General features: G+C 38.4%; 4 protein-coding genes across 5 annotated transcripts; 3 read left to right on the top strand and 1 right to left on the bottom strand.

Moving 5' to 3' along the window:
• The first annotated feature begins 1,141 nt into the window (after positions 1 to 1,141).
• Positions 1,142 to 2,488, top strand: LOC109166916. Its single transcript, XM_019315814.1, has one exon. The coding sequence runs from the start codon at positions 1,142 to 1,144 to the stop codon at positions 2,486 to 2,488; it is 1,347 nt and encodes a 448-aa protein (XP_019171359.1).
• A 9,576-nt stretch (positions 2,489 to 12,064) lies between these two features.
• On the top strand, positions 12,065 to 14,224 carry LOC109166915 (surface protein-like). Its single transcript, XM_019315813.1, has 2 exons — positions 12,065 to 13,285; positions 13,460 to 14,224. Exons 1-2 carry the CDS (start codon positions 12,065 to 12,067, stop codon positions 14,222 to 14,224), a joined length of 1,986 nt encoding a protein of 661 aa, XP_019171358.1.
• Positions 14,225 to 22,574: 8,350 nt separating this feature from the next.
• Positions 22,575 to 22,907, top strand: LOC109166914 (uncharacterized mitochondrial protein AtMg00810-like). Its single transcript, XM_019315812.1, has one exon. It carries the CDS (start codon positions 22,575 to 22,577, stop codon positions 22,905 to 22,907), a length of 333 nt encoding a protein of 110 aa, XP_019171357.1.
• A 4,712-nt stretch (positions 22,908 to 27,619) lies between these two features.
• LOC109166908 (NAC domain-containing protein 7-like) lies at positions 27,620 to 33,803 on the bottom strand. Of its 2 annotated transcripts, none has more exons than XM_019315806.1 (4): positions 33,068 to 33,803; positions 31,362 to 31,541; positions 30,388 to 30,662; positions 27,620 to 28,504 (listed from the first exon to the last, which is right to left on the bottom strand). In XM_019315806.1, exons 2-4 carry the CDS (start codon positions 31,519 to 31,521, stop codon positions 27,896 to 27,898), a joined length of 1,044 nt encoding a protein of 347 aa, XP_019171351.1. In that variant the 5' UTR covers positions 31,522 to 31,541; positions 33,068 to 33,803; the 3' UTR covers positions 27,620 to 27,895. The 2 variants fall into 2 exon arrangements, with proteins under 2 accessions (XP_019171351.1, XP_019171350.1); XM_019315805.1 differs by having other exon boundaries at positions 31,362 to 31,536; positions 33,072 to 33,803.
• Positions 33,804 to 72,089: the final 38,286 nt, after the last annotated feature.

Raw genomic sequence — 72,089 nt, 5'->3', positions numbered from 1 at the left:
TAAATACCCATATTCTTCATGATAGAAGTTGCTGGTTCTTAGAACAATTGAATACTTTCTCTCAAAAGCTCCTTATACAAGTTCACTCTCTCAAGCTTTTGAAATCCAGTGATTCAAGGTGTGAAATTTGAAGAAGACGCATCTGATCTCATTCACACAACCTTGAAGAAGCCTTGCAATTTTGTATACGCTGATCATCAATCAAATCACCAGCCAGTCAAGACTTCATTGTGTTGGAGAAACTCGAAGATTATCCATATCCAACCCTCAACTCTGAAGAAGACGTTGATAGAGGCGGAGTAAACTCTAGGAGTTGAAAAACCTTCAAGTAGCTGTCCGGCTTAGTGATCAAAGAAGCTATCTTGGTGTATTTTGTACTAGGAGTGATAGTGCAAACCTTTCACAAGTTGTGAAAGAAGAGTAGAAGAGGCATAGTTGGCTGAACCACTATAAAAATCTCTTGTCTCTTTCTCTTTACATTCCAGCACTTTACTTTCGTGCATTGCATAACACGCGACTCTAACCGAAAGTTTTCTAAAAGAACAAACAGTGCAAAGCAACCTAAAATTTGTATTACATATCCGCTGCGTAATAATCTCGAAAGGAGTTATTTTCGCGAAAACCGAATTGAGTCTATTCACCCCCCCCCCCCTCTAGACTCTCCTTTCGACCCTACCGGGACCAACAAGTGGTATAAGAGCCGTTACCTTGAACGGTAAAAGGTTTGCCTTTACTGCCTGGTAGATTCCTTCTCTAAAAATCTTAAAATCTGCATCTTTTCGTCTTTGCACTAATTTTTCGTGAAGAAAATGGAAAAGGATCATTCTAACCGATCTAGGCCCTTGCCTTCAATCTCTCAAAATTTGATGACTGGAAAGTGAGAATGCAGGCAAATCTGTCGGCCATTCATGATGAAATGTGGGATGTGATAACCACATGACCTATCACTGTTATGATGGTGAACACTCAAGCTGCTGCAGAACCCATGATACCAAAACCAAAGTCTCAACTCAACTCTGATGAGAAAACGCGAGCTAACTTGGACAACGTTGCTCGAGATATCCTCTACAAATCTCTGGACGATTCCCTGTTCTCGAGAGTTCGCAAATGCACAACAGCAATGGAAATTTAGAACATTCTCATGAATTTGGGAGAAGGAGATGAGCAAGAAAAGGACAACAAACTCACTGTTGCCATGAAGAAGTTTGAAGACTTCAAGGTGATGCCTAATGAAGCTATCACTGACGTGGAGCTCAGGTTCACAAAGCTTCTGGGTGATCTCTCAGATCTCGGAAAAGAGCTTACTAAAAAGGAGAAGAACTTGAAGATTCTTCGAGGTTTTGCGAAGTCATGGGATATGAAGGTCACCGCAAAGAGAGATCATCGTGACATGAAAACCACCAGCACAAGCAAAATCTTTAGTGATCTGAAAGCTTATGAGTTCGAGCACGAACCAAAGGAATTGGAAGAACCCGATATCAGAAATGTGGCTTTGGTGGCCAACCAACAAACATCGACGTCAAATAGGTCAACCTCTAACTCTTCAAATTTTTTATCTGACGAACAATACGCTATGTTTGTTAGGAAAATGAAAAGATTCATGCGGAAGAACAACTTCCAAGACTTTCAAAGATCATCAAGCCGAAGGCAACATGAAAGATCACCACTTCCATCAAGACAAGAAACAGTGGAATTCCAAATGCTGTGCTACAATTGTCGAAAGACTGGACATTTTAAAGCAAACTGCCCACATCCAATGGTCAGCAAACATCACGACTCTGGCACGACAAAAGAAACCAACGAATCCATCAAAAGGAGTGACAAACCGGAATCATCAAACTCCAGAAACAAAAGAAGGAGAAAAGCAATGGTCGTAAATGAAACGATCAAAAACAATGAATCCGAAAGCAGTTCCTCAAGCTCAAGCTCAGACGATGACAGTGCTGAAAAAGAAAAGGGACTACTGTGTTTGTTCAGCAAGGAAGAAGAATCAAACGAAATGTCTCTTATGGCACAAGATGAAGAGGTAGACTCTCAATCCTCTTCCTTTCTTTCATTAGAAACGAACTCATCAAATGATCAAAACTCCAATGAATCGGTCAATGATATGATGAGGAGATTTGCTATCATAAATAGCACATACTCAGAATTGAAAGAGGAGAACTCTCAACTATTGATCAGCCACAATGAGCTAAGGCGAGTTCGAATAGAGAACATAAAGCTAGCCATTGTAAAGAATCAGCTCGAAAAGCAAGTTCTATCTCTCAAAGAGCAGTGTACAGAAAGAGAAAAGCGGGAGCAACATTTGCGTGAGGTTCTTGACTCATTTAATAATTCGTCCAATCTAATGGACCGAATGGTAAATGGATCAAAACCGCCTGGGGAAAGAACCGGAATTGGTTATGACCTCGGCTCCTCTTCACATGTCACCTTAAACAAACCCAGAAATGCATATACTCGTGAAAGTTTTATATCTGCTTTTGTTTAAGGTCCCACTCAAATATCTGAGCCAGTGAATAAGATTAACAACGGTGAAACACCACAATCAACAAGCCAACCTAAGGGAACGGCTGTTCAACGAATTGTGGAATCGAGAAATGAAAATTCCTTGAAAGGCAATCCTAGGCACAAAAATGCCAAACGGAATGGACCAAAAGACAATAGATTTAATCTATATCAAAAGAAGGGTCAGCCTACAAGGAACAATCAATCAAGGACAAAACCAAACGTTAATCAGAGGCAAAATCGTTCTAAGTATACACGAAATTAACATATCAAATATGCCGAGAGGTCAGTTAGAAGACCGAGGACAGGCAATGGATGGAGTGGACCAACCGAGGAAGATTGGTTTGGTTATCCCGAACCTTTCTCAAAAGCGCAATTTGACAAAATACATCTGCATAAACAAACCAATTATTCCAAGCAGTATCATAATCCACCTGCTGATTATTTTCAAGAACGATATTGGAACAAAACCTTTTCAAAAATCTTTTACGATTACCGCGTCTTTAACGGGTACAAAGGACCGAGAATGAGTAAAGGTTACTCTAGGTTCGCTTGGATCCCAAAGTTGACCTCTAACCCCGAAGGACCCGCAACCGAAGGGGTACCTAAGAATGCATAATCTTTCTTGCAGGAGAAATAGGTCATATGGTATGTAGATAGCGGATGCTCAAGATATATGACTAGTGACAAAACAATTTTGAGCAACTTTAAGGAAATCGACGGTCCGAAAGTGATCTTTAGAGGAGAAACCAGTGGCAAAACTCGTGGGACATGGGATGTGATCAAAAATGGCATAACAATTCAAAATGTCTCATACGTAGAAGGACTGAAATTCAATCTACTGAGCACAAGTTAGTTTTGCGATAAAGGATACAACGTCGAATTCTCCAAAGATAAATGCAATATCGTCAGCACGAAAGATGGCGAAATTGTCCTCTCAGCAAAACGAAAGAAAAATATGTACGTTATCACTTAGAACTCATTTAATGATAACGTTTGTCTTGTAGCTAAAAGTAATGCAGATCTAAGCTGGGAATGGCACAACAAGCTAAGTCACTTGAATCTAAAGAATCAACAAACTTGCGAAGAAAAACCTAGTAGAAGGTCTACCGAAAGCAACCTACGTTAAAGACAAAATTTGTGAAGCTTGTCAAAAAGGAAAGCAAATCAAATCATTCTTTAAGTCCAAAGAGTTAGACGTAAACTCTCGCCCGTTGAGCTTGCTACATATGGACTTATTTGGACCAGTAGACCCTGCAAGTCTAAGTGGACGAAAATACACCCTGGTCGTAGTAGATGACCACACGAAGTATACTTGGGCACTGTTCCTGAAAAAGAAGAACGAAACAGAAATTGTTTTACCTAATCTCCTAAGACAGCTTCAAACTGTAAAGGAAGTCACATTATAAGGATAAGATCAGATTAGGGAACCGAATTTGTAAACAAAGTCATCAAGGATTTCTGCGGACAAAATGGTATATTTCACCAACTCTCGGCAGCAAGAACTCCACAACAAAATGGTGTTGCCGAAAGGAGAAACAGAACCTTGAAAGAAGCAGCACGAACAATGATCGCACATTCAGGCTTGCCTAAGCATTTTTGGGCCGAAACCATAAATACAGCTTGCTACACACAAAATCGATCCTTGATCAACAAAGCTCACAACCTTACTCCATACGAGTTATGGAAAGGTAAGAAACCAGTTATTAGTTATTTTCACATCTTTGGCTGCAGGTGTTTCATTCATAACAACGGGAAGACTCATCCGAGAGCTTTTGACGAAAGAGCTGATGAAGGACTGTTTATGGGATATTCTTCGGTTAGCAAAGCCTACAGAGTCCTTAACAAAAGAACGATGGTCATAGAAGAATCTATACATGTTAAATTTGATGAACAAGCCGAGAATATCCCTGTTGGGATGAATAAGTCAAATGTTCAAGATCCAATCTCTCAGGAAAATGTAACAATTGATGAAGAAGACTCAGATCTTGAGGATCATATCCCATCATACACAAGATTCCAACCGAAGTCTACACATCCCGAATCTAGAGTTCAAACTGATGAAGCAACACAAATCATTGACACAAATACTCAATCTACCTCAGAACCAATGATATACATTGATCTGCCTTACATTCCTGAAATGGACGGTCAACATTAACAACCATCTTTTGAACCAGATCTTAAATGGCTAAGAGATCATCCACCCGATCAAGTCATTGGAGACCTTAACCCTGTTTTGCACTCTCGCACAAAGCATATTGATATCAAGTATCACTTTATTCGTGATCATGTTGAAAGAAAGAACATATCTCTTGAATATGTTAATACCGATGATCAATTAGAAGATATTCTCACTAAACCACTTGGCGAGCTGTCGTAGGCTCCCAAATTAAAACCTTACAAACGTAGTAGCGGGAGTAAGGATCGATCCCACGAGGAGTAACTAGTTTAACTTTTGTGGTCAAATTAAAGGAAGTGGGGTTTGGAATATATCGAGAATAAAGATAAAATAAAAGAGAATTTAAATAAACAAGAAATTTAATTGAACGAATAAAACAATGAAAATAATATATTGAAACACTTATAATAGAAAACCTTAGTTAGTAAAGATCCACCACCGGAATTTAACATTGATCATTGATTCATAAAGTAATTAATATGCAATTGAATATTTGTCTTGAAATTATTTCATTTCCGTTTTCCCTTAGTTGTAGGTAACTAAAGCACACGTGGTTTAATTACCCCTAACTACTAAATAACCTAAGACAAGCGCTATAGATTTAATTTAATAGCAGCAATAGGAACTAGGAAAACCGACAAACTAAATAACACAAGCACAAGCGGTTGCATTTAATTTAGAAAAATATTCTACCCGAGACCAATTATCACTAAGCCGTCAATAATTAACCTCAGTTGTTACTGAATATTAGAATAATTTGTAGCACAACATTATCTAATATAGCAAATAATTATATCAAGTAAATAACTAGTAGGCCTCCCTAGCAATTAAATGATACAACTATTCAAATAACATAGAAGAATATTTAATACTCAAATGCATAAAAATTATATAATAAAAATAAATAAATAATCTTACAGAATAATCAATTCCGGGGCTTCAATTCACTAAACCAAGCTAAAGAAATTAGCAATGAATGGACATTGATAATACCTTTACAGAATAATCGAGAGGGGAAGAATGAACATTATACAATAAGAAACTCCTACTATTTATAGCATTCTAAAAATAGGCTCAATGAACCTCAACCATCCAATTTTCCTCTTTTTGTGCCGTGTTCCGTATCTTCCGATGTTGCCGTCGAAACTTGCGGATGGTAATTGTCTAATTGAAGAATTCAACTCTTGTTGCTGCGTACATAATAATTAAGAAACAAAATAAGAATTGTTTTTGTTTATTATGCTAAGCACGGTTTGGGCCACTTAATTTATTTGAATAATATATAAAATATAGATATAAATATAATGCATAGTAGTACGTAATATGTATTATATATTATATATATATATATATATATATATATATATATTATATATTATATATTATATATAAAAAGAACTAATTATAAGATAATATTAAATAACTAATGCAAAATTATTATAAAGATGTAACTAAAATATGGGTGTAAAATATGCCTATCACCACTATGTGAGAATAGATTTGCTACACTGCGCCACGAAATTGGAATGATTGAATTGACATAACAAGTTGGCGTGTTAATGGGCTCATAACTCAGAGATTCCTGAAAGATTCCCAAAAGGAGATTTGGTACCTCAATTGATGTTATCACATCTGTGCTTGTTTTTATAGTTATTTTGAATCATCATAGTAATTAAGTTCTTTAATTTTGCTTATTTAATACAGGTTTTCCTTGCTATTATCATTTAATTATGGTTCACACTTGTTTTGAATGTTTTACGGTGTTTGTTAGTGTTTTTGAACCATTTTAGGTCAATTCTATGAGCAAGGGAAGTTCAAGGATGAGTTTGGAGCAATTTTGGATGAGTTCGGGGCCCAGTGGACTCGACGCGTCGAGCCAAGGGCTCGACGCGTCGAAATTTTCCAGTAGCTAACTAATTCGCGCACAGGAAGTCTCGACGCGTGGAGAAAATTCTCGACGCGTCGAGAGAATAGGCGTCTATTTCTGGGATAAAAACAGACGCCTAAAGTGGCGCAGCTGGGCAAAATTCAATACAAGCGCGAGATTTCTTTTCCTAATATCAATTGCACGGATTTCAAGGCTCATATCTCCATATTAAAAGTTAGCAATTCAAGGAATCTTCCAAATTCTAAATATCATTAAAGACGGCAATTTCTTTATTTAAATATAGGAATTAGAATTTGAGTCCAATTTGGTACAAGATTCCTATTTCATCTCAACTTTGTACCCACTATAAAATCCCTCCTTCCTCAACCCTAAGGAGGGAGACCGAGGACCGAGAGAATTCAAAGATTCTTGGAGACAAGAAGGAGAGAAATCAAGAGCCACAAGTTGTCTTGGAAAGCAAGAAGAAGACTAGGGAGATTTGGGAAAATCGTCTGGTTAATTCTTGTACTCTTTTGATGATTTGTAATTCTTTATTTATATTTGCTATGTATAATTTAGTCATGCTTGGCTAAATTCTTTAGAGATTCTTGGGTAAAAGTGCCTATGTGCCTGAGCTCTCAGTTTCTTTAATATATTATTATTTGGGTTTAATACTTGTGTTGCAATCGTGATAATATTGTTTGATGCTTGTAATTAATGGCCATAATTACTAGCTTCATAGCCATGTTTGTGTCACCAATGGGAGTTGGGGCATAAATTAGGGCACACACGATTGCACCTAATGGTGGGTCCTTGGGAAAGGGGAACTTATTAGGGGAAGTTTATTCTAGATTGTTGCCAATCGGGAGATGGTAGTAATTAGGAATAATTGAATGCTGATCTTTGATCTTATTGGGTGTTTAAGCCATGGGAGTGGAAATTCACTAGGAATAGAGATTACGGGAGTAATTCGATTCCACTTTGCATTCCCACACAAATCTTAATTCCAAACTAAATATTGCAAACGATAATTGGCACTAGGTGATTAAATACTTGAATCCCATGAATCTCAACTTCTCTCTAATTGTTTTCAAAATCCTGAACCTCTGTTTTATTTTATTTATTTTATGCCAATCAATCATCTAAGTAATTGTTAGGATTAGCTCTAATGAATAAGTTAGTAACTAGTGCTTGATACAACCACTTCCCTGTGGATCGATAACTCGTACTCCGAGAATTATTTGTTTGCAAATATACTACGCATCATCAATCCAAAATCTCTTGAACACATCTTCACGCAACCTTTGTGCTTATAAATTAGTTCCTCCTTCAACGAAAGCTACTCACACTAACCTATTAACATATCTTAGTTTTTTAGTAAGTGTTGTTTGCAGGTATAAATCAAAACAAAGGCAAAGGAAAAATGGACGAAGCAGAAAAACGAGCAATTCGACTAAACCACCCTCTCACGGAGGCAAGCAAACTCACCAATGCGACAATCATAAAACTGGAAGAAGATGGTGAAAGGGTGAATGTCACATACTCTATTCCAAGCTAAGAGAGCCTTCCACCAGGAACAAGCCAGAAAATTAGCACACGAAAGGATAATGATTCTGAAAAGTGCACATCAGCACTCATCTAATCCACCCACCTTTCGTTGGTATCCCATTCCTGAGGTTCCTCAAAAGAATGAAAAATCTTATGAAGACTTTTGTCATATTCACTCTCAGTCATCAAGCAAATCGCCTAAACCCACCCTCTCTCTTGAGGAACTGGACGAGTATGCAAAAGTGGCCAGCGTGTCTGATGTAACTGATGAATCAACCTGTCTGGAAGTTCACATGCCTTATCGTTTTCTTTAAACGAATCTCTTATGATTATCTTCTCTGTAAGGCATGGTTACCTGCTCTCTGGTCTCGTTTAATGAAGTTTCATGCTAGTAATAATTATCATCTTGACCAAGCTTTTAAAATGCCGAAACATTGCTATTCTGGTCAAAGATAAATTAAATGCTGAAGTGACATTTCACAAAAGTTTCAATCCTAAAATTGAAAGCTGTGCGGAATCTCATAGTCGTAAAAGTGATGATGCCTATAAGTTCACGGGAATAAATGTTTCGAAACTTGTTGTCTTGTGCATAAAAGACACGACGATATTCACCCAAGTAATCAAGACCTCATTGAAAATAATGCAAATGCATTAAATTGTCCCATCATGTTCTGACTATAAAAGGAGGGTATTAGCTGAGTCTAATTATCAACTTCTAAAGATCTGTCTAAAATGGCACCTGTAAGCCTATCACCAGAGACACAACAAGGAGAATTGCAGAAAGGGTTCGTCTTGAACGTGAAGAACAAGGTGATCTATATCCTGGAAATAGCATGCGAGCCCCTTTGGACATATCTTCAGACTCAGATCTCGGGCACTACGATGGATTCATTACATACGAATCCGACGAAGAATCCTCAAAGACAAAGATAAACGAGGAGCTTCCTCTTATCGTTAGACTTGGCTTCTTATCTGAAAAATCTTGGAATAACCCAGCCATGTACAAGGATCTTCGCGAATTCCTCAGAACATATGACTGCAAAACCGAACTCGTTGGATATCCAGATGTAGATCCTCTTCTTGCTGAGACAGAATCCTCTGTTGGATCATCCCGTCCTGACTATTCAACTCTCAAGAAGAAAAACAGACAAGAAAAGGGGGAACCAAGTAACACGAAGAAAGGAAAAGAGAAGAAGTAGAATCTTCTTGAAACGTTTTAAGATGTATCGTGTGTCCTTTCTCGTCATGAAATAAAATGTGGCTTATTATGGGTTAATCTCTAACTCACAGAGAGATAAATCTTTATTTGATTTATTTTATCTATTTGAGTATTACATCATGATTGCTGCAAAAAAATTCTTATGTCTGTTACATCTCCCTCATGGTCTTCATTAACTTACGTGCTAATAGTCATAGCCGTAATAAATGGTTCAAAGAATAACACACAAATATTGAATGGTCATTCAATGCTCACAATTCCCAATGCTAAGCATCAGCTATAAAAGGAGGTGAGTTATGAACACAAATCTCACTCAAACATATCTAAGAAATAGCTTGAAAATGGCACCCAGAAGACCAGTCACTCGTCTGCAAACCAAGCAGCAAAAAGAGGCTGCTCACAAGCTAAGAGAGGAACAAGGAGACTTCTATCCAGGAAACAGTGAGCGTGCTCTTCTTGATCTATCCTCTGATGATTATCAACCTGAAAAGGATGGTGTACCTCTCATCTCTGAAGATGAAGAGAACCCCATTGCTGATCTTCATGAAGCTCCACCACCTATTGAAGGAGGACGAGATTTTCCTACTGCTGAAGATTGGAAAAATCTACTTGCAGACTTTGAGCACAAATGCCAGTGAATCTGACTCTGGTAGCGAGGCTAAGGCAAAAACCACTCCCTCTGGATCTAAAACTGTCAAAACCGCAAAATGGTTTCGAAAGGAGTTAGGCAAAATGATGTCAATGAGAGGAGTGGAAAGCAAGGATGTGAAGGGAGAAGAGAAGAAATGATGTTAAGGGAAAGGAGAAGAAATGATGTTAATCGTTATCCCTTATGTACTCCTTTCTGATGTTTCTCTCTAATTATAATGAATAAATATCCTTCGCGTCTAACTACCGAAACTTTATTAGTTTCGCCCTCTTGTTAACACGAAATGATAAGCTTTAAGAGAAGTAGATCTTTATTTGATTTACTTTATCTTTCAAAATTGCCCTATCACATCTTTCGTCAGGAATCTTCCGAAACGTTGGAACTCGAAATCTTTTTGTGTTTAGTCTTTCACACAGGACATATATGGTATACCTCGGTATGAACAAGAATGCTTGTCTATAAAAGGATACTTCTTATCGATATGATCACACCACTTCTTAACAATGGATAAAGGCAAGAAAAAGATTTCCTCTACTGTCTCCTTGCCGAAGAAGGATCTAAAAAAGGTTCAAGAGATGTTCAAATCTCTTAGCCTATCATCTGAGCGTGGAGAAAGCTTGCATGATTCGGTTTCTAAGAAGCTTCCTTCGACTTTTCTCCAGAATGTTCATCCTCCACTCGGCCCATGCGTGCTTTCAAAACTGATCCATCTTATCTGATGCGGAATGACCTCTGTGAGGAAGAAATGCAAGAGCTCGAGGAACAGCTGAGAAAGAGAGTGAAGCGCACTTAAGGATGACTCCATCTTATGGAAACCGAGAGATGAATGTAAAAGTGTTTATGTGTGTCTTTGTAATAATTCATCTCCTTGTCTCGTATGCTCTATCTTTCTGCAAAATAAGTTATGGTCACGAAAATCATATTACCCGAGACTTAGTGAAAGTCTTACTTATCTTTCCTGACTTATTCCTTAATTAATTCTTCGACGGATACTTGGGATTGAGGAATTTCACCCTAACCGTTAGATTAAATTGATAATGGTGATCGTGTGGCCACAAATCTCAGTCCACTAACCCATGCTCCTATGTCAGTTGATGCGACGCGCATTTAATGGAGATGTTTAGTACTCGAGTACCTTTCTCTCTCCTATTTAATGCGGAATTATCAAAATTGATCTGATACTGGGCATATCAGATATACCCGTCGTATCAGTTTTCCTGATTGGTCAAATAAGAGAAGACAAACCTATTCATCTTCAAGAAAAAGGATCGGGTCAACCATTTGAATTTCTTGGCCCATTAGAAAACTTTTGTAACATCCATTCCTATAAAACCTAAATCATCATCTTCCCTCCCACTTTTCCAAAACTTCCTCAACACTTCAAGTTTGAAAATCTCTCAGAAATTCTCCAAGTTTCAAAACCTCTCAGAAACCTTCTTCCCAAGATTTGAAATCCAGTTTACACATATTCATATCACTGAAGTCATGGCAAAATCATCCAAGATACCAACCTCCGATGCTGAACAGGAAACACCCTCTACAATGGTGGTTCCAAGCTTCCCGACATCCGACATTAACTTCATAGAATCCAGAGTACTATTCATCATTGGTGGCAGCATGTGGGATGCTCATGGGTTTCTGGAATATGTTCTTGACCGCTCTTTTGGAGAAAAAGTGATCAATCTTCTCAAGGAAAGTGGCTTGTATGCTTTTGTTACTCATTTATATACATACTGGTTTCCAGTAGATGTCGCTCAGTTTTACCTAAACGCAAGTGTTTCTGCCGATGGATCGGAAATTACCTCCAAAGTAAATCGCACCGCCGTGGCCCTAACCGTGGACGACTTGAAGAAAGCCTTTTCCTTTCTAGACCGAGACGAAACCTACCATCCTGATCTCTCTGGCTACTACTACGAGCGAAATGCCTTTTATGACATGATCAAGAACATGCAGGGACCGTCAAATGTCGAGATAACCTGGCCTCTAAAGAAGAAATGACTACGTTTGGATTATGAGTTCACAGTTGACGTTTTCAACAAGATAGTGGAACATAAGACCTCGGGAACAGATGATGTCACGAAGGATAAACTAAAGATGCTGCATGCCTTTCTCGGGGGATATAACGTTGATTGGTCGAAAATTATCTTCAACCAACATCGCTACATCATCACAAATGGTCGTACTTCACCAGGGGATATTACCAAGAAGATAGGCTTCGGCTTTCTAGTCAGTCATCTTCTTGCCATGAAGAAAATCCCTCTACGCGCAGGAGTTTCGCCTGGGCGAAAAGTGTGTCACATGAAATCAAAGCCTAGTGGATATGACAAACAGAAAGCTTTGGAGCTTGGCTTGCCGTTGGACTCAGTGAAAAAGGTGAGAAAGTCCAAACGAACTAAAGAAATAGATGATGATGTGCCCAAGGCCAAGAGATCAAGAGAGAACAAAAGTTCTCCTGCACTCAAAACAGAAGAACCATCTACTGCTCAACCTGAAGTATTGCTGAAAGTTACTGACACAGCTCAGCCCGTCCTTGAGATGAAATCCCCCTCATCAATTCAACCTGTCTCTACACCCACAGAACCAGAAGCAATCACAAAAGAAGTCTCTCAAAAGATTCCACAAATTTCATCAACTGAACCCGTCATAATTGCTGATTCCTCCGAAGAAGAAGACGTTGCCTTCTCTAGTCCTGTGAAGACCTCAAAAAGTCACTTTCGGCCTACCATTGCCAAAGCAAACGAAATCATGGCGAAATTGGCTCCCCCTCCTGAGTCAATATTACCATCTAAACTGAAGAAGAAGCTTGCATCTTCTCAGGGGGAAGAAATGAAAAGAAAGGACTCCAAGAAGAGAAAGAAGAGATCAAAGAGCTCTGAAAGTTTGAAGAAATCCTCCTTACCACAAGAACCCATCCAGGCAGAGCAACTCAACACGAGCTTAACACAAGAACCTGCTGCAATGGAGAAGGATGCTCAAGGATCTCAAGCTCTGGACGACCACTTAAGTCTCCCACAAGAACCTGGCGTGCCAGAAGAGACGAGAAAGGTGGTCACTAAACCAACTGTTGAAACAACCCTCCCACAAGAACCTACCCGAACAGAGGAGATGGCTCCCATTCTGACACAAGAACCTGTCAGGGTAGACGAGGATGAAATTGCACCACATCTTTCGAGTCACTTAAGTCTCCCACAAAAACCTGGTCAGCCAGCTGAGATGAGAGAAGTGACTCCTCCGATTGAATCCAATCCGAAAGAAGCTCTACCCGAGCCTGAAGTCTTACAAGACTCGGTCATACCCGAGAACTCTCAAGCGATTGTATCTGTACCCGAAGCTGTCCCAATTCCCCAATCAAAAGACCAACTGCTTTGAGAATCCATTGAGAACGACTTCAACAGGGTCATGCAATGGCAGAAATGGCGAACTTCTCCATTACAAACTTTTCTTGAAATGTTTGAAGAGATGAAGGATGAAGAAGAGTTTGCTCTATAGTGGATCGGCACCAAAGATGTTTATGAAGCGTTGCGCCTTGAAACCATCAAACGTGTGTACTCTTACAAAGTGACCCATCGCACTCTTGGGAAAGAAAAAGCGCCCATTTGCATTGAGCTAAACAAGCCGCCATTGGATCCAGCCTTCGTTGAAGAAACGAAAGAATTTCGATATGCTCTCCTCCTGTCAAAAGTCAAGACAGAGTTAGAACGAACTCATCAGAATGATCCAGCGTGCAATGTCAGCGGACTAAAAGATGACGAAGGAAAGGAGATTGAACATGAAGACGAAAGAACCTCCGAAACCGAGAGCAGAGAAGCGAACTCTGATTCGGATGAAAATGCTGATGAAGACAAAGGTACTGATGAAAATCCTGAAATTGAAGAAGATGATGAAGATGATAATGAGAAATCAGGTGATGAGCAGGATGACTCTCATGGCGATGATGGAGATGATGATGATGATGAAGGAAAAGCTGATAACAATAATCTTGGTGATGATGATTCAGATGACGATGATAATGATGATGGCGATTCAGACTATGATAGTGAATCTCCTATCATAGGCAACACCGAAGATATACCTGAACGATCACATGTCCCTAGCTCATCCCCACCAAAGGAAGACCCAACTCATGAGTTACCTCTCGCCATGCTACCTCCTCTCCCAGATATAGCTCGTGATAACAACATGGATGCATCACAGCGTGATGAAAATCGGGAAGCATCACCTCATGCGCCTTACCAAGAGCCTGGCAACGACTAGCTTAGTCCCGAGCACATCATGCACCAAATGCTGAATATAGTCTTTAATGCTGATCTCATTCATAAGCAATATCTGCATCACTGAGGAAAAGACAGCCAAAACATAATAGATCTATCTGCCAAAATCGACCGCATGATGCAAATAATGTCTCGTCCGCAACCCAGCACCTCCATTCCAGATACTCAAGATAGGCTTGCACACGAACTTAGTCAACAACGAGCCATCCTTGACAAATTGCTAAGGAACAACATGCTCTCAAACTTGCTCACTTCGGTCTCAAAGAACGAGTGGATCTTGCTTGTATAAACATAGATCTCGGGCATGACAACATGTTTAAACTGGCTGAATATCAACTCACTATGCTTGAGTACGTCAAGGATGTTCTTATTGCAGTTCAAAGTCTGACCAGATTTTCTGACACCCCGTGTGATGATGCCAAAAAGGGGGAAAAGTCGAGAAAGGATGATGACAAGGATGAAGACAGGAATAGATCACCACCACGTGGTGATGAAAATAGAAGAATCAATGAATCCTCTACGAGACATGAAGAGAGAAGAAACCCCCCTCCAAGGAGCACGAGATCACCACTTTCAGGATCTAGATCTCGACAACAATATTCTTCTAGACCCAGACAGCATTCCATCAAGCCTCGTCAATCCTTCGGATCCACCTCTTAGTTCTCATTTTCTGGGAAAACGAGTAGAGAGAAAAAGAACCTTCGCCAAAGGCTGATGCGCAAGGATACTGTAACCATGGATGCCGTAGGAAACTTCCACACGTACCAACCATATGAAGAAGGAAGTGGAAAACGATTTGAAGGGTACAACATACCTGTGTGGATGAAGAAAAGAGACAATTACTTCAGGCAAGTTCATCAGACTCAAAGGAATGAAGAGATCAAGAAAGCAAATCGTGAACTTTGGAACAAGCAAGAAGAAGCGAGACTTGCCAGAGAAAATGAACTGGCCCGAAAGAGAAAGAATCAAAGAAGAGATAAGGGATGTCACGAAAGTCAAGAAAAATGCTGAGCCTAGAGTCAAATATAATGCTACCTTCAAAATTCACAAAGAATCTGGAAAGAGCTACACCGAAGGAATGCACTCATTTGAACTTATTTGCATGGTGGAATCTCGGCATAATTGAAGGAGAAAACATCCTCGAAGCATACAACAATTACGTGAGCAGCAACATCAAAGGAGAATATGAAGATATTATCAGAGAAAGCTCAATCCAAAAATACATAGAGCATATCAACCGAGACATCGACATGAAAAGGATGCTCAAGAAACAGAAAGAGAGAGATGACAAGGAAAGAGAAGAAGCTCAGATACAGAAGGCGAAACTTTTAGAAATGTAAAAGTTTTTTTTCGATAGTTCCAGTGACATTACTATGTAAGTGTTTTTGATCTTTATAAAAGTCACTTTTTATTCAATATATCGGGTTCTTATCTAAGTTATCAGCTTTAATTACTTGTATTGTCCTACATTTATTAGACACCACATGTAAACTCTACTGTATGGCTGTTTTGGAATGAAAAATCCTTTATGGGATATTTATCGGCCTTATAAGCAGAGTATATGTTTTGGCATAATCAAAAAGGGGAAATTGTTAGGAACATATGTACTATGATTTTGATGATACTAATGTAACTTAGAAGTAGACCCCTAACTTTTTATCTTTCATTCTGTTACCTTCGTGCTAGACGAAAGGTACCATAACTCACCATGTAATTCGTGTTAAGTTAGTCAAACACACGAAACCGAGTTATGATCTCTTAAGTTAGGTTTTGAAGAACGAAAGAAGAGTTTGTGAAGCTGACCACGAAAGAATAGATGATCTTCTACAACAGAAAGCAGAAGCCGAAAGAAGCCTTCTGATCCAGAAACCGTTTTGGATGTCAAGACAACTCATCTTCTCTCAACTCAAGAAGAATGTTGTCAATATGTCTGATAGGAATATTTTTGTAATAAAGTTTTGATGAGCCAAATGTACTTTAGATCCCCTTAGATTTTAGATTTTAGAATAAGCATCATATTCCAGAATATCGAGTCAAAGGAAATCTACCATGTGAAGAACAAAATTAATTTTGGTCCTACGAGTATTCATCCGAGAAAGAAGCATAAAGGAATGGCGTTGCAACAAATGATTGAATGAGCCTAATAGCGAAATGGTAGAAGTTTTTACATAAAATGATTATACCTGAGATTGATTCCCCCCTAAGGACTTATTTTTTACAAGTCAAGAATTCGGACAAGCAAGATGTGCCAAAGGAGCACGATGTGTACAAGCAAGATGTGCCCAAGGAGCACAATGTCCAAAAGAGCATGATGTCTGAAAGGAGCACAATGTGAATTCGGACAAGCAAGATGTGCCAAAGGAGCACGATGTGTACAATAAAGATGCGCCCAAGGAGCACAATGTCCAAAAGAGCACGATGTCTGAAAGGAGCACAATGTTCCTTATGGAGCACGATATCAACAAGCACGATGTGTCCAAAAGAAAAACACAATGTTCAAGTCAAACAAGCAAGATGTGTCAAAGTCAAACAAGCACAATGTGTCTTCTGAAAACCAAAAAGTGGCAAAGAAGCAAGATGATCAGAAAATGAATAAATTCGAAGAAATTTATTTTGAATCTATCCACATGCCACAAGAGTCCAAAATTGCCTGAAAATATGATCAAAACGGGAGAAATATTTATGAAGACATGAATATAAAAACTTATCCTAGAAATAAACTCTATCAGAAGGATTTATTTCAAAGATACGTTGGAAATTCAAAATTGGCAAAAATAATAATATTTTAGAAACAACTTGAAAATCAAGTTGAGATAAAATATTATCTTGACAGGCAAGTTGACTATCAAATCATATTGAAGACCTACCATTGTCAACAATATCAGGCTATGAAGATTCAAAATTCAAATATCAAATTATCCCACTCCAACGGATATATTTGGTTATCTATAAAAAGGCCATGAAGACTTGAAGAAAGAATAGAGGTGAATACAAAAAAGGAGACGTGAATACACACGAGAAAAACAAGTGCAAGTGCTCAAATATTCTTTAGAGACTTAGTCTGAATAGTCTCAAAAATAGTTGGAGAGAGATACAATTACCTTTGTATTTGTAATTGTTAGAAGAGTATAGTTGTGTGCAAAATACTCTAATGAGTGTAGCTGTGTGCAAAACACTCGTTGTTGCTAAGTGTAGCTGTGTGCAAAACACTTAGTTGGCGTTAAGTATAGCTGTGTGCGACACACTTGGAGTTGGGTGTAGCTGTGTGCAAGACATCTGGAAGAAGTGCTTGTGTAGCACTTATTCACTATTGTAACTGTGTGCGGAAAATAGTGAATTACTCTTAGAAGTGCATGGAGTAAAGTGGACTAGGAAGATTACGCCACTTCCGAACCACTATAAAAAGCCTCTCTCATTTACATACCGCACTTACATAATTTGCTCTATCTATTTATCATCCGACTAACCCATTTACTATTCACAGTCTATCTTAATCTTTCGGGTTTAGCATGTTTTCACGTATGCATGTAACTCAAACTTTAAGAGCTTAACTCTTGAATTATTCTAAGCAAGTTTGACGTGTTGCATGTGACTTTTATCATATGATCGATGTGACACCAAATCTTACTTATAGTCTTGAATATTATTGTTAAATATTGAGTGCACCATCTTCTTTAAATATTCAAGATATTCATGTCATCTTTACACCTCATCTGAGCATTATCCTACACGTGCATGTGATTCAAATTATTGATTGGGCATAACTCTTTATACTTATTTATTCCGCTGTGCATTTCAATCTGATTACTTCTCTATTTACTTGTTACTTAGAGTTGAAATTACCAAAGAGTTATTTATTGTGAAAAAGTTTAAAAGTCTATTCACCCCCCCCCCCCCCCCCCCCTTTAGACTTTTACCACCCTATCGGGACCAACAATGTCTCATTTGAAGATCATCCTAGGAATGAGAGCACATTTATCAATGTGCATTAAATGCCACAGTACTACTTTTCAGAGCTAGAAGACAAAATAAGCAAAAGTGCTTATCTCCAACGTCTATATAGTACAACTGCATTTAATAAAGTAATAAATGCACAAGGCTCTCCGGTTATTAACCACTGGATCATAGGTTTGAAATGCCATCTCCCTCCAACGGATGGATTTCTTCTCACCTATAAATACCCATCTTCTTCATGACAGAAGTTGCTGGTTCTTAGAACAATTGAATACATTCTCTCAAAAGCTCCTTATACAAGTTCACTCTCTCAAGCTTTTGAAATCCAGTGATTCAAGGTGTGAAATTTGAAGAAGACGCATCTGATCTCATTCACACAACCTTGAAGAAGTCTTGCAATTTTGTATACTCTGATCATCAATCAAATCACCAGCCAGTCAAGACATCATTGTGTTGGAGAAACTCGAAGATTATCCATATCCAACCCTCAACTCTGAAGAAGACGTTGATAGAGGCGGAGTAAACTCTAGGAGTTGAAAAACCTTCAAGTAGCTGTTCGGCTCAGTGATCAAGGAAGCTATCTTGGTGTATTTTGTACTAGGAGTGATAGTGCAAACCTTTCACAAGTTGTGAAAGAAGAGTGGAGTAGGCACAGTTTTTCAAACCACTATAAAGATCTCTTGTCTCTTTCTCTTTACATTCCAGCATTTTACTTTCGTGCATTGCATAACACGCGACTCTAACCGAAAGTTTTCTAAAAGAACAAACAGTGCAAAGCAACCTAAAATTTGTATTACATATCCGCTGCGTAATAATCCTGAAAGGAGTTATTTCGCAAAAAACGAATTGAGTCTATTCACCCCCCCCCCCCCCTCTAGACTCTCCTTTCGACCCTACCGGGACAAACACCTATATCTATTTTGGAAAAGCATTATCTAGTTGCATTGAGAAGCTACATGATATTTGATTTCCAATTTGTAAGAAAAGAGAAGTTGTTGAGAAGCTATGTGCAAAAGTTTGCATAAGTATAGTTGTTGCATGAGAATGAAATGCATGAGTTATATATATATATGTACCTAGTATGAGTAATTTGAGATTTTGGAGGTCCGTTAGGACTATGTCCTTTCAGAAGAAAAGAGAAAGTAAAGAAATAAACGGACATTGCGATCCGATGTGAAGTAACGAGGTCGATATTCCCGAGTTACTAGGTAGGATACTACCCGCCGGGCTTGGAATCCCGGTTAGGGGGTGTACACACTTACAAGTACGATACCTGATTCCACAGAGTTTGAGAAACGAGCCAAGAGAATGGTTCTGTGGGTGAGAAGAGTATTAGGTCAGCTAGATGCCGAGCCCAGATAGGTCCATTCACATTACGGTGAAGTTCTTACCTCGCCTACGAGTAAAAGTAAAGAGAGAAAAGCGAGTCTGTGTGACTCAAGTGAAAGAAAAGAAAAGCGAGTCATTGTGACTCTAAGAAACCTCCACAGAACAAGTGTTCCTTGTTACAAAAGAAAGAGTGTATATGTATATCTATCTTTACTTATACTAAAGCATCATGTTCATTTTATTGCATGATTAAATGATTTGCACGGGTTGCATGAAAGTATGATAAGAAGCATGACTTTATATTGTCGATTATTCATTATTTGATAGCATGAGATTGTTTAATGAGATATATGATAGCATGAGATTGCTTATTGAGATATATGATAGCATGAGATTGCTTATTGAGATATATGATAGCATGAGATTGCTTATTGAGTTATTTGATAGCATGAGATTGCTTATTGAGATATATGATAGCATGAGATTGCTTGTTGAGATATATGATAGCATGAGATTGCTTATTGAGTTATTTGATAGCATGAGATTTCTTATTGAGATATATAATATCATCAGATTACTTATTGAGTTATTTGATAGCATGAGATTGCTTATTGAGATATATGATAGCATGAGATTGCTTATTGAGTTATATGATTGTAGACACTTAAATTTTGATAAATATTGATTATTTATGAATATTAGTATATTTAAATATATTTAAAATATTTTGGATAATATTGATATTATCTAATTTGTTAATTAGATAATATCAAAAGAGTTTGAGCTTATCAAAACTCTCTATCCAACAACTATAAATAGGAGCTCTCATTCCTCTGTAATTAGACATCCTAGGAAAAATCATAGAAAGAAATCTAAAGCTTATTCAGAGATCACAATAAAAATGTGATCCTCAAAGTACAAGTCCTTCCTCCTTCATATGTTGATGTATGTTGATTCAAACCTCTATTGAAGATCAAGCCATTTGAACCCGGAGGCCCTTCAAGAAGAACAAGCTATATATACAAGCCCTTCTTTGAAGATCAAGCCACTTGAAACCCGGAGGCCCTTCAATGGTGGAGTGTTCAAGACATCAAATTGAAGAATCAGAGGACATCCAGAGATCTTGTACCCACACCGCATTGATACTTGATATGTAAACTTGAATTTTGAATTTCTAAATATATATTCAATTTTCTTTGTTCACAAATTGGCACGCCCAGTGGGACAGCTCTGCCTCTCATCTCTTCATAGACACTTTCAACCGATATGGGGGCAAACCCTGTATGAAATTTGAAACGGATGAAGCTAAATGAAACTCCTTGGCACGAGTTTAAACGGCCTCATATTTAGGCTCTTTGGCATGAGTAAAAACGGCCTCATATCTTTCAAGGCTCCTTGGCACGAGTTGAAACGGCCTTATATCTTTAAGTTGTGGTGTCAAGACTTTCTTGCACTACATACTTTCGAGTGTTATATGCTCTCAAGTGGTGTACAAGCAAGTCTCGAGGGGGCATTTGTAGACACTTAAATTTTGATAAATATTGATTATTTATCAATATTAGTATATTTAAATATATTTAAAATATTTTGGATAATATTGATATTATCTAATTTGTTAATTAGATAATATCAAAAGAGTTTGAGCTTATCAAAACTCTCTATCCAACAACTATAAATAGGAGCTCTCATTTCTCTGTAATTAGACATCCTAGGAAAAATCATAGAAAGAAATCTAAAGCTTATTCAGAGATCACAATAAAAATGTGATCCTGAAAGTACAAATCCTTCCTCCTTCATATGTTGATGTATGTTGATTCAAACCTCTATTGAAGATCAAGCCATTTGAACCCGGAGGCCCTTCAAGAAGAACAAGCTATATATACAAGCCCTTCTTTGAAGATCAAGCCACTTGAAACCCGGAGGCCCTTCAATGGTGGAGTGTTCAAGACATCAAATTGAAGAATCAGAGGACATCCAGAGATCTTGTACCCACACCGCATTGATACTTGATTTGTATCTAAAATTTTGAATTTCTAAATATATATTCAATTTTCTTTGTTCACAATGATAACATGAGATTGCTTATTGAGTTGTTTGATAGCATGGGATTGCTTATTGAGATATATGATAGCATGAGATTGCTTATTGAGATATATGATAGCATGATATTGCTTATTGAGATATATGATAGCATGAGATTGTTTATCCAGTTATTTGATAGCATGAGATTGCTTATTGAGATAATAATATTATCAGATTGCTTATTGAGACATATGATAATATGAGATTGTTTGTTGAAATATATGATAGTATGAGATTGCTTGTTGAGTATTTAGTATCTGATCTCTTTATCCATTCTTTGAGCTTAAGTAATGTATTTCGCCATGATAGTGATATACATGTGAAAACATGAGATTGATTTATGTGTTAAATGATAGAGAAAGTATTCCATTTGATAATTAGGTTGCAAGCATATATAATTACTGTTGAGTATGTTTGAATGTTATTAAAGTGATTGAGAATACTTGATCTAAGTGTGTGAAACAAATGTTTTTCAAAAGTATATGCTATAGTATTTTACAGGATTGAGTGGCGTTATACTTAGCTTCGTGCTAACGGGTTGTTTTCTACTTTTTTGTTTGTTAACCCCTTTCAGGTGGGCCCAGTTCTTGAGAGCGATCGAGTTAGACTAGATTAGCTTAGAGTGCTAGTTGTAGTCTAAACTCTTATCAATTATGTTTATTTTGAGACTTGGTTGTAGACCTATCTAGATGTTTTTGATAGTGCTAGACACCGGGGTTTCATTCCCCAAGTTTGTTTAAAGTTAGTAAGCTTGATTATGTTTAAATCATTTCCTTGCCTATGCAATCACCGTGTACGGTGATTGTGGCGGTGACACCTCTTAAAGTTTAATTAGTAAGTTTATTATGCTTGTTTAGTATCCCTTTCTAAGTTAAGTATTGTTAATAAGGTATAAAAAAGTGGGGTGTTACAATATAGCTCACGCCTCACGGGTCTTTTTGTTAGTGTACGTCGATGATATAATCATGATGGGTAATGACTCAGAACTCCTTGCCTCGTTTCTACAACGTCTCTCTTCTACTTTCAAAATACGGGACTTGGGCACCCCTAGTTTCTTCCTCGGCATTGAAATGCTACTCGTTGAGGGTGGTTTGCTTCTCTCTCAGTGCCATTATATGGATGATATCTTAAACCATGCCCGCATGTCTTATTGCAAACCACCATCCACTCCAGCGGCTCTTACACAAGCCACATCGCCTACAACTAAGCTTTTTGAGAATCCCACACAGTATCGTCGACTTGCCGGGGCTCTCCAGTATCTAACCATTACTCGACCTAATCTCTCCTATGCAGTTAATTGATTATGTCAGTTTATGCATGCTCCGACTGATGAACACTGGGGTCTCCTAAAGCGGGTCCTGCGATATCCACGCATGGCTTACGACTATCTTCATCACCGTCTTCGGATATCCACGCATATGCCAACTCCGACTGGGCTGGTTGTCCCGTAGACAGGAAATCGACTAGTGGGTACGCTCCTTGGCTCAAACCTCATCTCCTGGGTATCCCGCAAGCAACAGACAATGGCCCGCTCATCCACTGAGGCAGAGTACAAGGGTCTAGCCGATGTTGCAGCTGAGGTAACGTGGGTTGTATCACTCCTCTGTGAACTTGGTCTCCATTCCGGTGCGCCAACCACTTTATGGTGTGATAACCTAGGCGCAACCCACATGTGTGCGAATCCAGTTTTCCACGCCAGGATTAAACATATGGAAATCGACTATCACTTTGTGCGGGATAAGGTGACGTCTGGGGACTTCTTGGTCAACTTTATCTCTACAAAAGATCAGATGGCTGACATCTTTACGAAGCCTCTTCCTGCAGCTCGGTTCAGCTGTAACACCCCGTGTTACGCCCCCTAAAACCAATTAATCATTAACCAATTATCCAAAGAAAAAATTAAATTACAATAATTAATTAGGAAAAGGCCCAACCCCTAGTCCTAAAAGGAATAGAGTTAGCAAGCCTATAGTAATTGGGCCCTAACTAGGACTCTTAGATATATAAATAGGGGACATAGGAGGCACCTAGAACCCACACCACAATAATCTCTCACCACACAAGGAGCTCCAAGAATTCCCCTAGGAGAAATCAAGAAAGAAGAAAGACTTAGAGAAAGATCCTTCATAGCCAAGGAAATTAATTAATGCTAAGAGGTAACCCATGTCTCAACAAAACCTATTTTCTTAGCTATAATCTCCCTCTAGGCATCCCTCTACATCCTTGTGTATTAATGATTCGTTTATGATATTGATGGTGTGATCTTGATAATTGATGTTATGCTTTCTTGGGTAATCTTGATAATCTTGAGGATGGAAAGAGATTCTTGATGAATGTGTAATATTCTGATAAACCTAGATTCCTAATGATTGTGTGATATTCTTGATAAATCGTATTGTTTCTTAGTGTAAAAGATGAATTACGTTCTTGATGATTTAATTGTGATTAGAGCCCTAGGATGTAACGTGAAACCCGTATGATGTTATTCTTAATGTATTGAGTGGGAATTCGCATGTTGGGGTGTTAATTATGTTTAGAAAGCATGATAGGATATGTGCCATATGTTTCTCGCTTTTGATCCGTTAATTGTCTACGTGTTGCCATCAATTGCGTTTTAAAGTATCTAAGCATGGTTTCGGGTTCCACAAAGGTTCCCGGGGAGTTATTGGTGAAAAAGAGTCAGTGGGGGGTAGGTGGGGGTAGGGGACCCGCCACCTACCCGCGGCCAGGATGGACGTCGCCGGCAGCGGGCAGGCGACTGCCCGCCGGGCACCCGCTGCCCGGAAATTTGCCACCGGCGGGTGACCCCTCACCCACCGGCTACCCGCTGGAAATTACCCCGCTGTAGTTTCATTTCAACACAACTACAGTTTCGCTTCAATTGAATTGCAGTTTCAGTTGATAATATATAAAAAATACGTGAGGCAGTATCGGTTTAAATACACTGTAGTGTCAGTTGATAATTAATACACCAAATATGCACGCTCTGTTAACTGTAACGGCGCGCCGTTTCTTTAAGTAAAGAAACGGCGTCGTTTTGACTGCGGTGCACGTGCACCGCGGTCCACGATATAACGACTGTGTATTCACTAGGCAGAAGCATGTTGTGCATTTCGTATTCTATTTTTATTTTCTTTCCTTCAAAAAACTTGATTTTGCAAGGAAAAAAATTATGGCCCTATTTGGTAAATGGAGGTTAGCTGATAGCTGTTAGTTGTTAGATGTTAGCTGATTGGGTTAATTAGAGGCATAACTAGTTGATAACATTAGCTGATTCGTAGAAATGTGTTTGGTAAATTAGTTGTTAGCTGATAGATGTTTGGTATAATTTCTTTTCTCAAAAAGCTAATTGAAAAAGTTGTTTTGAGTAGCTTTTTGAATTTTAGCATTTTGAAGTTACAAAAGCTAATTAACCAAACACTTATATTAATTTTTTTTAACCAAGTCAAAAAGTTAATAGTAGTCGAATAAGTTAAAATTTACCAATAAGCTAACTATTTTGCCAACCAAGGCCTTTGTCAAAAATTCACCCTCTTATCAACCAAAAACCACCCTCTCAATTTTGCTCGGCAAAACCCTCCAAAGAAGCTCAGCTTGTGATGCTCTTAGTATACGTACGTGCAGCTATACTTCATAGCTAGATTTAATTTGTGCTCTAATTCTTAAGAGTATATAACATTTATGGAGACTTATATAATAACAATAATAATGTATTATATATAAGTGGATATATAGCAATTTGTTTTGGAAGTGCGGAAGCAGCAAGAGAAAGAGAAGGGTTAATTATGATGAAGGCGTGATATAGGGCACGGTGGATCAATTATGATGTCTTCTACTGTAAAAAATAATAACAATAATAATAAATAACTAAATAGCTAACAATTGCTTGAAAGGGACTGCATGCCATGCCTTTAGAGAGAGAGAGAGAGAGATAATAGAATTCAACCCCCAAGCTAAGCCAGCAACTAAAAGTCTAAAATCATATATGCTGCTTCCTCATCCATCACTGTCGCAGATTCACAGCCACCTGGTAGATAGATCATCATCAATCACACACCTCAACATTCATGTCTGTCGTCTCTTCTACATACTTATTGCAACATAATCATAGTGAATCCCCTCATCTCCTTATATACACCCCCCCCCCCCCCTCCCCCCCCTCTCTCTTCTTTCTCTTTCATCCCAGCCAACAAAACCAGCAAGCTCTCCAGGTTAACTATGAAGGCCTTTTTTACCCCGCCCCTTTCACTCCATTATCCTAGCTAGCTAGCTTGCAGGCCAAGTATTTTACACCTGCTCTGATATCAATTGTTAGATTAAGCGCTTTCCATTACGCCAAAAGTTGTAGCTAGTAGTAGTAGAAGTAGCGTAACTTTATTTCCTTATATTTGTGTAGTAGTCAACGCCAGCTACATTTTGATGGTAGGATGCTGGATTCGATCGCCTCTCTGAGCTGCTACCCATTCCAACAACACTTTAGAAGGAAATGTCTTGTAAATACCAAGATAAATAGACAAGCTATGTGTTAGGGTTAGGTGGATGATCATTCCAAGATATGAATTTTGCTTAAAGAGAGAGGCAGAGCAGTTGCAGGTACGTACCGCCACATGCACCTGCAGGCTTTGTTTCAGACATTTTTTGGCTTTAATTTTCATGTATTTAGTTTAATGAATAATTGTCATATATATACTCCATCTATTACTGTTTCATTCTTTAGCTAGGCTGCATATATGCCCATGAGATAGCCTTATTTGGATCTGTATTTTGTTCTCAGCTGGCATTGCATGCATGACTCCAGTGTGGAATTGGATTGCAATCTTCATTAATTGTTAGTTTAGGGAAAAGAGGAATGGGTTTTATTGAACGAATGCCTTATCAAATTTCATTGGATAGGTAACTTCCATCTAGACTAAGTAGATAGTCTTAGATACTTCACCATCCGATTAGCCACTTTTAAACACTATCATGTTCAATTATATATCTTTTATTAAAATTTTTATGTCTCACTTCAATTCACTTATATTTATATTTAATATATGATGTGTTTAGAATCCTTCGCATGCACCTTTTATATATATATAGAAGAAATATGAACCACGTAAAACTACAAAGTACATCATATGATATGTAAAAGTGCATGCACTAAAAAATGTGGCCAGGCACCCTATGATATGTAAAAGTGTAATTCAAGGAGAGGTTTACTTTTGGAACAACCTTTAGTTAAGTTGGTCGGATAGTTGATTAATTTGGTAATTACAAAATTCTAAGTATGATTCTCCATGAGAGTTATCTATTGTCTTATTAGTTTAATCAAGCTGGTTACCTAGTGATGAGCATTTTCAATTACATAGCGAATGCGGAGTTTCTCGTAAATATTTTACCCGATGCACTATTAGAGTGCTCACATTTCTTATGTGCACTTTTACCTATCATAATGTATCCTTTGTAGTTTTGTGGGATGTAATTTTGCCTTTGCACATTCGCTTGTTTTGGCTAAGATGATAATTAACTTTTTCGAAAGAACTTTTATAAAAAGTCTTCATTTGAAACTTCTGGATAAATAGGAAAATTCTCACTTTGTTTAGCACAAAAATTATCTCTTCTAATAACCTTACTATTTTGCCCAATATCCACTTTTGAAGTAGATAAAGACCAAAATAAGTCACCTAAAAAATTGTCATTCACTAGTGAAATAATCTTATTTAAACTATAAACTACTTTTCCACATTGATGAAACTCTATGGGACACCAACTTAGAGAGGGAAGTGAGTCTCACATCCTACACTGACTATACTGTTATATAAATATAAGTAAATAAAATTACATATTTATAGATTTTGGCATAGTAGTAAGCCATTCTCATCAATTCAAATTTTCTTAATTAAGAGAAACATCATTACTGTTAATGCATGAAAATGCTAGACACATAGAAAAGGTCTACAAATTATATAAACTCAATAATGTGTATATATATAATCAATACATTAACATATATCCAAAACCCTTGATCATGAGTCCATAAGAGCAAATAAGTGCCATCCACCTAGACACTTTGTCATACAATCCACCTATATGTATACATATATATAGTTACACAGACAGGTCTGCTTCTCTTGCTCTACCATTTGCATGCCTCAATGTATATATTGGTGCAATCAAGAGCTAAATGCAATACTTCCCATGCATCTTTAATATTATTATGTACAGAAAATGAGGCAAATCTTAGTTCTTTAATTTCTTTCTTGTATCATCATATATATATATTATAAGCTTGATTCATCACTTGAATTCAAGGTTGGAACGAACTGGAAGCGCGAAGAGGGGTTGAGTAGGCATCAGTAGTCTCCTTTCCATCACCATTATTGTTATTATTATCTTCATCTTCATGGCTCATCAACTGAGATGCAACAAATTTGTCGAGAACTCGCCAATCGGTGGTGAGCTGATGATCAGCCACAGATTGATCATTGCAGTAGAGCAATGAAGGTGAAGATGATGAGTTGATGATGTGGAATTGGGCGGGGGGTTGTTGTTGCATGGAGCTGCATGGCGATAGAGTTTTGGGGAGCTTTGGGGATTCTAATTGAGGGAGTGATGATGATTGGTGGATGAATGGGTGGTGGTGTTGTTCATGTTCGTGGGGTACGATGATGTTGTACTGCAACTGATGATGATGATGATGGGGGTTGTTGATGTTGTATGGTGGAGGAATATTAATGTTGTAATTAGGATGGTGAGTAGAGATTCTCCTTGGAGATTCGAAATCTGGGATGAATGATGAGATTTGATCATCGTACCAGCTGCTGCTGCATAGAGGAGATTCATGATCTGCTCCTTCATTCCTTGCTATTGTTGGCATTTTCTTCTTGAATGCCCTGCACACCACCCACCCTTCTTCCTGCCATAGATAACCAAGTTTATATATATTAGTCATGTTAATTAGGCTAGCTCCATGCAATGCATGCATTCTTTCCATTTCAACAAAGCTACTAGATAATTAAAGAGATGAAACATATAACTTCCTTAGGGAAAATTACAGTATGTAGGCTAGGTTATGCAGGCAAATTACACCTTGGACTATAGTTTACTTTGTACTGCAGACCTAGTTAAAAATAATTTTCAAATTCTGTATCTATAGTAGATACATTATGTACATGTAGTTAACAATTTCTGTAAATATTAAAGAATATGTTATTTACAGAGACATAACATGTTACGGGTACAGAAGCAATTAACTGCATGAACGTATATGATGTTTTAACTGCAGACACATAATTTTTGTACCAGAATTAACAATAATACAAGAACCCTAGTCAATGATACAATATAACAATTGGGTTATGCCTGTATATATGTATTTATATGTATATGTATACATATAATATAAACCCTAGCTACCTAACAAAAAATAATCTAATAATTTATTGGTCCTTATATATATATATATATATATATATATATATATATATATATATATATATATATATATAGGGGATCATATGAGATCACCTGTTTCGGTGAGATTGTGAGATCAAATCTTGTGCATCAATCTAATTTATTTTAATGGTTTATATTAATCTAGATCAAGTGATTGCGAACACGATTAAATGTGTGCAAACGCGATTGATCTAGATTGGTCAGTGAGATTGTGAGATCAAATCTTGTGCATTAATCTAATAAATTTAATGGTCTAGATTGATCAAGATAAGTGTGTCAAAATGCGATTAAGAATGTGCGAACGTGATTGATCTAGATCATTAAATTGTATTAGATTGATGTACAAGATTTAATCTCACAATCTCACTTAAATAGGTGATTTCATAGGAACCCTTATATATATATATATATATATATATATATATATATATATATATATATATATATATATATATATATATATATATTACATATGACATTCAATATCCTCAGTATTATTGGGAAACTAATTCGTATTTGGTTTATTAGGACTATGTGGTCTAATGGTACCCGAGTTGGACTTTCATTTGGAAGGTTGTGAGTTTGAGCCTCAATGTAGACGTTATATACTACATTCTAATAGAGCTAGTAGCATTCAAAAAAAAAAAAAATCGTATTTGGTTTGGGTTGCACTCGTAAAGTCGACTCCTCCCAGAAAAAGGGAACTCAACAAGCCAAGGCTTTTGTTTAGATAAATTTAGTAACTTTATAATTGGGTCACACTTGTGTGAGGCCGTCTCACGAATTCTTATACTTATATGTGAGACGGAACAGTTCGGGTCAGGTCAATATGCAAATGTAATATTAAATCAGGAATAAAATGTTTGTTACTTATAAAAGAAAACACCATACTTTTTAAGGACAAATATAATACTTTTACATCAAAATGTAAAAGCATTACATTTTTCCATATAAGTAATAAAATATTTTATTTCTGATTTAGTATTACATTTTTTTATTATAAGTATTACGGAGTACATTTTATGTTGACCCGACCCATCTCACGAACAAGAATATATATGTGAGACGTCTCACACATGTTTTTGCCTTTTAAGGGAATGAAACCTTGTTATTTATGAATTAATTAACCAATTCAACTCATCACTATTTAGCTTGAAATATAATGGTAACAACTAACCAGCTAGCACTAACAAATATCAGGATAAGTTGAATCAACGAACAAAGAGAAAAAAAACAAAAAACCCAAGAAACATCTATCATAATAAATCCTTAACATTAGTAGATGAAAACCCTAGGTAGGATTGATAGAAACATATATAAGATGCATGGATGGGATGGACTTGCCTGGGAAGGTCCATTTTCATTGGTTTGGAGTCTGTACTCGTGCATTATCCAGTCAGATTTGAGTCCATTTGGGGCTCGACCTTTGTAAAAAACCAATGTCTTCCTCATCCCTATCAGGAAATGGTGCTTTGAGTAAATGGCTTTGTCCCTTCCCGTGGCTTTCCAGAACCCTGCTTTTGTAGCTCTATTCGTCCGACTCCCCGTTGGATACTTCTTGTCTTTGTGACTGAAGAAATACCAATCACTTTGCTCCTCGCACCCTATCTTGCAAAGCTCTATCATTTCCATCCAAATTACAAACCATTATTATTATTATAAATGATAATTATTGATACAAAGATTGTTGGGCGGAGGCTAATGAATATTCAAGCCCAGCAATTGAGGGCTAAGAGATCGTGGGCGAAGACCTAACGAGCCAAGTACAGCACCCAGTCTTGGAAAAATGTGGCAATATATAAGGAAATAAATTTTTGTTTTTGTTAAGAGCTATAACTTTTGGTGTAGTGGTAAGAGCTTAATCCTAATAAAGATGTTATACTAATTATATTTAATTATTTGTTCAAGAAATTTTAGTCATCCTAACATTTTAATCTTCCTAGTAAAAAATAAAGAGTTAATACCATCTGAAGTCCTTCGAGTATAGTGATTTTGCCATGTTTAGTTCTAAACTTTCAAATTGACCACTTGTAGTCCTCCGATTTTCAAATTTAATCATTCGTGGTCCAAGTTAACCACTCATGGTCCTTCAAGTTTTGAAATTTAACCAGTTGTGGTCCTCTTGAAAGGACCATGGTTGGTTAAAATTTAATAGTTGAAGGACCATGGGTGGTAAATTTAGACCACGGATTGTTAAATTTGAAAGTCGAAGGACCACCGATGGCTAATTTGAAAGTTTAGGACTAAACGTAGCAAAACCACTATACTCGGAGGACCTCGGATGGTAATAACTCCTAAAATAACATTAAAGTTACTACCTTGGAGATCCCAGGGCTCGATGTTGTATAGATCAATCTCTTTGATGACATCAAGATCAATTCTTTTTAATGCAACTTTCTTGCGGAGGTAATAATCAACAAGCTCTTCATCTGTTGGGTGGAATCTGAACCCAGGTGGAACATGTGACAAAGAATTCATCTGCTTTAAAACAACCTGCCATAGTAATCAACAAAAATGTTATGTTCCCAAGCTTTCTTTATTAATTAGTTTCTTCAAAGCTTCCTAAGAGTATATATGTATGAATTCATGAAACTTTAATTTTCTGGACATCCAGAAAATGTTTCCCTTATCCTAAGCAGTTAGTCATAAGACACTTGAACCTATGTAATGTAACATTATATATATTCACTATATTTAACGTTTGAAGGCAACCATATATCAGTGTGCAAAAATGGACATCGTTATTAGTCATCATTTATCAAAACAGTGAACCGGTTAGGACCACACTACATTTATCCTTTTAAGAGGCTTCATCAATTTATGTTCTTACTATTTTTCTTAATTTTTCCGACTTATGAGATGCAATAATGTTTTCTTTTTAATCAAAAATAATAATCGTGAGTGATAATGATAATAATCATTATTTATCAACTAATGAAAATAATACAGTTATTACCAAATATATAGGAAAATGATAAGTTTCCGTGGTTGTGTTGATATAATAGCCACAAAATTAAACATAAGATCATCCTGCTAGATGCTCGGTCGGGCCGGGGTGAGAGGTCTTGAGGTTGGGGATTCAACCAAACAATAAAACATAAGACCTAGCTAACAATTCATAAATACTATACCCTATGCCATTTCCAAGACAAAATTCTGAAGCATGATGAGAAATTTCTAATAGAAATTTAATTCAAAACACAAAATAAAACCAAATTAAACCAACTGATCTTTAATTGAATTCTGGGTAATTAAGGTTTTTTATTTTTTTAAGAAAACATTTTTTCTTTTGAACAAGACTGAAATATCTGTACAGATCTTCTATTCATCTTCTTGAAATTTTTGGAGAAACCTTGGGGGGTGTAGGGGCTTAGGATTGGGAATTCAACTTTTTTGGTAGAAGAAATTTTTTAGAAACTCCAATTTAAATGAAAGTTTTAACATTGAACAAACAAACAAACAAAAAAAAGTCTAAATTTCAAGTGATGTATGTATTGCCACAGTTTGATTACACTACCTAGTACTGCAAGTAACATATATTTTAAAACATTAAATTACTCGTAGATGTAGGTAAAAACCACTCGAGTTTGCTTTAGCTTTTGGCATCTCTAGAATGAAACAATTACCATACCAAAAAAAATAAAAATTAAAAAGTATAACTCCTTCCACTCAAAAAAGTTAGAATAATTCGCAGTCAAAAAGTTTAATATATGTCAAAACTCAAAAACATGTAATCTAATGGTATATATATACTTATGATTGTAGTGAAAAAATCCCAGATTTAATCATCTTTACTACTGAAATAAACAATTTTTCAAGATCAAAGTCCACTAAGTGCAGTGCTTCCATTATTCTCATCAACCTCAACATATTCATCAAGAATAATTAAAAACAAAAACTTTAGTGTTTTGTCTCATCAGATATATCAAAAAGCAATTAACAGAAGAAAATATATATATATATATATATAGTAAGAAGGAGGAGGAGAAATCAAATGGGTAAAATAACAGCAAAAAAGGGTAAAAAACCTTGATATGTGAAGAGAGATCTGAAACTTTATTCAATCTCTCTTTTTCCTTTGCAAACTTTTGAAGCGCACTGAAGCAGACAAAAAGAAAAGCAACGACGACAGAGGGAATGTTTTATCTTTTTCCTCGGGAATTGAACACACAACCTGCGAGATGATGTTTCATCAGTTCCTTAACTTTCTCTGTTCGATCTTTTCTCTTTCTTGTCTTCTAGTCATGATGATCGAGAAAGATCAGATCCCAAGAAAAGAGAAAATGGAACAGAAGAAAGCCAAGCTAAGGAGCTGATCTGAGGAGGAGAGAATTTTATTTTATTTTTTTGCAAAAAAAAATGAAGTTTTTTTCTTCCGGGAAAGGCAAAGGGCAAGATATATATATAGGGTTGCACAAGAATTAAGCAAAAATATTAGGGAAAATAATGCAGAAGAAAACAAAAGAAATGGGAGTGTCGTTTTCTTAGTTGGATCGATTAAGCAAGTGTTTTCTATGACTTGGCCTTATCCCTTGAGTAGGAAGCTATAAATATATATAAAATGGAGTATGGATTGTCGGGAAAGAATCGATATATGAGGGAGAAAAGTGAGCGGAGAAAATGGTGGTTGGCGGTGAGGCACGAACTCCGCCACCGCCTGGCTCCACCGCCGGCTGATACGCGGACTGAAACAAATAATAATGTGAGCTGAGAAACACAGACAGACAGACACACAGACGAATTTGAAGTGCAGAAATCCGACGGTATGGTTCATTGGGGCATTATTAAAGAAACATCAGAGAAGGCACCCACCCACCCACCCACCACCCACACCTCGCCCGACCAAAAGGGAAGAATGTCTTGTTAAATGTCGATCATGTTGTTTGTTTACAATAATTTGTTATTGTTAGTTGCTGACATCACAACACCACCAACATTAAAATGCTACTGTATATATTATAAAGAGTATTTTCCAATTTGGACCTATGACTTTAAGTCCCCGTCAGGTTGGGTTTACAACTTTTATTCCCAAAATAAATAGTGCTCCACTTTGATTTTTATTTTCTTTTTCAAATTTAATCCTTTCGACGACATGACCAATGAAAACTCATCGAAAGTACGTACCACTTCTCAGTCAAACCGAGAAGTTAACCATAAGGTGGAATTCTTCCACCTTGCCGGTTAACTTCTCGATTTGGCCAAGAAGTAATAATTCTTGTAAGATTTACTGATAAAAACTCACTGAAAATACCACTTCTCAGTCATTCACTGAGGCGTATAGTTCAGATGGTTCAATGGTTGCCTACTCTGGCTAGATTATATTTCTAAAGGTAAATATAGCTCCATGGGGAGAGCTGTTGCCTTGGTGTGTAACCAGGGTTGCCCACTCAAGTTATGTGCATGGGATTTCAAGTCTTTTGCTGGATTCTCTTTGCATGTCTTGAGTGTTGTTTATCTGGGGTATTAGGTCTATCTTTGTCAAGACTTCGATGTTGGAGTTCAAGGACTATTTTGACTCTTCCTCATGCGCTCGTTGGTATTTTGATAGTGACGTTTCGTGTCTTACATTTCTTGCTTCTTGTGTCTCTTTCACTGCTTTGGTTTGTTCGCCTGAGGTTAATCTGCCTTGTTTTGCTTTGTTGATGAGTGGGTGTCAAGGAGGGATCAAGAGTTTCCTTTTAGCACCTTGCTTGATTTTCCTCCTCGTGCGTTCCTAGTCTCATTGGATGGCTTGCCTTCCTTTGATCGTAGTGATGTGTTGATGCTTAGTTGTTTGTTCTGGCATTGCTAGATCCTTTCTTCTTTTGAATCTTCGTTTACGCCTATGGTTCATTGGTACACTATTGGCCCCTTGCACAAAGGAGTGATGGTAGTCCAGACTGTCTTGTAGCTGTTAACGGTTTGCAACAACCTAGTCCATTTGTGTTAATGACAGCCGATAAAGACTATAATTCCAATTCTTGCTAGGCACTTGCTCAAAGTAGTGAAGGTAATCCAGATTACCCTGTCGATACCTGTGGATATTTGGTATATCATTAGCCACTTGCTCAAAGTAGTGATGACGATCCAGACTACCCCGCTCGCACTACTAGTGGTTATTTGGTGTCTTGTTGGCCACTTGCTCAAAGAGATGATGATGGTGGTTTAGACTACCCCACCAGTGCCTGCGGTTATTTGGTGCGCCACTGGCCACTTGCTCAAAGTGGTTATTGTGGCTTAGACTACCCTATAGTTATTGCCTTATTGGCAGTTTGTAATGGTCTAGTCTGGTCGTACTGGTAGCCACTAAAGATTGTAAGACTGGTCACTTGCTCAAAGTGGTAATGGTGACAAAGATCGTCTTGTTCGCACCAGCAGTTACTTGGTGCGCTGCTGACCACTGGCTCATAGTGGCATTGATGGTATAGACCATCGCCCTTCTTGACTTGGTTTTATTTTGTTTTCGTAGCTTTGGCTTTGACATGTGCACCTCTTGTGTTTACTTTTGGCCTGTGCACCACTCTATTCTCATGTGCTTGTGTGAACATGCATGGCCTTTAGGTCACTTATGTTGTTTTGGCATATGGAGAGTTGTTGTTATACTACTGAATTTTTATCAAAATTGGGGTGTTCTTTGTTTATCTCGCTTGGTAGTGTGTGTGGCCTTGTGCTTATGTTGCTGGCTAATTTGTTGTTACAACTTGGACATGATCCCCCTTTTTTGTTGGACTAGGGTAAGTTTACTAAAGTAGGCCAAGGTGAAAATAGGCTAGGTCGCTATCAAGAAGCCTATAACATGGCATACTTTAGGTCTATCTTGACCTAGCCTATTTAGTAAAGATGTCAGGTCTGGCATGTGCGTGTGTGTGTATTGGGTCATATGAGAGCAAGTCCTTAGGAGAAAACTAAGAACCAATCTCAGTCTTACACCTGAAAAAAATCGGAAGCACCAGATCAAATTTAAAAAATGCGGTGGCATTTTCATAATTATCACCAACTTTATTATGCAAAGTTGAACACTAAAATTTGCACTTCTCGAAATTTCTAGGTTTGGAATTAGTATTAACATATTGCACATTTAGTATTAAACAATTTCACTTGCAAAAATGTGAAAGTGCACTACACTTAGAGTTTCAATTTTAGAGTTTATGACTTAGTTTTTTGTTTTATTTGGTTTAGTGGCTTACTTTTTACTACTTAGGGTCTAGCTCTATGGTTTAGATTTAAAATTTAGCATTTTCATTGATTTTTTAAATTTTATCGAGGTTTGCATATTTATTTGTTACATATTGCATATTTAATGTTCAAGTTTGTAAAATGAAGTTGACAATAATTACAAAAATGCCACCGCATTTTTAAAAATATAATATGATCCGTCTTATTATTATATTTATACCTAGTATATTTTTATATTTACAATATAACCCAACTATATATATCAATTACCAAATCTTAGCCACCAAAAATCCCAATTCTAAATACTAATTCTGTAAATATGTCTCAATGATCTCACTTTCTCCCATGCGACTGCGAGGCAGCAATCATATTCTTAATCGTTGTCCAAGTAAATTTATAAATCTCCTTTATCGGTCATTGTTGTCACTATTTTTTAGGCAGAACGAGTATTAGGTATATTTTAAAAAATTTTATGGTCTACATATTAAATAGACTTTTAAATAGGCTTCAGGTCAAGTCAGACAAAAAAAAAAAAAAAAAAAAAAAAAAAACTACATACAGACTTAGGCCCAGACTCAGACCTTAGATTTTTATATGAGGAATGTAGGATCAAACTTAATTTCAAAAGCTCGACTCGGCCCGGCCTATTTTCATCTCTAACTTTAAGCCTAGCTATGAGTTTTTGCTTATTTTGTGCAAGTGTTAGCAAAATGTGTCTTTCTTACTTAGACACTTGTTTATTTTGGGTTGGTTTCTCTTAGGCTTGAGGCATATTCCCCCTGACTTTGTACATATTAGTTATTGGATCAATAAATTGATTTTTAAAAAAACAATGGAGCAAAATAATTGATCACAAAATTAAGGTCGGATTAAAAATGGTTTACACAAATATAAATTAGCAAAAGCCTAAATACTAAGGTGGTGTGTCAAGATCAAGCGTTTACCCCAACATCAAAAGTTATAACTAGTAGTGAATACACAAATTTATTTCCTTACACTTGCATAGCAGTCATCATAGCCACGTTTTGATGGTAGGATCCTCTCGCACCACCTGCCAGTCTCAAGTGCACAATATGTTTCCCGTGACATACTTTGATACCAATTGTCAAATAAAGCGCTTACCACTACACCGGAAGGTATAGCTAGTAACGAATGTTCAACTTTATTTACTTATACTTGCATAACAGTCAACACCATGTTTTGATGACAGGATATTGGACTCGACACATCAAGTCGTTGCCTAATATAGTGTATGGTTTGCAAAATAGGCTAGAAATGGAATGGTATTTGATAGAATTGGTGTGACTGTAACACCCCCCCCCCCCCCCTCCCAAACACAACCTATATAAAAAGGCCTTAACACCTGCAGATCATACACAAAACTAGCACATCGAAATATAGAACGAAAACTCGATAAAAGAAATCCAAGCGGGGTGTTATGCCACGTCTACCAAACCCGGTAAACGCTACGGCAGTCAATCTGCAAGTGTATACATCTTTCCCAAAAGATAACAATCTAGCACTACAACGGCACACAGGCCACAAAACAAAGGTAAAGGTACTAGACTACCGGCTTCTAAACATCGCGCTCGTCTAGACATCACCTGAAAGATACAAAGATAAACATTGGGATGACACCCGGTCAACGATAATGCTGGTAACCCACCAATACCTGTTAAGTATCATACATAGGTAGGGTATATATACACAATCATTTCGAAACGGAATACATATATATAAGTGTGTAATTTTGCAATTCCTCATTTTAGATAATTCGATAGAACTAGATGACTGAAACAGATTACTGATTGATCCAATTAGGTTAATCAGTAAATATGTAATGAGGGAGAAAGATAGCCACACACAAAATCAAAGACACAGAGTGTTTTTACCCAGTTCGATACGGTGTGTATCTACGTCTGGGGGACGATCACACAGGCGTCCAATCCACTAACTCATAATCCAATGTACAAAGGTAGATATACAATAATCTTACCCAAGTGCCCCACACAAGGTACAAACCCAGTCTACAAAGGTTTAGTGGATTGTTGAAGATGGAGAGCCATGCATACAGAAGTCCAATGAAATCCCTTCACTTGGAGAGCCAACTCTGATGCAGTCCACTTCAATGACGCTCTATAAAGTTGTTACCACAACAGTGTGATATTTACGTCCTTTCGTTTAAGTAGCAGTAGTTCTTCTCAAGTTCATCATCTTAATCACCTTGAACATTCTATGTTGAGAAGATGCATATCAATCAAAGATCTATTCTCATATAGTAGATATGGAGTGTTTCTTCGTATATTCGTCGTAACCCTAGTTCTCTCCAAGAATTGGTACTTATAGATCCTTCATTAAACACTCTCCATAGATGTCTTTGATTATAGAAGGTAGGACTGTAAAAGAGGAATGTAATCTTAGCAGATTAGGTCCATTACCTTCTTTGAAGATACACTGATTTTCTTTCCATACTGGTCTGATTTACTGCGTGAGCCTTATAAGGAAACAGCTTTCCTAAGTCAGATCTTCAGTGTCAGTTCCTCTGTTGTTGTTTCTGATTGATCATTCATCTGTAAAACCAGTCGGGCAACCTCTAAACCTATCTTAGAATGCCATAATAATATTGCCAATTATAATGTGGGGTTTTTGAACATAAACACTAACAAACTCCCCCTTTGGCTATTATTTGGCAAAACAACTCGACTATATAAAAGCAACAAACTAAGATAGGTTATGAGCAAAAACAACCCATGATCAATCTGATTAAAAACAACCAAAAACAAACTAAACAGTCTAGAAACAAAAACATCAGTCTTAGATCAATTAGAGACAACATCCAGACAACTCAAAAAACAACATTCCATTCATCACATCGCCCAGCCAGGGCCAGAAGGTACTCAACAACCATCACAGACACTCCCCCTGAGTTCACTACTCCCCCTTTTTGCCAAAAGTAGCCAAAGATCAAGCATTTGAGGGAGAGTCACTATCAGTCTTCTCAGGGTCCACAACAGCAGCAGATTCAGTCAGACTCATGCGGAGCAGAACAGTAGCTAGCTCAGTACGTGCACCGGTCAGCTGTTTGGCAATGATACCGTGCACCGTTTCAAGATCAGCAACTCGCGCCTTCAATTGTTCAGACATCTTCACATCTTTGTCATGCAGGGACTCATCATTCACAGCATCGGGTTCGGAATTTGTTGGAGCAGTCACAGGTACGACATCCTTGATATGGTCTCCAGAGAGAAGACGTTTGTCGACAGTATAAAGCAGTGTCGGGCTGATGACTTCACTAAGCATAGGTTTAAGTCCCCGTTGGCGAAGAATTTCCTGTCTATGTGTAGCTTCTCTTTGAGCAGCCTCGAGTTACAGAGCTTGGGACTCTTCTCGTCGACGAGCAGCTTCATCGGATTCTAGGGCACGCTGAGCAAAGTATTGCAGGAATGCCCCGACCCGATTTCCATCACTTGGTTCTGGAATAGATACTGGTGAGACCTCTTCATTGGATTCGGCAACCATCACTAGGAGTTCAGTCACTTCGTCTGCCGACCATTCAGCATAGAATTCTGGGTAGTTAGACATAACAGTTACCAGAATTTCATCTCGCAGTAGAGGGTCAAGTTTAAGCTTCTTCTTCAAGTTTAAGCTTCTTCTTCATAGCCAACTGCAGAAGCCTCTAAATATGTTTCAGGGCTGTCGCCGGAGAGTGCACCTTCCTTCCGAGCCTGATGATAATGTTTCTCACGGGATCCGCCATGAAATCTTGTTTGTAAAAGAAAACTTTGAGAGCAGATATGCAAGAGAGAAGAGAGATGAGAGCAAAGGTGATTAATTTCTTCTCGACCCGGTAACACTCAGCCTTAAGAATAAGTAGCCCTAGTCAAATCGGCTTGTCAAATATCATACAGGCTTGATTGATTGATGCAACGGTATAGCTTCTTTTTAGGAAGGAAACAAATCCCAAGGAAATTTGAATTTTAAAAAGACAATAAGATCGTTTAGGATATCTTCTGAGAGGAATAAGCATAAACAGACTTCTTAACGTAAACAGAGAGGGGACTGTAACACCCCGTGTTACGAGTCCTAAAACCAATTAATTAATTAGACATCCAACCAGGGAGAATAGAAATAAATCACAATGATTAATTAGTATTAAGCCCACCATGGTCCGTGGACCCCCATCCCTAAAGCCCAATACCTAATCCTAGGAGAATTAAACCCCATAGCATATAAATAGGGAACTTAAAAGGCATTTAGAATCCCCACCACAATAATCTCCCACCACCCAAGGAGCTCCAAGAATTCCCCTAGGAGAAATCAAGAAATCAAGAAAGCTTAAAGAAAGATCCTTCATAGCCAAGGAATTAATTAAGGCTAAGAGGTAACCCATGTCTCAACAAAACCTATTTTCATAGTTATGATTTCCCCTTAGGGTTTCCCCCATATTGTTGTGAATGGAGAAATTATGGTGATTATTATTGATGTTGATTTAATGATTTCATGGGGAATCTTGATAATCTTGATATTGGGAGTTTCTTGATAATTATGATGTTCTTGATGATTAATTGGGATTCTTGATGATTATGTATTGTTATTGATGATTATGATTTTCTTGATGATTAATTGGTATCCTTGATGATTATGTGTTGTTCTTACCGTAGCTTGTAATTAGAAGACGAATCGTATTCTTGTTGATATAAAAGCGATTAGAACCCTAGGTTGTACCGTATGCTTTGATTCTTGGATCATCGGGTGGGAAATCGCATGTTTGGGTGTTGATTATGTTTAGTAAAGCATGATAGGTTACGTGTCGCTCGTTTCTCGTATTTGATCCGTTAATTGTCTACGTGTTGTCGTTAATTGCGTCGTAAAGTGTCTAAGCATGGTTCCGGGTTCCATAGCGGTTCCCGGGCGTAATTGTTGAAAAGAAGTCAGTGGGGGGTAGGGGACCCGCCACCTACCCGACGCCGTGAACCACCGCCTGGCAGCGGGTGGCCGGCGGGCGGGCAGCTGCCCGCCGGCGACCCGCTACCCGGAACAGTAATTCCGGCGGGTGGCCCCCACCCACCAGCTACCCGCTGGAAATTCGTCCACCTTGGGACTCCGGCTTCCCCGTTTGATGTTCCCCGTTCCCCGTGGTGTCCCAACGGACTCCGTTTATCGTGCCTATGTCTAGTTTGATGTTTCGGGTACCGCTCGTAGGATTATGAGTCTATTGTATTGCATGCTAGCTGAATTGGTATCCCGTTGACCTAGGTGAAAGAAGTATGAACCCTTAGGACTATTCTTAGTATGTGATGGATCACGCATAGGTTTTGTTATACGTTTTATCCCCCTTCCCAATGTGTAATGTGGGTTGCATGTGCTTGCTATGTGTTATGTGTGTGTGTTACCCCAATTCGGTTGCGATCAGATTGGTTATCCTGAGCTGCGGTTCAGAAGCTGGCTGCGGTCAGATTGATACTCTTGGGCTGCGGTCCACCGTTTGGTTGCGATCAAACGTTTCTATACGAGCTGCGGTTCGTCCTCTTTCCTGGCTGCGGTCAGATGACATTCTCTTGGGCTGCGGTTCACCGTTTGGTTGCGATCAAACACTATGATGAGCTGCGGTTCATCGGTCGGTTGCGATCGACCCCTCCGTGTTGCGATACGGGGCAGGGTGCTGCGGGGCCGTGTCAGAGCTATATGCGCTGACCCTCATGTATGGGCATGCGATTGGTCCTGTGGCGCCAACAAAGTGTGCTATGTGTTGTGTTACGGATGAGTTGTGATTACGAGTATCTTGGGGGATGTGACTATGGGATTTATATTGGGGATTACTTATGTTGGGTTATGACTATTGTTATGCCTCACCTTATCTGCCTTATCTATTATGAACTGCATATGCTTGCTATAACTATTGCTTGTGTTCAGCCTTATCTCTCGAGTCATTCCCGGTTTTAAAGCTAGAGTTCGTAGGATATATCTTCATGCTCAAATGGTTTTCGTATATTTATATATATTGCTATATGTATTGTATTTTAACGCGTTGGAGTGGGTTACCAGCATCTCTCGCTGAACAGATATATTTGGCTTTCAGGCACAGAAGATTTAGTCACTGGAGCGCGCTAGAACTTGGAATGTAGAAGTAGATAGCTTTCCTTTTGGCCTGCGTGCCACGTTTATGTATTTACTCTTCGAGGATATTAGTTAGTTAGCCTGTGCACTTGGGTTCTCTAGCCCAGGTGTGGCATAGCACCTCGTACGCTTGTATTTACATCTTGGGTTTTAATAAGATTCTGTCTTTATTGTGAGTTTAAAATGTCTTAAAAATCAGGGGTGTTACAGTTGGTATCAGAGCCTAAGTTCGACCCTAGGAAAAGACTCTTAAGACCGGACTTTAGGACATTAGGCTTGAACTCGAGGTATCTAGGAACATAGGCTTCAAGAATCGTAGGACGCGCTGTGAGATTGTGAAACCTACACATCACCCCCGCACTTCACCCCTCTCTAATATTAAGAATCTCTTCCCCACTCATTATATCAAGTTGAAACACAAAAATAACATCAACCTTTAATCACCAGGATGACACCCAAGAAGAAACAGACAGGAACACCGAGACACCCCTCTCAAGAAATCTTGACTCAAACCCTTCAACGTCTGACCCAAATTGCCCAGGCACTAAGTGCTATCATGCCCCAACCACTGCCAACGAACGAGAACTTGGAAATCCACCACCAAGTCTCGGCACACTAACCACCCACCCTCTCGGGAGACGAAGACCCTACAACCCTCGAGGAATAGATCGAGGCATTCGACAAGGTGTTCAAGACCACCCGGTGCCCCGAACGCCACCGGGTCGGGATAGCCTCCTTCTACTTCAGACGCGAGGCCGACAGTTGGTGGGCCCGCGAGGGACCTAAGTACGAACAAGACCCCGGATTCAACTGGGAGGGTTTAAAGACGCAATTACGAGAACAGTTCTACCCCAACCACCTGAAAGCCGCCATGTGCGAGGAATTTCTCAATCTAAGACAGGGGACGGCCCCGGTCTCAGAATACTACCAACGATTCTGCCGACTGGCTCGCCTCGCCTCCGAGCTAGTACCCACCGAAGGGATCAAAGTCAGGAAATTCCTAACAGGCCTTAAGCCCGAACACCAGAGGGCCTTGGCCACCTATGAACCGGAGACCCTCGGAGAAGCCTATGCCAAGGCATGTCAGCTACAACAGGTAGCGAACCCGCCCCCAGGGACGCAACTAGGGTATAAAAGGAAACCCGAAGAAAGTCATCCAATTCTCACCAAGGGACCTAAAAACCCCAAAACCGCCCCACTTAACCAAACCATCGCGCCGACTACCCGGGGAAGGATCCTCACCCTAAGCAAGGCCAGAATCGGAGATAGCAACATAGTCTCCGGAACCTTCCTAGTACACGCCACCCCAGCCACCATATTATTTGACTCGGGGGCTACCAACTCGTTTATAGCAACCGAGTTCGCCGCCCAGCTCGGCCTTAACGCCAGCACCAAGGTCCGACTCCAAGTCAAGGTGGCCTCAGGCGAGGTCATAAAATGTGATCGCATGTACGAGCATGTAATGATAACCATCCGAGGGGTGGAATTCCCCAGTAACCTGATCCAGTTTCAATTAGATGGAATGCAAGTAATCTTGGGCATGGATTGGCTAGGAAAGTTCCAAGCGCAAATCCTGTGCGGAGAACAGAAAGTGGTCCTACGAGGACCAAACGGTAAGAGGGTGTCGTACCGCAGTACCCGCCCGGATTTAGGAATCAAGCTGATAAACATGATGAAAGTTAAGAAGTATCTGGGCCAAGGAAACGAGGCCTTCTTATGCTCAGTCGAAGACCTCAACGCCAAAACACTCGAACCACAAGCCATCCTAGTGGTAAACGAGTTCACCGACGTCTTCCCAGACGAAATTCCCGGGGCACCCCTGGCCAGAGAAGTCGAGTTCACCATAGACCTCATACCGGGCGCCACCCCGATCTCTAAACCACCCTACAGGCTAGCACCAAAGGAAATGAAGGAACTGAAAACGCAACTCCAAGAACTACTAGATAAGGGGTACATCCGACCCAGCACCTCCCCATGGGGAGCACCGGTACTATTCGTTAAGAAAAAGGATGGGAGCATGCGCCTGTGCATCGACTACCGGGAACTCAACCAAGTTACTATAAAGAATAGGTACCCCCTTCCCCGAATAGATGACTTATTTGACCAACTCAAAGGGGCAGGGGTATTCTCAAAGATCGACCTAAGATCCGGGTATCACCAAATCCAAGTGGCCAAACCAGACATACAGAAAACGGCCTTCCGAACACGTTACGGCCACTACGAGTTTACCGTAATGCCTTTCGGCCTCACTAACGCGCCTGCCATATTCATGGACCTCATGAATCGAGTATTCCGACCTCACCTGGATGACTTCGTCATTGTGTTCATTGACGACATCCTAGTCTACTCCCGAGATAAAGAAGAACATGAGAAGCACCTTCGCATATCTCTGCAAACCCTCAGGGAGAACCAACTCTACGCTAAATTCTCCAAGTGCGAATTCTGGCAAGACAGCGTAGCCTTCTTGGGCCACGTGATAACCAAAGAGGGGATTAGGGTGGACCCCACTAAGGTTCGCGCCGTTAAAGAATGGACCACGCCGAACTCCCTCTCGGAAGTCTGAAGCTTCCTAGGTCTAGCAGGCTACTACAGGAGGTTCGTGCCCGACTTCACCAAGATAGCCCAACCCCTCATTAAGCTCATGAAAAAGGAAACCCCCTTCCGTTGGGACAACGGCTGCATCTCGGCCTTCCAAGAATTAAAGGATAAACTAACCACGGCACCCGTGCTAACCATACCCTCCGGATCGGAAGAGTTTGAAGTCTACAGCGACGCATCCAAGAAGGGGTTAGGATGCGTACTAATGCAAAAGGGCAAGGTAATAGCTTACGCATCCAGGCAACTCAAAACCCACGAAGAGAATTACCCCACCCATGACCTCGAGCTGGCCGCTATCGTATTCGCACTGAAAATCTGGAGGCACTACCTATATGGGGTACAATGCAAGATCTACACCGACCATAAGAGCCTGAAGTACATCTTTACTCAAAAGGACCTAAACATGAGACAACGAAGATGGCTGGAACTCATAAAGGACTACGACCTAGACATTCAATACCACGAGGGAAAAGCCAACGTGGTGGCGGATGCCCTAAGCCGAAAGACGAACCATTCCCTCAACACCACGTGGATCCTACCGGACCATCTGTACAGGGACTTCCAAAGGCTACACTTGGAAATAGTAGAGCAGGGACAAACTCGCCCCAATGCCTACCTACTCAACACACAGTCCGTGCCCACCCTCTTCGAGGAAATCAAATCGGGACAACAACAGGACCCGGAACTAGATAAAATCCGTCACGACCTAACTCGAGGGAAAGAGGGCCCCTTCGAAGCACACCCAGACGGCAGCCTCCGCTACAAAGGGAGGTGGTGTGTACCCTCAATGCACCCCCACTTGAAACAACGGATCTTGGAGGAAGGACACAACTCCCTTTACTCCGTTCACCCAGGCGGTGACAAATTATATCAAGACGTAAAGAAATCGTTTTGGTGGCCGAATATGAAAAAGGAAATCGCAGACTTTGTGGCCAAGTGCCTGAACTGCCAAAGGGTAAAAGCCGAACGATGCAAACCCAAGGGACTCGTACAACCCCTTGAAATACCACAAGGAAAATGGGATTCCATATCCATGGACTTCGTCGGAGGGCTACCCCCAACGAAAACCGGTAAAGATAAAATCTGGGTCATAGTGGATCGGCTGACCAAGACAGCACGATTCATTGCCATGAAAGAAACATGGACAATGACGCAACTAGCTCAAGCTTACGTAAATCGAGTGGTGAAATACCACGGAGTTCCCCGAAACATTGTGTCCGACCGAGATTCCAGGTTCCTCTCGCAATTCTGGAAATCACTACAAGCGGCGTTGGGGACGCAACTAAAGCTAAGCACAGCCTTTCACCCCACCACAGACGGTCAAACCGAAAGAACCATCCAAACCCTTGAAGACATGCTAAGAGCATGCACGCTCGACTTCCGAGGGATGTGGGAAGAACACCTAGACCTCATCGAGTTCTCATACAACAACAGCTACCACGCTAGTATTCGCATGGCGCCCTACGAAGCACTATACGGTCAGAAATGTAGAACCCCCTTGTGTTGGGAGGAAATGGTCAACCCGGTAACACAGGGCCCCCAATACCTACAAGACACCATAGCCAAGGTTAAACACATCCGGGAAAGGATGAAGGCCGCCCAAGACCGCCAGAAGTCTTACTCCGACCTAAAGAGGAAACAAGCCGAATTCAACCTCGGGGACAAGGTTTGGCTAAGGATCTCACCCACACGAGGAGTAATGAGGTTTGGAAGGAAAGGGAAACTCAGCCCCCGATTCATCGGCCCCTACGAAATCATAGAAAGAATCGGGGACTTGGCCTACCGTCTCGCCTTACCCATCGAACTGGAGCGAGTACACAACGTGTTCCACGTATCACAACTAAAGAAGTATATACACGACCCAAGCCACATACTCCAACCCGAGGTCGTGGACCTCGACAAGTCACTGATATACGAAGAGAAACCCGTAAGAATCCTGGACACCAAGACGAGGAACACCCGGAACCGAGCCATAGAAATGGTGAAGGTCCTCTGGACCAATCACGGGACCGAAGAAGCAACATGGGAACTTAAGGACTCGATGAAGGAGCGGATCCCGAACTTTTCACACCAGGTAACTAAGAGAAAACCTTTCACCAAGGGCCAAGCTTCGGGGACGAAGCTTCCTGTTAAGGGGGGGAGAGTGTAACACCCCGTGTTACGAGTCCTAAAACCAATTAATTAATTAGACATCCAACCAGGGAGAATAGAAATAAATCACAATGATTAATTAGTATTAAGCCCACCATGGTCCGTGGACCCCCATCCCTAAAGCCCAATACCTAATCCTAGGAGAATTAAACCCCATAGCATATAAATAGGGAACTTAAAAGGCATTTAGAATCCCCACCACAATAATCTCCCACCACCCAAGGAGCTCTAAGAATTCCCCTAGGAGAAATCAAGAAATCAAGAAAGCTTAAAGAAAGATCCTTCATAGCCAAGGAATTAATTAAGGCTAAGAGGTAACCCATGTCTCAAAAAAACCTATTTTCATAGTTATGATTTCCCCTTAGGGTTTCCCCCATATTGTTGTGAATGGCGAAATTATGGTGATTATTATTGATGTTGATTTAATGATTCCATGGGGAATCTTGATAATCTTGATATTAGGAGTTTCTTGATAATTATGATATTCTTGATGATTAATTGGGATTCTTGATGATTATGTATTGTTATTGATGATTATGATTTTCTTGATGATTAATTGGTATCCTTGATGATTATGTGTTGTTCTTACCGAAGCTTGTAATTAGAAGACGAATCGTATTCTTGTTGATATAAAAGCGATTAGAACCCTAGGTTGTACCGTATGCTTTGATTCTTGGATCATCGGGTGGGAAATCGCATGTTTGGGTGTTGATTTTGTTTAGGAAAGCATGATATGTTACGTGTCGCTCGTTTCTCGTATTTGATCCGTTAATTGTCTACGTGTTGTCGTTAATTGCGTCGTAAAGTGTCTAAGCATGGTTCCGGGTTCCATAGCGGTTACCGAGCGTAATTGTTGAAAAGAAGTCAGTGGGGGGTAGGGGACCCGCCACCTACCCGACGCCGTGAACCACCGCCTGGCAGCGGGTGGCCGGCGGGCGGGCAGCTGCCCGCCGGCGACCCGCTGCCCGGAATAGTAATTCCGGCGGGCAGCCGGCGGGTGGCCCCCACCCACCGGCTACCCGCTGGAAATTCGTCCACCTTGGGACTCCGGCTTCCCCGTTTGATGTTCCCCATTCCCCGTGGTGTCCCAACGGACTCCGTTTATCGTGCCTATGTCTAGTTTGATGTTTCGGGTACCGCTCGTAGGATTATGAGTCTATTGTATTGCATGCTAGCTGAATTGGTATCCTGTTGACCTAGGTGAAAGAAGTATGAACCCTTAGGACTATTCTTAGTATGTGATGGATCACGCATAGGTTTTGTTATACGTTTTATCCCACTTCCCAATGATTAATGTGGGTTGCATGTGCTTTCTATGTGTTATGTGTGTGTGTTACCCCAATTCGGTTGCGATCGGATTGGTTATCCTGAGCTGCGGTTCAGAAGCTAGCTGCGGTCAGATTGATACTCTTGGGCTGCGGTCCACCGTTTGGTTGCGATCAAACGTTTCTATACGAGCTGCGGTTCGTCCTCTTTCCTGGTTGCGGTCAGATGACATTCTCTTGGGCTGCGGTCCACCGTTTGGTTGCGATCAAACACTATGATGAGCTGCGGTTCATCGGTCGGTTGCGATCGACCCCTCCGTGTTGCGATACGGGGCAGGGTGCTGCGGGGCCGTGTCAGAGCTATATGCGCTGACCCTCATGTATGGGCATGCGATTGGTCCTGTGGCGCCAACAAAGTGTGCTATGTGTTGTGTTACGGATGAGTTGTGATTACGAGTATCTTGGGGGATGTGACTATGGGATTTATATTGGGGATTACTTATGTTGGGTTATGACTATTGTTATGCCTCACCTTATCTGCCTTATCTATTATGAACTGCATATGCTTGCTATAACTATTGCTTGTGTTCAGCCTTATCTCTCGAGTCATTCCCGGTTTTAAAGCTAGAGTTCGTAGGATATATCTTCATGCTCAAATGGTTTTCGTATATCTATATATATTGCTATATGTATTGTATTTTAACGCGTTGGAGTGGGTTACCAGCATCTCTCGCTGAACAGATATATTTGGCTTTCAGGCACAGAAGATTTAGTCACTGGAGCGCGCTAGAACTTGGAATGTAGAAGTAGATAGCTTTCCTTTTGGCCTGCGTGCCACGTTTATGTATTTACTCTTCGAGGATATTAGTTAGTTAGCCTGTGCACTTGGGTTCTCTAGCCCAGGTGTGGCATAGCACCCCGTACGCTTGTATTTACATCTTGGGTTTTAATAAGATTTTGTCTTTATTGTGAGTTTAAAAAGTCTTAAAAATCTGGGGTGTTACAGGGACTTTAAGGAAAGTCAACGTCATAACACTGACCCGTAGTAAACCAACTCCTCTCTGACGGACCAACTGCTTTAGTCAGTCAATCCTGCAAATTCCCAGAGCGGATCTGAGAATTTCAAACCGATTTGCATCCAGTGGCTTAGTCAGAATGTCCGCCAGTTGTTTGTCAGTCTGAATGTATTCTAACTCAATTTCCTTGGATTCAACCAGGTCTCTGATGTAGTGATGCATGATGCCAATATGCTTCGTTCTGGAATGCTGAACCGGATTCTTGGAAATGTTAATAGCACTGACATTATCGCAAAAGAGTGTCATTGTTCCCTGTGTAAGACCATAATCCAGAAACATCTGTTTCATCCACACCAACTGAGTACAACAACCACCTGCTGCTATGTATTCTGCCTCTGCAGTGCTTAGAGATATTGAATTCTGTTTCTTGCTGAGACATGACACTAGGTTTTTACCAACAAAGAAACATCCCCCAGAAGTACTTTTTCGATCATCAATATTTCCTGCCCAGTCAGCATCACAGTATGCTATCAGATTCAGTTCACTGTCTTTAGAGTACCAGAGACCATACTGTATAGTTCCTTTAACATATTTCAGAATACGCTTTGCAGCGATCAGATGAGATTCCTTTGGATCAGATTGATACCTTGCACAGATTCCAACACTGAACATTATATCTGGTCGACTGGCTGTTAAATACAGCAAACTGCCTATCAGGCTACGATAGACTGTGTTGTCCACTGATGCACCAGATTCATCTTTTGATACTTTTGTGGAGGTGGAAATAGGTGTTCTCGAAGGTTTGCATGATTCCAAATCAAATTTTTTAACAAGATTCTTAGTGTACTTCTCCTGTGAAACAAAGTACCCTTCCGAACTTTGCTTAACCTGTAGACCTAGGAAGTAAGTCAGTTGACCAACCATGGACATTTCAAACTCTTCCTCCATCACTTTTACCAGCTCATCTGTATATTTCTGCAAGGTTGATCCAAACACAATGTCATCCACATAGATTTGGGCTATGGTTACATGATTTCCAGTAGTTTTTACAAACAGAGTTTTATCAACATTTCCCCGTTTGTATCCATCTTGAAGCAGATACTGTGTTAGACGTTCATACCATGCCTGTGGGGCTTGTTTGAGGCCATAGAGAGCCTTTCGAAGTTTATAGACATACGAAGGATGTTCTGGATCTTCGAAACCTTTAGGTTGAGCCACATATATGTCTTCGTGGAGATATCCATTCAGAAAAGCTGTCTTGACATCCATCTGAAATAAAGTGAACCCCAGAATACATGCGACAACTAGCAATATCCTGATTGACTCGAGTCTAGCTACAGGAGAAAAAGTCTCGTCATAGTCAATTCCTTCAATCTGAGTATAACCCTGAGCCACTAATCGAGCTTTGTTTCTGGCGATATTTCCAGCTTCATCAGTTTTATTTTTGAAAATCCACTTCGTTCTAATAACATTGACACCGTCAGGTCTTGGGACTAGATTCCAAACATGATTCCGCTCAAACTGATGTAGCTCCTCCTACATTGCCTTGATCCACAGATCATCCTGTAAAGCTTCTTTGACATTTTTGGGTTCTATTTTCGAGGTATAACAGGCAGATCCAGACACCTCAGTCAGATTATTTCTTAATTTGCTCCTAGTCTTCATCCCATCTGATGGATCTCCAATAATGTTATCTGTTGGATGATTTTTCTGAGTCCTGGTAGGTTTATCTTTACCAATACCAATTTTGGGATCTATCTCCTGTTCTGAACTTTCTTCATCTTCATCTGACTCTTCTTGTGGCTTGGACTGACTGTCGATATTACTTTCATCTGGATCTTTTGGAGAAGACTCTATTGTTGTTGAGTCAACTGATTCTTCTGGATTGTCATCAACAACCACATTTACTGAATCCATGACAGACTGATTCTTCTTGTTGTAGACTCTGTAGGCTCGACTGTTTGGAGAGTATCCAAGAAAAATGCTTTCATCGCTCTTAGGTTCGAATTTCCCTCTTTGTTCTCTATCAGCTAGCACATAACACTTTGTGCCGAACACATGAAAGTATTTCAGATTTGGTTTCTTTCCATTCCAGATCTCATATGGTGTTTTGTTGGTTCCTGGTCTCAGATAGACCCTATTTATGGTATGACACGCTGTGTGAACTGCTTCTGCCCAGAACCGTTGTGGTAGATGTGAGGCATGTAGCATCACTCTAGCCATTCCCTGCAAGGTTCGATTCTTTCTTTCCACTACTCCATTCTGTTGAGCAGTTCTAGGAGCTGAGAACTCATGTGATATACCATGCTCGGAGCAGAAGTCTGAATACAGTGAGTTCTCGAATTCCTTTCCATGATCACTCCTTAATCTCTGAACTTTTATGATGGACTCATTCTCTTCCTTCTGAATCCTTATGCACAAAGTCTTAAAAGCCTTGAAAGCTTCAGTCTTTTCCCTCAGAAAGTACACCCAGTTGTATCGAGAGAAGTCATCTACGCACACAAATATATATTTCTTTCCTCCAATGCTCTTTGTCTGTGTTTGCCCCATGAGGTCTATATGGACAAGATCTAGACATTTCTCAGTGGTGATACCTCTTACAGCTTTGTGTGCAGTTCTGATCTGTTTTCCAATAGCACACGCACCACGGATTTTTTCTGGATCAATTTTGATCTTAGGTACACCTTTTACAGCTTCCAGTTTTATCAGTTTATCCATATCTCTGAAATTTATGTGACCCAGTCGTCTATGCCAGAGTTTTGATTCATTAGATTTGGCTAGATGACAGGCAGTTTCATTGGTCAGAACGTAACAGTTGTCTGAGGACCGTGTTCCTTCCATGACCAGTTGTTTCCCTTTATCAATGACTCTGCAGCAGTTACGATCGAAGCACACATTCCAGTTTTGATCACACAACTGACTGATGCTGATTAAATTTGCTTTCAACCCACTGACTAGCAGGACTTCTTTTAATTGAGGTAAGCCTGGTACATTTAGGGTACCTTTCCCAACAATCTTACCTTTTTGCCCATCTCCATATGTTACAGCTCCACTGCTAGGTTGAACAGCCATCAGACACTTGATGTTTCCTATCATGTGCCTTGAGCACCCACTGTCGAAGTACCATCTAGTATTAGTTGTTGAAGCAGTCAGAACAATGGTGGGATAGCAAATGAATTCTGACTTCCTTACCCAAACCTGTCTAGTGAATGGTGTGATAGTCTTGTTTTGAAATTTTTCCTTCCTTTGATCTCTGTAGAAGCAATAACACTCAGGTCGAGTATGACCTTTTGTTTGACAGTAGTGACAGGTAGGAGTGTAATATTTAACTCTGACAAATTTATTCTTGAATCTCGAATAATGAGACTGATGAGTTGTTCTTCCTGGGTCAGCATTTGTGTTCTGATTATGCCTTCTTTCCTTGTTTTGTACTGACTGAGATGACTGTCATTGTTCATACCTGTGATTATCTGTGGTCTTAGTCATTTCCTCTTTGATGAACTTTGGTGCATTATTTGAAGATTCACCTTGTTCAAATCCCAGACCCTTTTTATTGTTAGGATTTCTCCCAGAGTCTAAAATTTTATCCAAGGTAGATGTAGTATCCATCATCTGAATATTTTTCTTCAAGTTCTCCAATTCTTTGATTAATTTTCCCTCTCTGGATCGTATCTGTGTGATGAGATCTTCTTTTATGACCAATTCTGCCTTCAAATCCTTTAGACGATCATCTCTTTGCTTCAGTTCATCATTCAGATTCTTATTCACTTTCATAAGTTGTTCCCAGCTAGCAACAAGTTTTGCAAATTCTGTCTCAAGTTGAGTGTGTCTCTCTTCAAAATCATCAGTCGATATGTATGATTCTTCATCTGATTGTTCTTTGTCTGACTGATGATCTGTAGCAGTGAAGAAGGCTACAAAGTTTCCCACATTCTCCTCTGATTGATCATTTGATGATTCCTCCTCATCATCACTAAGAGTAGCCATAGACATAGCCTTTTTCCGTTTTAGATATGTTGCACATTCAGCCTGTATGTAACCATACCCCTCACATTCTCTGCACTATATTGACCGATTGAGAGGTTTTCCTGTTTCTGTGGTACTGTTTCTGTTCTGTCTTGTTCGCCCAGTTTGAGTGTGACTGTTTTGTGAGAAAGGAATTGTCTCAACCTTTTGATATGAGGTATTGTTGCATTTATATTGGATTCTGGTAGATTGACCTTGACCTTTTCTGTTGAAACCTTTTAAAATCTTCTTGAAGTTTTTTGTGAGAAGAACTAAGGTTTCATCATCTATATCATCTGTGTCAAATTCTCGATCAGCCTCAGCTACAAAAGCTACTGACTTTCCTTTCCGGTTACTACCAACATCATCATCAGCCAGAACTTCCAGTTCATATGTCTGTAAGCTTCCCATGAGTTCTCCAACAGTCTTCTTTTCCCAACCAGTGTTTTCCTGAATAGCAGTTACTTTCATTCGGAATCTTTTAGGTAAAGATCTAAGGATCTTTTTGACCACTCTCTCATCAGTGAATGGTTCCCCAAGAACTGAGGCACGATTCATTAAGTTCTGAACTCTACTGTGGAAGGTCGAAATGTTTTCATCTTCGATCATTCTGAGTGCTTCGAATTCTAACAACACCATTTGTAACTTTGACTGCTTGACATCACTGGTACCTTCAAACCTGGTTGCAAGGATTTCCCATACTCGTTTAGCCTCTTTCACTCCTGTTACAAGTGTGAAAACAGATTCATGAAGAGATCCAACAATTGAGTTTAATGCTTTGTTGTTTAGATCAGAGGCATTCATTTCTTCGTTAGTCCACGTCTCCATAGGTTTTAATTATTCGACTCCTTCTGCATTTCGAACAGTAGGGGGGTTCCACCCATTTAGGACAGTGCGATAGACCCTGGTACCTTGCGCTTGAAGGTATATCTCCATACGGGCCTTCCAGAAAGAGTAGTTGTGATTATCTAGTTCTGGTGATTTCATAGTTGCGTCCATCCTGAATACCACAACCAGCCAACAAACAAACAGACAGACTTGCACAAAAAGAGAGAATGCAAAACTATAAACAACCTTTTGGATCAAGTCACTATGTAGACTTAAAAGCTCTGATACCACATGTAATTTTGCAATTCCTCATTTTAGATAATTCGATAGAACTAGATGACTGAAACAGATTACTGATTGATCCAATTAGGTTAATCAGTAAATATGTAATGAGGGAGAAAGATAGCCACACACAAAATCAAAGACACAGAGTGTTTTTACCCAGTTCGATACGGTGTGTATCTACGTCTGGGGGACGATCACATAGGCGTCCAATCCACTAACTCATAATCCAATGTACAAAGGTAGATATACAATAATCTTACCCAAGTGCCCCACACAAGGTACAAACCCAGTCTACAAAGGTTTAGTGGATTGTTGAAGATGGAGAGCCATGCATACAGAAGTCCAATGAAATCCCTTCACTTGGAGAGCCAACTCTGATGCAGTCCACTTCAATGACGCTCTATAAAGTTGTTACCACAACAGTGTGATATTTACGTCCTTTCGTTTAAGTAGCAGTAGTTCTTCTCAAGTTCATCATCTTAATCACCTTGAACATTCTGTGTTGAGAAGATGCATATCAATCAAAGATCTATTCTCATATAGCAGATATGGAGTGTTTCTTCGTATATTCGTCGTAACCCTAGTTCTCTCCAAGAACTGGTACTTATAGATCCTTCATTAAACACTCTCCATAGATGTCTTTGATTGTAGAAGGTAGGACTGTAAAAGAGGAATGTAATCTTAGCAGATTAGGTTCATTACCTTCTTTGAAGATACACTGATCTTCTTTCCATACTGGTCTGATTTACCGCGTGAGCCTTATAAGGAAACAGCTTTCCTAAGTCAGATCTTTAGTGTCAGTTCCTCTGTTGTTGTTTCTGATTGATCAGTCATCTGTAAAACCAGCCGGGCAACCTCTAAACCTATCTTAGAATGCCATAATAATATTGCCAATTATAATGTGGGGTTTTTGAACATAAACACTAACAAAGTGCAAAAACCAAGAGTAATAGTCAACACAAGACTAACACTCATCAACAAACACCACGGGAACACATCCCAAGACCACAACGGATAACGACACCACAAGAATAAAAACACGACAAACGGCAACACATGCCTTTGTGACTACACACGTCACAAGAGAGAACACACAAACTCGGCTACACAAGCCCTCGTGACATTACCCGCCACGAGTTAATATGCCTTCCTTATGCCCTGTTCCAACGTTATGGCTACCCCCAACCTTATATCTAGTTCCAACCTTTACCTCCAAGACCCCTGTAAGTCCAACCTTATTCCCCCGAGGACCGTCGTCCCCTCTCCAACCGATCTCCAACAAAACCACCGATTTCATAGTACACGAGGTACCGATCACACACATGGCACACATGCCCGGATAACACCTGTTATCCCCCAAAAACGTGAACCTTACACAAAGGCCACAGCTCCATAATCACGCCACGGCCACCACGAGGACCGCTGCAATACCTTGGTGACTAGTGTCCCATACAACTAATCGTGCAATCCAGGTAAAGCTACACACGCACCACAACTCAACAAGAGTCAAACAACGGATCACAACGAAGGTATGAAACGTACTCAATCAAGGAACGGGTCACAGCCCAACAACATCAACGATGAATAACACAAGTTATCATAAACCAAATGGAAGGTACAAACCACACACACGCTAGCATTTAAACAACAAACTAGCATTCTTATCAACGGAGAAACTCAAGATAGTTCCTTGGAACACACAAGACACCTCTCGGTCCAACAAAACACAATGTTGAACACTTAGCACGATTCAAGACACCAAAGTCCTACATGGATACCTACCATATAGTTCTAGACATACGAAACATAAAGAAGACACTCAAAAAGTTCCACAAAAGAACATCGGAAAGTCAAAAGACCAAATACCGAGTCAAAAGAATCACGAGGAACAAATCTCATTCCAACTCCACTGTGCTCCCCGCGGGTGGACCCACGGGTAGGCCCCTACCCGTGGTTCTACCCGCGGGTACACTACCCACAATCCTATGTACCTGCGGGTGGGCGGCGGGTAGGGCTCTCCGCGCCGTTTCGCCCGCGGGTACATACTCCTGTGCAAAATAATCCCTTCGGGGATTTTTATCTCCAAACTCAAATTCAAGTTCAAAACATACCAAATCTCACCCAACACAACAAAATGACTTGAATCATGAAAAATGCCAAGCAATGGCACAAAGGAACCCTAAACACAAGCTCTAGATATGCATTTTCACAAGACAAATGCATAAACACTCACATTTCATAGCAAAACACAAGTAGAATCCAAGAAATCACATATAGGTAAGCAAAATAGGTTTTAGTAGAGCATGGGTTACCTCTTGTAGACCAAAAGACTTCACTTTACCCTCAACAAGCTTCTTACAAGGCTTACTTTCCAAACCCACTTCAAGATCAAACCAAAAGATCATAAAGATCCTACTTTTAAAAAAAAAAAAAAAGACAACCAAGATGGAACCAAAAAGACAAGATAGACTTAGATCTTACCCTCCTAGATGCCCAAATAGGTGAAAGGTTGAATCTTGGAAGCAAAACTTGGAATCTTGACAAGGGTCTCAACTTAGCTTGGAGAATAAGCTACACCTCTTTTCTAGAGAGAGAAGGTAGAGAAATTTTCTAGGAATTGTAAGGAATGAAATGAAGAAGTCTTCTAGGTTAGGTTACAATACTAACTCTTGGTGAAAAGTCAAGAATACCCTTACTAAGCTTTAGAAAATGTAAGGAACAAGGGAACTCCCCTCAAAGCTCAAGGTACAACACAACTTAAAGATTGACTAGTCAAATACTAGTCCTTGAGTATTAAAAATCAGGATTTTAGGAATTAATTCCTCAAATAAAATAGGATTAATTACTCAATTAATCCATGGATTGAGTATGGATTTTTGGGGTGTCACAGTGACACCCCGAAATCCAAATTCAATTAAGGGATTAATTGAATAATTAATCATATTTCAATTGGTGAATTAATTCCTAAAAAATCCTGAAAATTCAATAGTCGAGGACTAGTAATTGACTAGTCAACCCCAAAGTCAAAGTTGTACCTTAAGCTTTGTAAGGAGTTCCCTTGTTCCCTTACACTTCCTTATGTTAGTAAGGGTATTCTTGACCTTTCACTTGGTGTTAGTATTGTAACCTAACCTAGTAGACCACCCTCATTTCTTTCCTTACACTTTCTAAAATTCTAGCTCCACCTTCTCTCTAAATAGGTAGATAGCTTTTCTTCCAAGCCAAGTTGAAGCCTTGCCAAAACTTCAATATTTGCATTCAAGATTCAACATTTCATACATTTGGGCATCTAGGAGGGTAAGATCTAAGTTCATCTTGTGCTTTTAGTATTTTCTAAGGTGTCTTTTCTTAAAGATAGGATCTTTATGATCTTTTGGTGTGTTCTTGAAGTGGGTTTGGAAGGTGAGCTTTGTTAGGAGCTTGTTGAGGTGTAAAGTGAAGGTCTTTAGTCTTCAAGAGGTAACACATGTTCTACAAAATCTATTTTGCTTACCTATATGTGATTTCTTGGATTCTACTTGTGATTTTGCTATGAAATGTGAGTGTTTATGCATTGTCTTGTAAAATGCATATCTAGTGCTTGTTATTAGGGTTCATTTGTGTCATTGCTTGGCTATTCCTTTGATTCAAGTCATTTTGTTGTATTTGGTGAGATTTAGCATGTTTTGGACTTGAATTTGGGCTTGGAGTTGAAAATCCCTGAAGGGATTGTTTGTGCAGGTATACGTACCAGCGGGCGGAACGACGGGTAGAGGTCCAACCCGCCGCTCACCCGCGGGGTACAAGGGCCTCGTGGGTATGTACCCGCGGGTGGAACCACGGGTAGGGGCCTACCCGCGGGGTACATGTTGGGGGATTTGTTCCCCCTGATTCTTTTGACTCGGTATTTGGTCTTTTGACTTCCCGATGTTCTTTTGTGGAACTATTTGAGTGTCTTCTTGATGTTTCGTATGTCTAGAACTATAGGGTAGGTATCCATGTAGGTTTTGGTGTCTTGAATCATGCTAAGTGTTCAACATTGTGTTTCGTTGAACCGTGATGAGTCTTGTGTGTTCTTCGGAACTACGTTTGGTTTACCCGTTTGATGAACATGCTAGTTTGGTGTTTAAATGCTAGCATGTGTGTTATTTGTACCTTCCAATTGGTTGATGATAACTTGTGTTATTCATCGTTGTTGTTGGGTTGTGACCCATTCCTTGATTGAGTATGGTTTCATATCTTCGTTGTGATCCGTTGATTGATTCCTGTTGAGGAATGATGTGTGTGTGGCTTTACCTGGATTGCACGATTAGTGGAATGAGACACTAGTCACCAAGGTATTGCAGTGGTCCTCGTGGTGGCCATGACATGATTATGGAGTTTGTGGCCTTTGTGTGAGGTTCACGTGTTTCTTGGGTGGCATGTGTTGCCGTGTGTGTGATCGGTACCCTTGTGTACTATGAATCGGTGGTCTCGTTGGTGGTCGTTGGTGGGGGACGACGGTCCCAGGAGGGAAAAGGTTGGACTTGGTTGTACAGGGGTCCTGGAGGTAATGGTTGGAAGAAGAAATAAGGTTGGGGGTAGCCATAAGGTTGGAACCGGGCATAAGGAAGGCATATCAACTCGTGATGGGTGATGTCACGAGAGCTTGTGTAGCTGTTGTTATGAGTTCTTCTCTTGTGACGTGTGAAGTCACAAAGGCATGTGTTTCCTTAGCATGTGTTGCCGTTGGGTGTGTCCTTATTCCTTTGCGTTATGCATGTCGGGTGTTGATCTATTGTGTGATGATAGATCATACCTTGAGACTTCTTGTGAGTCGTGTTGTTCTTTGTGGTCTTGGGATGTGTTCCCGTGTTCTTGTTGAGAGTGTTGAGTCTTGTGTTGACTATTACTCTTTGTTTTGTACTTATATACATATGTATTCCGTTTCGAAAATGGTTTTACAACTTATATCTTATCTATGTACGTTATTTCACATGTATTGGTGGGTTACCAGCATTATTCGCTGACCGGGCGTCGTCCCATGTTTTATTGTGTTATTTCCGGTGATGTTTAGACGAATGCGCGGTCTAGTGTCAGCTATTGTAGCTCCTCCTTTATGTTTTATGGTCTGTGAGCCAGCTTAGACTTAGTTTGATGAGATATTGGTTTAGATTTGAACATTGCAGATGTTTGCCTGTGCTTTCACCCCTTTGGTGAGCGTGACATAGCACCCCGTATTCCTGTTTATTTATATATACCTATCTTTTAATCTTTCGTTGTACGTGTTCGTTGTTTGGTTTAGATATCTGCATGTTTAAGGCTTAAAATAGCATGTTTTTAGGGGGTGTTACAATTGGCATATTCCCCATTTGGTTTATACTTTTGTTTAGATATAGATATAATATGATCCACATTCACTTGACAAGAGATTGTGGATTGGTACTTAGGTTCAACCAAACATTTATTCTCACCTCTTCATTTCAATTTCTCTTTAGATCTTATCAAGCACGGGGTATACATATTTATCTATTTATTATTATTTTAAGTATTTGTACTTTTTCATTTTGATTATATATTTCTTAACCAACAAAACATTTGAACAGAATTCCTTGTAATTTCATAATCCAACCTAATAATTGAATAATATTTTTATTTTGAGTTAATACCATCTAATGTCCTCCGAGTATAGTGGTTTTGTCATGTTTAGTCCTAAACTTTCAAATTGACCATATGTGGTCCTTCGACTTTCAAATTTAACCATTCGTGGTCAAAGTTAACCACCTATGGTCCTTCAAGTTTTGAAATTTAACCAGTCGTGATCCTCTTGAAAAGACCATGGTTAATTAAAATTTAATAGTTGAAGGACCATGAGTGGTTAACTTTGACCACGAATGGTTAAATTTGAAAGTCGAAAAACCACATATGGTCAATTTGAAAATTTAGGACTAAACGTGGCAAAACCATTATACTCGGGGGACCTCAAATAGTATTAACTCTTTTTATTTTCTATCTATTCCATTCATTCTGAAGTCCTATTCCAATTGATTCCTAGTGTTGCAAAATATATCTTTAACTTTATTTAAAAATAAAATAAAATTATACATGACTTTAACAACAAAACCGTAAACCTCCACTAACAACAACAAAACAAAAAACACCCATAACTTGTCTTCGAACTATAAGGATATTATTTGGTGTTTTTTGGCTAACTATTCCAAGTTTGGTCGATTCACAACAGGAAAGTACATACGCGCAGCATAGCTAAAATTGTTGTGTATACACTAATAGAATCACGTTAATTTTTCAATGAGGAAATTAATCATTGTGTCTGATAGTAAAAATCTTAAATTTAAAAATAAATAAATAAAAATAAAATAAATGACGTTAACTTTCCAAGATAGTTTGGTTCTGTTCTTCATAATCTCATTTGACAGCATATAGGGCTTGTTTGGTTAATGGCGGATCCGCCATTTTCAGCGTTTTGACTTCAGTCAAAACGCTGAAAATATTGTTTGGCAAATGGCGGTTTGGAGCAGCGGATTTGCTCCAAACTGCCAAGTGCCAACACGCTGTTAGTAGCAGCGTTTTACTATAGCGTTTTGGGGAATGAAAGATCTTTCCCCAAAACACCCCTCTATTATTAAAAAAAAAATTATAATTATAACTATAAATAACAATAATTAAGGCTGCTTAATTACAAGCTTAATTACAGGAGCCTTTTGGCTCTTTTACCTTCGAAAAAGAGAAGGCATACTTCTCTTATATAGGAGCTCAAAAGAGCTCCTCTATCTAAGTTACCGATGTCGGATCAAATGATCCCACATCTGTAACTCTATTTTTTTTTTTTTTTTTACATTTGTATTTATATATAAATTTGTTTTGTATTATTATTATTATTATTATTATTATTATTATTATTATTATTATTATTATTATTATTATTATACCCTTTAGGTCATTTTACATGTTAACCGCTAATCTAAACAGCTAATTTTACCAAACACTTTTTTATAAACCGCTAATATAATCTGCTGGTCAAACACGCTAATACAATCCGCTATCTGATAACCGCTAACACAACCCGCTACCGCTAACCACTAACCGCCGATAATCAAACAAGCCCATAGTGTCTGAATTAAAAAGCACAAGCTAGGCAGTGATACATACATATATGATATAACCTGTCTCAATATATGCTATGTTGCATGCCTTCTTTACTTCATTTGAAAAACTTTTTACACTTTTGATCTCTCAAGCATTGTTACAATTTTCTATCAAATTTTAGATTAAAAATATTTGATTGTATACTTAATAAATGGTCTATATTAAAGAAAAAAACAAGTATTTTCATGTATTCGTGTATGGTGACACTATACAAGGCCGGCTATGGCCATTGGGTGACAGAATGACAGCACAGGGCTCTCAATTTTTTTTTAAATCATTATTTTTATATTTGATAATTATGTTTTTAGAATCCATAGATTAATCTTAATTGTAATTGAAAATAAAATTTTAGAAGGAATTAACATTAAAATTTTAGTGAATAATTTTGTATTTAAATATGCATAAAAAATGTCACTTATAAATTAAATTTTAAATTGTAATTTTTTTCTTCGTTGAATTTTTATGCATTACATTTGGAAAAAAAAAATATTACATTTTTTTTTATAAAATACAATAACTTGAAGTCAAATAGATGACTCAATTGCCTAACTCGGTTATAGTGATCTCTTCTATATTGATGCCTGCACCAAGGCGCGCATTGAATTATGCGCCCTGATGCAAAACGACGTCGTTTCAGATTTTTTTTTTTTTTGAAATTTCGCTACCCTGTGTTGGCGGTTCATTTTCTTTAAAAAAAATCTCAGGTTCAAAAATGTACATAATTTTATACTAGAATACACATAATTGTATACATTGTTGGTCCCGATAGAATGTAATGAGAGTCTAGGAGGGGGGGGGGGGGTGAATAGACTGTTTTCGTGAAATGCCCTAAAAGACACCTTTCGGTGTTTTGGCGCAGCGGATAAGATAGATTTGTTTAAAAAGCTTTGCACGAGTTTAATTGATTAAGAAAACTCTCGGTTAGGAAATAAATGATGTGAGAGCAGAAAATAAATGCGCAAGTAAAGAGATAGGAGGGACACGAGATTTTATAGTGGTTCGACTAAACGTTGCATACTCCACTCTTCTTCCACAGCTGCTGGAAGGATTGCACTATCACTCTTTAGTACAATTACACAAAGACTTCCTTGATCACTAAGCCGGACAGCCTTCGTAGGTTTTTCAACTCCTCGAGTTTACTCCGCCTCTATCAACTTCTTCTCCTGAGTTGAGGTTGGTAGAAAAATGATTTCTTGATTTCTCCAACGATAAAGTCTTGACAGCGTGAGGTGATTGCTTCAAACAAATGCAAGACTTCCTTTAAGGTGTAAGAAAATAATCAGAGATCTTCTTCAAGTAACTTAGCACCTTAAGAACTGGTTCACAAAAGCCTTTGGGGATTTGAGAGATTTCAAGAGCTTTTGCAAGTAAGTGAGTCGAATGATAATGAACCAGCACCTTCTTAGTTGATGAAGGTGGGTTTATATAGGTGATGAAAATTCATCCGTTGGAGGGAGATAAAATTTTCAAACCTTTTAACCATTGGACAAGGACCGGGGAACCTCATGCATTAAATGCTCCATTAATGGGATTGTACTATGTAGCCGTTGAAGGTATGTGGGACATTAGGGTTTTGTCTTTTAGCTTCAGAAGATGGTACATCCTCATTTAATGCCCCTTGGTAATCGAGTCCCTTATTGAGGTCCTTATTGTCCTAGGATGTTGTCACATCAGACAGAGAAAACATTCTTCTTGTCGTTGAGGGGAAAGAATGCTTGTTGAGTTTGTCTTTAAAAAGTCTGTCATTTCGTTGACAACTTCTGCTTTACTTTCGTTGCTGTGGATCATGTCTTGAGTCTTCTTTCGTCTTGGACACCCTATCAACTAAACATAACTCATTTTTGTGTGTTTGTCTAGCTTAACACGAATTACATGTGAGTTACGGCAACTCTTGTCTAGGACGAAAGTAGCGATTAAAAAGCTTAAGAGTTAGGGGTCTACTTTCTGCGTTACATTGGTATCATCAAAATCCTAATACAAGGTTCCTAACATACATGAATGTACATAATTGTATAACAAAATACACACACATATATATATATATATATATATATATATATATATATATATATATATATATTTTTTTAAAATAAGATAATACATATAATCTAACATAATACATAATATACATAAACTTTTAACATAATAAACGTCAACTCTTAACATAATACACATAAATTTCCTGTTTCGGATGTACATAATTGTATAAAAAAGATGTACATGATTGTATAAAAAAATGTACATAATTGTATAAACAAATACACATAATTGTATAAACAAATACACATAATTTATAAACAAATACACATAATTGCGTCAACTCCGTACATAACTTACCAAAATGACGTCGTTTTGGAAGGCGCGGGGCGCACAATGCTATGTGCACCGTGGTACAGGGTATAACGATTATAGTATATTCCTATCGTTATCTTTCAGAAGTCTTGTGAAATTATGTTTCTTGCCTCTATAGATAGACAGAGGCGATATTTTTAATGGAACAACCTTTTAACACTATAGCAGTACATTTCAATATTTATACTCAAATAATTATATGTAAACGATAAAAAAAAAAAAAAAAAAAAAAAAAAAAAAAAAAAAAAAAAAGTATTTTGATTAAAACTACTCATAAATTCCAATCTAAAATGATTTTGATACTTTTAAAATAATAAGCTTATTAGCACGTTTGGTTTATGGAATATGTTTGAAATTAAATAATATTTTTTTAAAAAAAAGACATATTTCAATAAATGTTTTTACTTTTGGGAATAGTATTTTGACAATGAGCTATTTCATTTTAAAATGTAGTTGGATTATATTAAAACAAATTATTTCTATAAATTTTTTTTTTAAATGTTACTAGCTCTATTACATTGTAGTATCTGTTCATATACTTTCTCAACCTACTGAAACACAAAGAGCCAATAACCTTTCTCAACCTACTGAAACACAAAGAGCCAATAACGCCTCCACTGAGACTTGAACTCACAACCTTCCAAATGGAAGTCCAACCCGGATACCATTAGACCACATAGTCCTGGTAATTTCTATAAATTTAAAATCATAAACTTATGTGATTTAAGAAAGTTCCAATTTGAAAATCATCACCAGCAAGTCAGCAACCTCGTTCGGTCTCTGGTTGGTGCGGTCTACGATTTTATATTATGTAATGTTGACGGAAAACATTTTTATATAAAATTAAAAATTGATTAATAATGACCATTTATATAGAGTTTAATTGAATTATAATTAATATTTTAATTTAATTTACGAGAAAGTCTGTCATTGCTATCTGAATATGAAAGAGCATGCAACCGTTACTTGAATGTGCGTTCTCGGTGAAGTCAATCTTTTGACCCTAGTTGACAAATGAACATAAGGAGATAAATCAGTCTAGATTATTTTGCTCATAGCTAGATAGCTCACAAAAAGAATCAAACTTAAAGTATTGTGATTACCAAACTAACTGTCTGATTAATTTAGTTGGATTGAACAAGAAAATGAATGCTTAATTGTGGTGACATATATGAGTGAGATCTTTAATATCATCTAAAATGAATAGAAATTTAGAAGGATAGAGAAGTGCAAGTGCAAGTGCATTTAGAAGAGGAGTTGATATGATGTGATTAAGCTAAGGGAAACGGTGGAGAGTGGGGCCACGTTAAACGGAATGATGGTGCGTCTTCATTTTGGGCGGGGCGGCGTGGGGCAACTCTTTATCATTAACCTCACCAGCAGGCCACTTTGTTTTTTCACATCGCCGGACCCACTTCAGCTCCTTCCAATTCCCCGTTTCGCTTTAATTTTTCTTAGCTTGCCATTACTAGGCTGCCAATTTCATTCGGCTTATTATACTAAGTATATAGGCTATGTTTGACAGAGCTTATTTAGGAGCTTATAGCTTATTTTAAGTTATTAATAAGTTATAAACTCTGTTTAGTAATGTTCTCAAAATAAGTTCTTAGCTTAAAAAAAAAAAAGCTTATTTTGAAACGCTACCTTAGGTAGCGTTTCAAAATAAGCTTCTAGTTTCGTAACATTTTTTTTGTATTTATTCTTTTTATTTTAAAGAAATAACATAATTTACTCTTCCCAATGGAACCATTTCTCTTCTCCTTTATCCGCAACTTTCACCTCAAATATTATTATTATTATTATTATTATTATTATTATTATTATTATTATTATTATTATTATTATTATTATTATTATTATTATTATGAGATTTGCAATAATATTGCTACTTCATTCTGAGATGCTAGATCATGATTATACTAATAGTTTTAGTTCAAAATGTTAATTTTTTTAAAGACAAAATGTTAAATTTTAATATGTATACAAACTAATTTAAATTTTATGAAGGTGTCATTTTTAGTCTTTTTACATTTATCAGCTTATCAAAAAAGCTAATTTTACCAAATACTTTCAATCATAACAACTAGCTCAACAGCTCTTCAGTTTTAAGCTCCGAGCTCATAGCTTTTCAGCTTTCAGCTCCTTTTCAGCTTTCAGCTTCTAGCTTATAGCTTTTCAGCTAGGTTTGCCAAACAGAGCCTATATAGGCCTTTACTTTACTAGGCAAATTTTTAATAAATAGTAGTTAACTGATATGTTGATTGAGTTAGTGAGTTTAGTTAGTTGATAGCATTAGCTAATTGTAAAAATATGTTTGGTAAATTCGTTGTTAACTGATAGCTGGTTACATGCAAAATGACTTTATCAAAAAGATGATAAAAAATAAAAAATAAATAAATAACTGCTTTGAGTAGCTTTTTGAATTTTAGCGTTTTGGAACAATAAACTGTTACAAAAGCTAATTTATTGAAACACTTATGTTGATTGATTAACCAAGTCAAACAGCTAATAGTGATGGTGGAATAAATTGTACAATTTAAAAAATAAAAAAAAAACAGTTAATAGTGATCAAATAAATCAAAATTAGCTGATAAGCTAACTATGTTATCAAATAGTGGATATGTCTTACAAATTTTGTTGGGGCTTACGTGGCCTTCGAGTTTTCGATAGGTGGGATAGCGGTGCAAGCCTGTCAAATTTATATATAATTCTATGATGAACTAAAAATATATTTTGCATAATGTATAAGAAATAATCCTAAGTGCAACAATCTTTATAGGCAAGAAATCTTGCAAAAATAAATTGTAATCTCACTATTTCTATTTCTAGCAACAATCAATAAAATTTGGACAACACAAATTGTGTCCTAAGTGCTACCCAAGACTTTATAGGAATGCAAATCTATCTCTATAAGTAGCTAGATCTTTGTATTCTAAATAGATGTTAATTCCTGCTTTCCTACATAAATCTTCCTATAACTAAAATACTTACAGATTGCATTGATTTGGGACAATTTGAATCAAGTAAGCCGGTTTGGTGATCGACTACAAGGTTTTAAATTCAACTTCGATAAGAGTTGTGTATTAGCGTTTTTAGTTTTAACAGGTCAGCTACGTACATGTCTAATTTACGTCCTTGTAGACCTCCTTCTAGTTAGTTATGGGGTTGATTTACCTCTTTATTACTATTTACCGGCTAGGATCACAAGACAGATTTCACTTAGCACGCACTTTATTAACGGTTGTGAACTTTCTCATAAATCAAAGATTTCATTGATTTTATAACTTTTTTAATAGGTGAATTTAAAATTTTTTATAGTAACTCCAATGAGACAGTATAATCATATACAACCAATTTTAACATGTATTAAACATGTCAAGTCCATTCGTTTATAAGTCATAAGTTTATAACTCAAATAATCATTAAAAATAAATTGGAATATTTATAATTTCATGTTGTATTGTTGTTGTTTAAATGTGTGATGTGCAAACGTTAATTACTAGGTCGACACGTAGGCAGATATTTTATATGGGGAGTTGTATTTTATACGGGTACAAAAGTGGTTGTGCGTGCGGATGAGTACATCCAATGCGTCACTTTTGGTGTCCAAAGGCCAAAGGGTGTTTTCTTGGCCTTGGGATGAGGTGAAAAGTGCCAATAATATAATGTTTTTTTTTTCGTTTTCCTATGATTAATTAAGTTGTACTGAAGTAAAGCAAAAGTTAATGACAACATACGATAATGTTACTTTTGCCAACCAAACACATATACCCACTTAGCCAGCATCCCATACTCAGACTTCAATGCATGTACAAATTTAGCTCAATTATTCAATAAATAATTTTGTGAAAAAAAATTAAGATTCAAACTTTGACAGTAACAGTGTATAAATTATACTTAAAGTGGACAAATCTTTTGTGTTCACCGACATTTAATCTTATCTGCTGAGTCATTATTGAGTCACCGTGATTTACGTCCTCTCAAATACTTTGTCAGACCGGAGTATGGGGTCGGGGGCCATTAAAGTTGGGGATTCAACCTTTTGGGATAAGAATAATTAGGCTTCAATTACTTAATATTATAACCATATTGGTTCGTGTGGATAGCCGTACACATATCCTATAGGAAAATCAATATAACTAGCATAGTTAAGACCTACTCAAAATACCTCGTGGTCTAATAAAGAATATATATATTACTTAACAGAAAAGTGCTCATATATGGTCATATCATTAGGTGTGGTCGTGTGGTCGTATCTGTGTCGTTGAATCAGTTTAATCTAACGGCAGTAGTAATTCTGAGGATTTTCGCGCGTTTTAGTAAGTGGGGGTGTTATGGTAATTACAATAACCATTTATAGCGGGCGGGTTCCAGAATACACCAACAGTGTTGACAACATACACCAATAGTGTAATAAAACACACCACAGTGAAACACACCAATGGTGTATTCCCGTGTTATGGTAATTATGTAAGTCATACCTACTTAATACAAGATCTTCAGAACACATGTTTTCACATACAGTAGAATAGCTTTCTGGGAACATACCTGGCTCCATTGTTTTCCCGTAGTTGCTTCTGTTAGAAACTTGGTTTCTCCCTCCAAACCTTTAACATTCACTTAATCTAATTCTCTGATGGGAAGAATTTTAGTTCTTAGATTGGTTGGGGAGAGGACCAGAGTCTCATATATATATATATATGAAATATAAATAATACGTTCCATCAACGTAAACCTGATGATATGCAGTTGAAACTGCATTCTTATCTTCTTAACTGACCAATCACAGAAATTATCTTCATTATTAAATTATTAATAAATATTTAATTATGAGCCATAGAATAATAATAATAATAATAATAATAATAATAATAATAATAATAATAATAATAATAATAATAATAATAATAATAATGATTATTCTAACATTCTCCCACTTGGCTCATAAGTCATAAATTTAATAATGAACTTGAAACATAATATGCATAGTATAAGTTAATTCCTTCGTTATATTGGTCAGAACATAAGTCATCGTTAAGTCAGAAATTAATAAGAATCATGGCGGTAATACGTCACTAATTTAATGCAGTCCCTTCCATGTATCACAATATTAATTTCAAACTCAATATGATTTATAATGAACTTTTCATAATGGTCCACGATAATGTCTTTATCAAAGACAAATCATGTTTATATTAACATAATAAAACATTCATGTATATATACTTCATAAACTAAACAGGATATTTAATACAGAAACGAAACTATATTGAACTCTAAGTATCAAATATTTCAAAACACAACCTTAACATAATGTTAACAGTTTCCAATAACGCCCATTCTTTCAACATGCTCACGAAATGCCTTCGGTGGCAATGCTTTAGTTAATGGGTCTGCAATCATTAATCTAGTGCTTACGTGTTCAATTGATACCCTTCGTTCCCGAACATCTTCTTTAACGGCAAGATACTTCAGATCAATATGTTTAACACCACTAGTATACTTGTCGTTTTTAGAAAAGAAGACTGCTGCGGCATTATCACAATAAATTTTCAGCGGCTTGGCAATACTGTCGACAATTCCAAGTCCCGAAATAAAATTTTACAGCCATAATCCATGATTTGTGGCCATAAAACATGCCACAAACTCAGCTTCCATAGTGGATGTAGCAATGACAGTCTGCTTCGCACTTTTCCAAGAAATAGCTCCCTCGGCTAAAAGGAATAGATAACCAAATGTGGACTTCCTTGTGTCCAAACACCCGGCAAAATCTGAATCTGTGTATCCTATCACCTCAAGGTGATCAGATCGCTTATAAGTGAGCATGTGCTCCTTTGTACCTTGCAAGTACCTTAATATCTTCTTTGCAGCCTTCCAGTGATCCATACCAGGATTACTTTGATAACGACCAAGCATCCCAACAGCAAAGCTAATGTCTGGTCGGGTACATGTTTGAGCATACATCAAACTCCCAACGACAGATGCATAAGGAATATTTTCCATTTCTTTACGCTCCAATTCATTCTTAGGGCATTGCATAAGGCTGAACTTATCCCCCTTCTGAATTGGAGCAACTGATGCAGAGCATTTTTCCATTCTAAATCTTTCTAAGACTTTGTTAATATACGTTCTCTGAGACAATCCTAACACTCCTTGTGATCTATTACGAAATATTTCAATTCCAATCACAAAGGATGCCTCACCCATATCTTTCATTTCAAAGTGCTTAGAAAGAAATTGCTTGGTCTCATGCATTAAACCAAGATCATTAGTAGCAAGCAAAATGTCATCGACATACAGAATCAAAAATATAAACTTGTTCCCACTGACCTTCAGATATATACACTGATCAACGGTGTTTTCCTTAAATCCAAAGGTCGTTACAGTATCATTAAACTTAAGATACCATTGTCGGGAAGCTTGTCTAAGTCCATATATCGATCTGTTAAGTTTACACACCATGTGTTCCTTTCCTTCAATTGAAAAACCCTCAGGTTGGTTCATGTAAATTTCTTCTTCCAAATTTCCATTCAGAAAGGCGGTTTTCACATCCATTTGTTGTAGCTCTAAGTCATAATGAGCTACTAATGCCATAATTATTCTAAATGAATCTTTCTTCGAAACAAGTGAAAATGTTTCATTGAAATCAATACCATCATTTTGAGTAAAACCTTTGGCAACAAGTCTGGCCTTGTATCGTTCGACATTGCCATTTGAGTCGTGTTTGATCTTAAAAACCCATTTACAGCCAACTGGCTTACAACCTTTAGGCAATTCAACCAGATCCCATACTTCATTATGTTCCATTGATTTTAACTCATCTTTCATGGCTTCGACCCATTTAGAAGAATTAGGACTATTTATGGCATGTGAAAATGAAACTGGATCTTCATCAATACCAATGTCAAAATCTGATTCTTGAAGATAAACCACATAATCATCAGATATAGCAGATCTCCTTTGTCTTTGAGATCTTCTTAATGCTACGTCTGTAGGAATATCATTTGTGGGTTCATTGTCAACTTCATCATGGAGTGGTTGACCATTAATCTCTTGATCATTAATTTGTTGTTCAGGCAAGTGACTAAATTGTTCAACCGTTGCAGGATGAGCAATATTAGTAACTCTAGGTAGAGTAATTTTTCGCACAGGAACAACAATTTGAGAAGAAGATATCAGAGAATCTTGCACTGTAACTTCTTTAAGTTCCAACTTTCGTGGTTCAACGCTCTCACTTAGGTTAACATTCTCAATGAACTTGGCATTTCCAGTCTCAACAATTCTAGTAGTATGGCTAGGACAGTAGAATCTATACCCTTTAGATTTATCTGGATAACCAATGAAAAACCCACTAGTTGTTCTTGAGTCCAGTTTCTTTTCATGTGGATTATAAATGCGTATCTCCGCTGGGCATCCCCAAACATGAAGGTGCCTTAAACCAGGTTTCCTTCCTGTCCACAGTTCAAATGGTGTTTTTGAAACTGCCTTACTAGGAACCCTGTTTAATAAATAGGCAGCGGTTTTTAAAGCATATGTCCACAATGATAAGGGTAAAGAAGAATAACTCAGCATACTCCTAACCATTTCCATCAATGTACGATTACGCCTTTCTGCAACGCCATTTTGTTGTGGCGTACCGGGCATTGTGTATTGAGCACAAATGCCACGTTTTTCAAGAAACTTAGCAAATGGACCTGGGCATTGTCCATTTTCAGTATACCTTCCATAATATTCACCACCCCTATCGGATCTTATAATTTTCACCTTTTTGTCCAATTGTCTTTCAACCTCATCCACAAATACCTCTAATGCATTTATTGATTGAGACTTTTCATGCAACAAATAGACATAACCATAACGTGAAAAATCATCAATAAATGTGATGAAATATTTTTCCTTTCCGAAGGTTGGGACATCAAAAGGTCCACATATATCAGTGTGTATAATTTCAAGGAGCTGTGTGCTTCTTGTGGCTGCATTCTTATTTGTGTGGTTTGAATGTTTTCCTTTAATACAGTCCACACAAATACCTAGATCAGTAAAATCTAATTCGGGAAGGATTTCATTCTTTACAAGTCTTTGAATCCTTTCCTTAGATATGTGACCCAAACGTTTATGCCACAAGTAAGCTGATCTTTCATCCACTAAA

This window comes from Ipomoea nil, unplaced genomic scaffold (assembly GCF_001879475.1).
Source record: "Ipomoea nil cultivar Tokyo-kokei standard unplaced genomic scaffold, Asagao_1.1 scaffold3130, whole genome shotgun sequence".
In the NCBI taxonomy this organism is placed as follows: Eukaryota; Viridiplantae; Streptophyta; class Magnoliopsida; order Solanales; family Convolvulaceae; genus Ipomoea; species Ipomoea nil.
This window is presented reverse-complemented; position numbering and strand designations above follow the sequence as displayed.

What these genes read in the sequence shown, in the direction of transcription:
- LOC109166916 (XM_019315814.1), top strand. Translation starts at nt 1,142, where the DNA reads ATGAATTTGGGAGAAGGAGATGAGCAAGAAAAGGACAACAAACTCACT.
- LOC109166915 (XM_019315813.1), top strand. Translation starts at nt 12,065, where the DNA reads ATGCTGCATGCCTTTCTCGGGGGATATAACGTTGATTGGTCGAAAATT. An exon ending in CCGAGAACTCTCAAGCGATT is followed by an intron (nt 13,286 to 13,459) that starts GTATCTGTACCC and finishes TTTGCTCTATAG; the next exon opens with TGGATCGGCACCAAAGATGT.
- LOC109166908 (XM_019315806.1), bottom strand. Translation starts at nt 31,521, where the DNA reads ATGAATTCTTTGTCACATGTTCCACCTGGGTTCAGATTCCACCCAACA. An exon ending in CGAGCCCTGGGATCTCCAAG is followed by an intron (nt 30,663 to 31,361) that starts GTAGTAACTTTA and finishes TGGAAATGATAG; the next exon opens with AGCTTTGCAAGATAGGGTGC. An exon ending in ATGAAAATGGACCTTCCCAG is followed by an intron (nt 28,505 to 30,387) that starts GCAAGTCCATCC and finishes TATCTATGGCAG; the next exon opens with GAAGAAGGGTGGGTGGTGTG.
- LOC109166914 (XM_019315812.1), top strand. Translation starts at nt 22,575, where the DNA reads ATGGGTAATGACTCAGAACTCCTTGCCTCGTTTCTACAACGTCTCTCT.